Source organism: Phyllobates terribilis, unplaced genomic scaffold, assembly GCF_046119375.1.
Source record: "Phyllobates terribilis strain yellow unplaced genomic scaffold, ASM4611937v1 Scaffold_4__5_contigs__length_816908805, whole genome shotgun sequence".
Taxonomy (NCBI): Eukaryota; Metazoa; Chordata; class Amphibia; order Anura; family Dendrobatidae; genus Phyllobates; species Phyllobates terribilis.
The window spans coordinates 524,853,948-524,926,036 of NW_027362764.1; positions in this window are offsets into that span (position 1 = coordinate 524,853,948).

Here is a 72,089-nt window from a genome sequence, read left to right on the forward strand (position 1 = left end):
TTTTGCCCCCCATTGAATCCAATGGCGTTTAACAATGTTCGGTGAATATTCAACAAATAAATTAGCGAATATTGCATACTGAAGATTGATCATTTTTACACAGCTTATTAACTATATTATTATTATAAAGCTATTGCTTCTTCATTTAGCGAAGTGCAAAGTCCTTTATACCTAACAAGGATAATTGCTGCACCCTACCATGTGAAAATTATTTTTATTAATATTATTATTGTTTATTTTTATATCACCATTGATTCAATGGTGCTGTATATGAGAAGGGGTTACATACAAAGCCCAAATACAATGCCACAGTTTCATCCATTTGCATCATCTGTCTATAAACAACAGCAATTCATGCATCTGACGTCCAAAATGGATCATTTTTAGATTGTTTATATCATTTAGATAGCCTAAAAAGTCTGACACTGCAGCATGTTGTGAAATGGGCTATTGGTTACTTCTGGCTGCCATCCGTATTTCCCTAGCTAGATATGTGGAAGTCATTTGAATATTAAAAAGACCGTGTTTGCATTGTAGGGCTCAAACATGTTTAATTGACTCTAAGGGGAGCTCACAGTGTTATACATATGTTTGACTGGCTATTAGAGCCTTTTTAATTATGAGATTCACATGAATTTATTCATCACAAATCTTGTTTTTTTTGGGGGGGTGGAATTTGACAAAGTCGTTGCATTTCAAAAGATTCGCTCATCTCTAATGTTAATGATATTATGAAAAAATGTAAACAAAATTTTCGAAGCATCTTTACTATTAATTCAGTTTCAAGTAAGGCCATCACACACAGAAATATGAGCCCCATGCACACTTTAGCATTCTGCATTGACTTTGGACTTGTTTCCCATGGAGCACAACTAGGATGTCATATATATGTAATTTCAAAGGAAGCTGCCAGCACTGGATCATGATGATTTGCATGCCCAAGTGAATTCAACATGGCAGAACAGTGACCAGAAAATCATTAATAATTTCATTGATAGCATGCCAAGGTGTACAGGGGTATTTCTGCATTTGGCAATCATGCTACATGCTGAATAAATCGAGATGTTTTGAAAGTTTTGCTTGCATTTTATTCATCATTTGCATATCATTAACACATCTATCAATCCTGAGATTTTCATAATTACTGTAGAAAAAATATATAGATTTGTATTTTGGTCACAGCATAGTTGTGCACCTGTACATTTATTTAATACTAAAGGTATTCAGACCCTACTTTGATTTGTTTTTATTGCAGTATATATTGGGGGGCTGGCCCTCTCCTGGGCCTAGCACCCTTATCCACCCATATTTCCCTAACAATGTTTTAATCATGAGCTACGCCTGGTTTGCTTTCACTTCCCCAGTTCAGATAAGGCCTGTATTGGCACATTGAGAGGTTAGACACAAGTTGTAGGGACTAGGCATATAAAAGGTACACCTTGATGTGGTTGGAAGGCATTTGCATTTTTTGAACAAAGGTATTCGTTGTCCAAGCCGAGCAAACTGGAATGCTCGAGTGCTCAGACTGAGTAACGAGCCCAATGCAAGTCTATGGGAAACTCAATGGGAACAGTGCTCAAATGACATGGGAACAGCATGGGGAAGACCCCTGGAAGCATTTCTGACTCCCAGGTCACTGCTGTCGACAACGTTGTCAGAGGTATTACTCCACTTTTACGAACTCACAATAAATCATACAAAAACCAAACCAAAATGGATTTTCCTGGGAAATATGTTAAGGAACATCCTTTCTAGGGTAATGACTTGTATACAAGGCAAAATAAATATACAAAAACAAAAATGCTCCTCCATACCTTGGGCTATGTTCACACATAGCGTTCTTGATGCGTTTTTGCACTTTTGCTTTAAACCAAAACAAATGCATTCACCAGGAAATGTCATTTTAACATTTTTCAACCTTACCTGGCCATGTGGCGTGTGACATATCATCAGACACATCCTGTTTCATTTATGATGGAGGGACTCTGAAAGTCACAAAGCCTATTTTTTATAGGGCCATCAGGCAGCCCTTAATATTGTTAAAAGGCCTGCAGTCGGCCCTTGCTATTGTTAGAGAGCCATCAGTCGGCTATGCTTTTTTGTTCTCATTATTAACTAGTGGGTTTCCTATACTGTTATTGCGTATTGTAAGTCAGCGCTAGTCATCATGCTTGGGGGACACTCACTGCACCGGGTCAATTAAAGCACACCACCCACGTTTTCCAGTATTTCACAATCCAGCAGTTTATTACACTTCACCACTGCTTATCACCGAGTCCAACTCAGTGGCTCGCCGACATACACATATAATGTCCAGGAGCCTTTCAAGTGGCAGACAGGCCCACTTGGCTCCAGTTACAGCCTCTAGCAAAGTCACTTATAGCAACGTCCATATAATGCAGTGTTTTACCTTTGCCGGGTTTTAGCTGCTTCAGTCAGTTTTGTTCTGCCACCACTGTGGCTTTACGGCTTCCCAGATGGGGGTCTCCAGCCCTCGTTCCTTCCAAGGCTACTGGTATGTTGTCTCACCTAACATCCAGCCTCTGCCTTCCAGGACTCTTGCCTTTCAAGCCTCTGGCCCTCCAAGGCTACTGGTATCGCCTTACACCTAAGGATCCAGCCTCTGCCTTTCAGGGTTCACCAGGCCTCACTAGGCCTCTCCAGGCTAACGGCCTCCCACACAAGGAACAAGCCTCATGCCTTACACACATGTCTCAAATCTACCAGGGTTTATACAGTGCCTACAAGTAGTATTCAACCCCCTGCAGATTTAGCTGGTTTGATAAGATGCAAATAAGTTAGAGCCTTCAAACTGCAAACGAGAGTAGGTTTTATGAACAGAAGCATAAATCTTACAAATCAAAAAGTTATGTTGCTCAGTTGAATTTTATTAAATTTTAAACATAAAAGTGTGGATCAATTATTATTCAACCCCTATGTTTAATATTTTGTGGAATAACCCGTGTTTGCAATTACAGCTAATAATCGTCTTTTATAAGACCTGATCAGGCCGGCACAGGTCTGTGGAGTTATCTTGGCCCACTCCTCCATGCAGATCTTCTCCAAGTTATCTAGGTTCTTTGGGTGTCTCATGTGGACTTTATTCTTGAGCTCCTTCCACAAGTTTTCAATTGGGTTAAGGTCAGGAGACTGACTAGGCCACTCCAACACCTTGACTTTTTCCCTCTTGAACCAGGCCTTGGTTTTCTTGGCTGTGTGCTTTGGGTCGTTGTCTTGTTGGAAGATGAAATTACGACCCATCTTAAGATCCTTGATGGAGGAGCGGAGGTTCTTGGCCAAAATCTCCAGGTAGGCCGTGCTATCCATCTTCCCATGGATGCGGACCAGATGGCCAGGCCCCTTGGCAGAGAAACAGCCCCACAGCATGATGCTGCCACCACCATGCTTGACTGTAGGGATGGAATTCTTGGGGTCGTATGCAGTGCCATCCAGTCTCCAAACGTCACGTGTGTGGTTGGCACCAAAGATCTCGATCTTGGTCTCATCAGGCCATAGAACCTTGAACCAGTCTGTCTCAGAGTCCTCCAAGTGATCATGAGCAAACTGTAGACAAGCCTTGACATGACGCTTTGAAAGTAAAGGTACCTTACGGGCTCGTCTGGAATGGAGACCATTGCAGTGGAGTACGTTACTTATGGTATTGACTGAAACCAATGTCCCCACTGCCATGAGATCTTCCCGGAGCTCCTTCCTTGTTGTCCTTGGGTTAGCCTTGACTCTTCGGAGAATCCTGGCCTCGGCACGGGAGGATACTTTCAAAGGCTGTCCTGGCCGTGGAAGGCTAACAGTAGTTCCATAAGCCTTCCACTTACGGATGATGCTCCCAACAGTGGAGACAGGTAGGCCCAACTCCTTGGAAAGGGTTTTGTACCCCTTGCCAGCCTTGTGACCCTCCACGATCTTGTCTCTGATGGCCTTGGAATGCTCCTTTGTCTTTCCCATGTTGACCATGTCTGAGTGCTGTTCACAAGTTTGGGGAGGGTCTTAAATAGTCAGAAAAGGCTGGCAAAAGAGATCTTTAATCCACACATGTGAAGCTCATTATTCTTGGTGCCTGAACTACTTCTTCATACTTTAGGGGGACCCAACAGAATTCTTGTGGTTTGAGGGGTTGAATAATAAATGACACTCTGAATTAACTTTTAACGTTTTAAAAAAAGAAAAAAAAAGAAAAAAAAAAAAAATTTGCTGCAGTGCATTTCCCACTCCCAGGCTGATCTACAGTACAAATGTCACAATGCCAAGTTAATTCCGCATGTGTCAACCAGCTAAATCTGCAGGGGGTTGAATACTACTTGTAGGCACTGTATATCCTCTAGTGCACAGACAGGACCTGTGCTGATGTCACAGTCATGAGATCAGACCTTCTGTGTGCACAGGGCCTGTGAAATGTCACAGTCATGTGACCAGTCACCCGGGGGAGGTACATGGTCGGCAAAAACACACCATGGACCATTACAGTAATGCCGCAAGCCGCTGCATTACATACCCCCCCTTTGTTCAAACTTGTGGGGTTGAACACATAATATACACAATCACCTTATAATCCACAGTTCAGACCATGTACTTGACAATTGCGCTGCTCAGCCCCTGGAACATTAGTCATCGACATTAACCCATTCCTTAGGGACCTACCATCTGTCATTGTCACTGACTTCGTCAAGTCACCTTTCCGGGTCGTAACCTTGTCAGACCTCCCCCGCTCCCAGTGGTCAGTCGTAACCTTGTCAGACCTCCCCCGCTCCCAGCAGTCCAAACAGCAGTGTGACTCACACGCCCTGGTATCTAAGGTCCGATTAGGCTCCGTACTGTCCCGTACTCTATTGGGTCGTTTGTATGGGCCTCTCAAACCTGAGTTACTGGAGGTCTCACTACCTCTAAACTCACGCCTACTACTCTCAGGACATCTTGAAAGGTCCCTAACTTCATCTGTAGCTGTTCTGTTATTTAGGGGTCCCTTTCTCTGTCTGGTCTCACAATTTCTAGACGGCTGCCATCTTCTGTTGCTCCGATGATGCTGTCTTTCCACTCGCAGTCTAGAGAGATTCAACTGTTCTACCTCTCGCAGGTAGGTCACTCGGTACTCCATCAGCATACGTACATATGCAAGACTTTCTTCCATTCCTACAGCGGAGAATGACACCATGCCGTCTTCATCTGGTATCCAGTCCTGACGATCACGTAGACTGCTTACTTTCACCACACCAGACTTCTTTACCATCATCTGCATGGCTCGGCCATTTCTCCCAATGAGCTTTCTCACGAGAACATGAGGCACCCGGATGACCTCTTCCCGCAGACTGTGAGCTTTTCTCATAAGCTCCAGTTGTCTAACGGCTTGTTCCGTCTTCAACTGGAGAAACCGCTTCGTGCGAATACATCGCCAGTGCATGTCACTTATGATCGCCACCCTCTTCACTGTGACTTTGGTCGTGGACAGGACCACCAGCTGTTTAGCTTCTGAGGTCGAGTACACCTTACAGGCTCCCACGGCCTTCTTAAACTCTTCATGCACGGACTCACTGGTGCATTCTTCTCTCAAATTCTCGGGTACATCTATGAGGCACTTGCACCGAGAGGTTTATGTCTCACCAGTGGTCTCCAAACGATCATCTGGCTCAGGTTTCAGGGGCAACTGACTTCCAGCTTCTTCACCCTGTATGCTTCCCCTGAGCGGACTCGCAGCTACAATTTCATGAATTTTCATCTTGACCACTTCCATTTCATATTTATCTTCTGTTAACACTCTCTTAGCTCTCCTCAGGTCCACCTTCTCATGGTATAGAGGAGTAAGTGCAACTTGTTTGCCCTTTTCCTTCTCCAAGGAGGCCTCGTTCACTGAGTGATACTTTGCCAGGCGCTTTTTGAGCTCGAAAACTTCTTCCTCTAGCTCAGCTACTCGCCTCTCAGCAGCCCATCTCTGAAGCTATTCCTGCTTTAACAGCTCCTTTAACAGTAGAGTTCACTCAGACCTCTCTGTCTCCAATGCGCCCACTCGGCTCTCAACAGCCAGTCTCTCAAGCTTCTCTTGCTTCAAATAAGCTTGTAGCGTCTCCTTGGGCTCCTTGATCTCGGCTTTTACATCCACCGAATCATCCGAGCTTGTATTACTCGAGGAGATATTTGCTTCATATCTCCCAACTCCAGTGGCCAACTCCTGGCCCTAGTCTGTGGCTTCTCCGATAGACTCCTCCATCTTTTTCCGCTCGGCTTCCATCTTGCTGATTCTTTCCTTAAGGCACATCTCTGCCCTCTGGAGATTATCACATAACGTCTGCAGCTCCTTCACCTGAGCTTCCAGACCTAGGGTCTTTCTGCAGAGATCACCATTTTCATCACGGGTGTCCTGCAGAGTGGTCTCAACCACTTGGCGCATGTGCTCTGCATCCGCCTTATCATCCTCTAGTTTTTCTTTAACCCTGAGGAGATCCTCATAGTCTCTCTTAATTTGTTGCAGTTCCCCACTGCGTTTACCATATTCCTTCTTGGATTCACACAGCTCCTGGTTGAACTGTTCGCGCAGTCGTTCTAGGTTTTGTTCACGCCCAGAAACTTCATCCTGCAGCGCCTCCTTCTCAAGCTTCAACTGCAAAACCTCCTCCTTGGTTTTGCGGTGGTCCTCCTTAATTTCCTGGAACATTTCCTTCCATTGGTTAATTTCCTCGTTGCTTCCCTCCAGGTCTCGCTGTAAGTTCCTCACAACCTGGTATATTTTCTGCCGTTCAGACTCCAGTCTCTGCTGGTCGGAGGACACGTTCTCCAGGTTTTCTCATAGTTGCTGCACGTCACTCTGACACTGCTGCTTGATAGGCTCCAGCTCTTGGTCATGACTGGCCGCCTACTCTTTCAGGGCTGTCAGATCCTGATCCTTCTGTCTCAGTACTGTACCGGAGGTTGCTACTGGCAACGTCACCTCCTCTTCTGCCTGTAAAGGAGGATCCACATTCGAAACAAAGGCACACAGTACTACATTTTCTTTATTTTCACTTTTAGCAAAGACTACAGGAGCAACCTTTTTGTGGCCCTTGCGCCGTCGACGACGAGAGGGGGACTCTCTCCCCTCATCTAGCCCCTCCTGAATGAACTCTCTTTGTACTTTCATAGTGTCACAGTCAGCTACAGAGTTTGTGTCACTCCCCATGGTTTTGTGGACTAACAGGTCACCTCCTACTGTACTTTAACATCAACCCCTTCTACTGGAACTACCCCGTTATCAATGGTCAAATTGTCATTTTTAGGCGGTACCAAGCCACAACCAGTAACAAATTTTGGTTTTCTTTACTCTATGCTCTTTTGAAAATCCGCCCCCCTTTGGACACCCACACCTGTAGGGGGAATTTTACAAAAAAAATCAACAATAGTCTTAGGACTCAGTTCACAACATCTCTTACCACCTCCCCGGGCACTCTGGGACAATACTGGCGCCGCCAGAGAGTTCACAGAATGGTCCACTGCCGCCATTCTATATGGTGCCCACAGCTCCTGCCGTTCCTGCACCATGTCCTCTAGACGTTTCTCAAATACCTGCTGCGGTTCTAACCGGCACTTTAATCGCTCAATAGCTTCATTTTCTTTTGCTGCTCCATTCACAGCCATCGCGGTACACTGTTCACACTAGACACTTCACCGCTTTCCCCGGAAAAATTTTTGTGGCCCCGCCAAGCCACAGCAAACCAGGTTTGAGTGCGAGGACAATTTTCATAACCCCGTCGAGTTACAGCAAACCAGGCTTGAGTGCGAGGACAATTTTCGTAACCTCGCCGAGTTACAGCCAGATGCTTTAATTTTCGTGACCCGGCCGAGCCACAGCAAACCAGGTTTGAGTGCGAAGACAATTTTTATAACCCCGCCCAGTTACAGCGAGATGCTTTAATCTTCGTGACCCCGCCGAGCCACAGCATGATGCTTGTATCCACACTCGTCGTCCTGTGCCGTTACCCCTAGCAACCAGGCTGCAGTTGCCCCTAGCAACCGGGCTGCAGTTGCCCGCTTTCTCCAACCACATGTAAGGCAGCGCAAGTCATCATGCAGGGGGACACTCGCTGCACCGGGTGAATTAAAGCACACCAGCCACGTTTTCCAGTATTTCACAATCCAGCAGTTTATTACACTTCACTACTGCTTGTCACCGAGTCCAACTCAGTGGCTCGCCGACATACACATATAATGTCCAGGAGCCTTTCAAGTGGCAGACAGGCCCACTTGGCTCCAGTTACAGCTTCCAGTAAAGTCACTTATAGCAACGTCCATATAATGCAGTGTTTTACCTGTGCCAGGTTTTAGCTGCTTCAGTCAGTTTTGTTCTGCCACCACTGTGGCTTTACGGCTTCCCAGATGGGGGTCTCCAGCCCTCGTTCCTTCCAAAGCTACTGGTATGTTGTCTCACCTAACATCCAGCCTCTTCCTTCCAGGACTCTTGCCTTTCAAGCCTCTGGCCCTCCAAGGCTACTGGTATTGCATACACCTAAGGACCCAGCCTCTGCCTTTCAGGCTTCACCAGGCCTCACTAGGCCTCTCCAGGCTAACGGTGTCCCACACAGGGAACAGGCCTCACGCCTTACACACCTGTCTCAAATCTACCTGGGTTTATATATCCTCTAGTGCACAGACAGGACCTGTGCTGATGTCACAGTCATGTGATCAGACCTTCTGTGTGCACAGGACCTGTGCGATGTCACAGTCATGTGACCAGTCACCCGGGGAGGTACATAGTCGGCCAAAACACACCCTGGACCATTACAGTAATGCCGCAAGCCACTGCATTACAGTATGCAGTGACTCCAATGGCTGCCTGCAAAAAATGCTCCCATTATTAGGAAGTGTGTTTCCCATACTGTTTGCCTTTGCAGTGAAGTAACTGCTGCCCAAAATTTGGAGGAACTCCAATCCCCCTTGCAAGAGACGTAGAGGTCAGAGGTCCTCCTGAAAACAATGTTCCCATTATTAGGAAGTGTGTCTCCCATACTGTTTGCCTATGCAGTGAAGCAACGGATGGCAAAAATTTAGAGGAACTCTAATGCCCCTTGCAAGAGACGTAGAGGTCGGAGGGCCTGCAGCAAAAAAATGCTCCCATTATTAGGAAGTGTGTCTATAATACTGTTTACCTATGCAGTAAAGCAACGGCTGCCAAAAATTTGGAGGAACTCCATTGCCCCTTGCAAGAGATGTAGAGGTTGGAGGGCCTGCTGCAAAAAATGCTCTCATTATTAGGAAGTGGGTCTCCCATACTGTTTATCTATGCAATGAAGCAACGACTGCCAAAAATTTGGAGGAACTCCAATGTCCCTTGCAAGAGACGTAGATATGTTGTTGTGGTACATATTGTGGTGGATGATGAGGATGAGGAGAAGGAGGAGGACAAGAACAAATAGAGAAAATCAGGAAGCGTATACTCATGTCTGGGTGTGAAGACAGAGGTGCATGGGAATAGAGTTAGACTGCTATCGCTTATAATTCCACCGGTGGCACTAAAAACCCGCTCTGACAAAACGCTAGCAGCAGGGCAGGCAAGGACCTCCAAGGCATAGAGAGCCAGTTCATGCCACGTCTCCAAATTGGATACCCAATAATTAAAAGGCACAGAGGAATCACGGAGGATGTTGGTACGGTGGGCAAGGTACTCCCTCACCATCTTCTGAAACTTTTCATTCCTTAAGAGAATACCCCGCGCATCAGGGCTTGTGCGATGGAAGGGTCTTAGAAAACTGTCCCAGAACTTTGACCGTGTATCTCTGCCTCTGCTGGATTGAATTTTTGTCTCTCTCGCCTGTACTCCTTAGTTGTCCAACGAACTGTGACCTCTGCCGCCAGCATTTTCAGACGGGAATTTATTTTATATTTCCGCAGCAATGGCCTTCTCATACTGCACCATTTTATTAGGCCTGTCCTGCGCAGGAATAAGAGACAGAAAGTTATCCTTTTAGCGTGGGTCTAGAAGTGTCACCAACCAATAATGACTGTCATACAAAGTTTGGACAACGCGAGAGTCACGAGAAAGGGAGCGTAACATAAACTCAGCCATGTGTGCGAGACTGCAAAGAGGCAAGACTACCGTGTCCTCACCCAGAGGATGACTGACCATGCTCTCCTCCTCTTCCTCCTCCTCCCTGTCCTCAGGCCATTCACGCTGAACAGACGGTATGACAGTAGTGCAGGGAGACCATCTATAGCGCAGGAAACTAGCTCCTCTTATTCCTCTTCCTCCTCCTCTTCCTCATTGTCACCCAGTCCACGTTTGGATGAGATGAGGCTGGGCTGTATGTAATCACCCTGTTTGTTTCCTTGCTCCATCTCATTGTTCTCCGCCTGCAATGCATCTTCTTTGATTGTGAGCAGAGAGCGGGATAGTGACGCGAATTATGGCATCATCTCCGCTCACCATCTTGGAGGAGTCATTAAAGTTTTGGAGGATGGTACAGATGTCTGACATCCATGTCCACTCCTGATGTCTTATGAGTGGAATCTGACCTGAATACCAACGGCCTTGTTAATGCTGATAGTCAACAACTGCCCTCTTCTTCTCACAAATCCTTCCCAACATCTGCAATGTAGAGTTCCAATGCCTAGGGACATCGCTGATCTGTCGGTGAGCTGGAAGCTGAAAATGCTGCTGAAGCACGGCAAGAGCGGCGGAAGGTGTAGCTGACTTTCTAAAATAGGCATACTGGCGGCGTACTTTGACAAGCAGATCTGACAGATCTGGGTAGGTTTTGATAAACCGCTGAACCACGAGGTCAAGCACATGGGCCAGGTATGGAACATGTATGAGTTTGCCTCGTCTCAGAGCTGCCACCAGGTTCTGGCCATTGTCACACACAACCATGCCTGGCTGTAGGTTCTGCGGTGTCAGCCACAGATCTGCCTGCTGTCCACAACTCTTCAGCATAGTGCGCTTTGTCACTTAAGCGTATTACCTTCAGCACAGCCTATTGCCGCTTGGCCGAGGCAGTGCTGCAGTGCTTTCAGCTTGCAACTGATGTGGTCATTTCAGATATGGAGGCTGAAGAGGAGGAGGTCCAGGAGCTGTAGAATGTGGGGGCAGCCCTGATTGACCCAGGGCCCGCAATCCTCGGCGTCGGGAAGACGTGTTCCGCCCCAATGTCTGACTGGGTCCCGGCTTCCACTATATTAACCCAGTGTGCCGTCAGCGAGATATACCGTCCCTGCCCAAAAGCATTTGACCACGTGTCTGTAGTTAGGTGGACTTTCCCAGTTACTGCGTTGTTGTTGGCACGTTTAATGTTGTTGGTCACGTGCTCGTGTAATGCAGGGACCGCACACTGGGAGAAATAGTGACGGCTGGGGACCGAACACTGAGGGACGGCCGCAACCATCAGGCTGTGGAAAGCTTCCGTCTCCATGAGCCTAAATGTGTGAATTTAGTAGTGTGGCCTGTGGGGTGTTGGCTGCGTATTTGCGCTTGCGTTCCAAGGACTGGGGTAGGGACAACTGAATGCCACGCTGGGACAAGGACATGAACATGCTTGCTGATGGTGCTAGTTGAGAGTGTTAAACGACAGGTGCAGGGCAGGAGGTATCTTGGCATGCATCATGGACAGGGGATAGGCATGCACGCACAACAGCGGAACAAGCAGTGTTGTCACCCGCAGACACTGCTGCTGGACGTTGAAGTTCGGCCCACTTAGTCGGGTGCTTTGCTGCCATGTGCCTGATCATGCTGGTGGTGGTCAGGCTGGTAGTTTTGCTACTCCTGCTGATGCTGGTCTGGCAGGTGGTGTAAATGGCCTTTTTGGGGTTATCTGCAGAGTCTTTAAAAATAACCAGACTCGGGAAGACCTAACAGTTTTACTGGCAACTTCCGTCGTGTTGGCGTTGCGAGGAATGCTTTCCCGCCTTGTGTCTGCTGCCACCACGCTGCTTTTTCCTGCCTGTTGTGGTGCTATGCCTCCCTCCCCCTGTGTGCTGCTGTCCTCACTCTGTATGTCCCCCTGCCAGGCTAGGTCAATTACTATATCATCCACCACCTCGTCTTCCACTTCTGCACCCTGGCCCTCCTTCTGACTTTCTGGCAATTGAGTCTCATCATCATCGTCATCCACCTCTTGCGACAGTAATTGCATTTTCCGACCATCGCCTGCATGTGTGCGTGGCTGCTCCAATATTTGCGCATCGCTACACGCATTCTCCTCTTGACTCGCTTAAAGCTGGCCGGGCGAGAGGCCCAAATATACAAATGGAAAAGTGAACATCTCTTCGGAGTGTCCAAGTATGGGATCAGTTGTCTCCGGGCACTCGGCATGGTGGGAGGAAGGACGATCAGGGTGAGGAATATGTTTTCCAAACTCATGGCTACTGAGACTTGACCATGTGGAAGACAGGATGGTGGTGATAATGGCTAAATGACTTGAACACATTATCTACTATCCAACCAATAACCTTTTGACACTGCTCTGTGTTTAATAGTGGTGTTCTGCAGTCCCCGATTAGTTGGGACAGGAAGTTCGAGCGACAAGATGTGGGTGTTTGTTCTGGCACAATTTCAGCTTGCCCACAGCCACGTCATTGGCACCAACACCATCACGTGCACTTCCCCGTCCTTTGCCACGCACCTTGCCCATTTTTAATAGAGGACAATATTTTCCACGTTCATGAGAAATGGCTGATTTTGGAACCCAGTTATATGTGATACGTCTGACAGAGAATCACAATTTTAAATAGCAGGCCTGTAATTTGCTAATACTATCCTTAACAGACACCTAGTGTGAATAGCTTGACCGACACACTGCAACGAAATGAAAATGGAAGAAATGTCTGATTTTGGAGCACTTTTATAGGTGTTATGTCTGAAAGAGAACCATGGTTTTAAATAGTAGGCCTGTAGTTTATTAATATTATTTTACACAGAGACCTAATGTGAATAGATTCACCAACACACTGCAACAGAATGAAAATGGAAGAAATGTATGATTTTTGAATAGTCTTATAGTTGATATGTCTGACAGAGAACCACAGTTTTAAATAGCAGGCCTGTAATTTACTAATATTATCCTACACAGAACCCTAGTGTGAATAGCTTCACCGACACAATGCAACAGAATGGAAAAGGAGGCCAATATTTTCCAAGTTCAGTACAAATTTCTGGATTTTTATCGCTGAAATATCGAACAGATCTCGCTTTATTCTGCAGTGAGAACCAGCAAATGGAGCAGAAAAATGGTGTACTTTTTAAGCAATTAACCATGATTAAGATAAAAAAAATTGCATTTCTATGTCTATAAATATCTGTAATTATTACAGCAGCAGAAAGGACGTTCAATGAACCCTCTTGTGCTGTATCATACACTGCAGTCTGCCACATACACTGCCTGCCTGCCTAGCACTTATTATATGCAGCTGTATTAGTCCTCAGAATGACTGTTAGTTCAGATGGATATATATGTATATACACTGCTCACAAAAATAAAGGGAACATTTAAACAACAGAATATAACTCCAAGTAAATCAAACTTCTGTGAAATCAAACTGTCCACTTAGGAAGCAACACTAATTGACAATCAATTTCACATACTGTTGTGCAAATGGAATAGACAATAGTTGGCAATTATCAAGACACCCTCAATAAAGGAGTGGTTCTGCAGGTGGGGACCACAGACCACATCACAGTACCAATGCTTTCTGGCTGATGTTTTGGTCACTTTTGAATACTGGTTGTGCTTTCACACTCGTGGTAGCATGAGACGGACTCTACAACCCACAGAAATTGCTCTGGTAATGCAGCTCATCCAGGATGGCACATCAATGCGAGCTGTAGCAAGAAGGTTTGCTGTGTCTGTAAGCGTAGTGTCCAGAGGCTGGAGGCGCCACCAGGAGACAGGCCAGTACACCAGGATACGTGGAAGGGGCAATAGGAGGGCAACAACCCAGCAGCAGGACCGCTACCTCTGCCTTTGTGCAAGGAGGAACAGGAGGAGCACTGCCAGAGCCCAGCAAAATGACATCCAGCAGGCCACAAATGTGCATGTGTCTGCACAAATGGTTAGAAACCGACTCCATGAGGGTGGTATGAGGGTCCAACGTTCACAGATGGGGGTTGTGCTTACAGCCCAACACCATGTAGGATGCTTTGCATTTGTCACAGAACACCAGGATTGGCAAAGTCGCCACTGGTGCCCTGTGCTCTTTACAGATGAAAGCAGGTTCACACTGAGCACATGTGACAGACGTGACAGAGTCAGGAGACACCATGGAGAGCGGTCTGCTGCCTGCAACATCCTTCAGCATGAGCAGTTTGGCAGTGGTCAGTAATGGTGTGGGGTGGCATTTCTTTGGAGGGCCGCACAGCCCTCCATGTGCTCGCCAGAGGTAGCCTGACTGCCATTAGGTACCGAGAGGAGATCCTCAGACCCCTTGTGAGACCATATGCTGGTGCGGTTGGCCCTGGGTTCCTCCTAATGCAGGACAATGCCAGACCTCATGTGGCTGGAATGTGTCAGAAGTTCCTGGAAGATGAAGGCATTGAAGCTATGGACTGGCCCGCCCGTTCCCCTGACCTGAATCCGATTGAGCACATCTGGGACATCATGTCTCGCTCCATCCACCAACGTCACGTTGCACCACAGACTGTCCAGGAGTTGGTGGATGCTTTAGTCCAGGTCTGGAAAGAGATCCCACAGGAGACCATCCGCAACCTCATCAGGAGCATGCCCAGGCATTGTAGGGAGGTCATACAGGCACGTGGAGGCCACACACAATACTGAGCCTCATTTTGACTTGTTTTAAGGACATTACATCAAAGTTGGATCAGCTTGTAGTGTGTGTTTCCACATTAATTTTGGGGGTGACTCCAAATCCCGGCTTCCATTGGTTAATAAATTTGATTTCCATTGATGATTTTTGTGTGATTTTGTTGTCAGCACATTCAACTTTGTACAGAACAAAGTATTCAATGAGAATATTTCATTCATTCAGAGCTAGGATGTGTTATTTGAGTGTTCCCTTTATTTTTTTGAGTAGTGTGTATATATATATATATATATATATATATATATATATATGTTGTGGAATACCTATACTAACAGGATGTTCAACGGACCCTCTTGTGCTGTATCATTCACTGTAGTCTGCCACATGCACTGCCTACCTGCCTAACTCCTGCTGTCACCACTGAATATATGCAGCGGGATTAGTCCGCAGAAGGACTGTTAGTTCAGATGGACATAGATGTTGTTATGATCTGCTACAAGCACTAAGGAAAGAAAGGAGATCTGTCCCTACAATTGAAGTAAGCTAGATCCCTACGATGTAACGGGGAAACTGATCCTGCGATCAGACTCGCTAAAGTCCTCGGCTAGTCTGTACGAAGACCTATAGATGCAAGGGAGGGATCCCTACAAGAACTAGGGACTGGGATAAAGTTGGACACCTCCTAGCAGAAATTGTAGCAGTAAAAGACAAATACACAACATAGAACATAAAGGTCCGAAGACCTAACTAAACTGACTGAGAAAGGTAACTAAGCACCAGGCTAACTTAAGAGTAGAAATTACAATGAAGTCCAGCATTGCCAGGAGGGCGGAGCAGGATTAAATAGGCAAAAAAGGTCATGTGAGAGTTCTAACAGTACCCCCTCTTCTATGAGGATCCTCCGGATCCCCTAGGCCCTGGCTTATCAGGAAACCTCTTGTGAAACGCTCTGACAAGTCTGGAAGCAGAAACATCATCCGCCCTCACCCATGAGTTATCCTCGGTTCCGAAACCCTTCCAAGCGACGAGATACTGCAAACTCCCTTTATACCGTGTAGAATTTAGGATGCGGGAAATTTCGTATTCCCCGTCCTCCACCACCGGAGGAACAGTGGCAGAGGCGTCTCCATCCGACACATAAGCTCTTTTCAACAGAGAAACATGAAACACCGGATTAATCTTCCAGGAGGTAGGAACCTCCAACCTAAAAGCAGATTGGTTAACTACCTGAAGCACCTTAAAGGGCCCTACAAACTTGGGACCCAATTTTTTAGAAGGAATCCTCAACCGCAGATTCTTAGAGGACAACCAAACCATGTCACCAATAGCAAACAAAACCTCTTGCCGTTTCCTATCAAAGTACCTCTTAGATTTTTTGTTAGCCTCCTGAAGATTACCACGCACATCCGTCCAAACTCTCTCCAAATCACCGGAAAAACTCTCCTCCTCCGGCATAGCCGATACCAATTTGGAGAATGACCCAAAAGACGGATGTCTCCCAGAACAACAAAAAAAAGGCGAACAACCAGCAGAAGAGGATGTATGGTTGTTAAGCGCAAACTCAGCAAGTGGCAGAAACTCAGACCACCCCTCTTGATTGTCTGCCACAAAACAACGCAAGAACTGCTCAACATCCTGATTTTTCCTTTCTGTCTGGCCATTAGACTCAGGATGATATCCGGATGAAAACGACAAATGAACTCCCAACCTGTCACAAAAAGCACGCCAAAAACGAGCCAAGAACTGAGGTCCCCTATCAGAAACAATGTCAGTAGGAACGCCATTTAGTCTGACAATTTCCTTGACAAAGGCCTTAGCGAGTGTCTTAGCGCAGGGCAGTTTGATGAAAGGAACCAAGTGACACATCTTGCTAAAACGGTCCACGACCACCCAGATGACTGTGAAACCCTCAGAGGGGGGAAGGTCAGTAATAAAGTCCATAGCCAGATGTGTCCAAGGTGCACTAGGAACCTCCAGAGGGCAAAGCAACCCCGCTGCAGGAGTATGTGAAGACTTAGATCTAGCACACACCATACATTGACGCACCCACTTAATGACTTCCTTCTGCCATCCAGGCCACCAAAAACTGCGACCCACAAGTCTCTTGGTCTCAGAAATTCCTGGATGACCTGCCAACCGAGACTCATGACATTCAACAAACAAATCTCTCCTAAAGGTCCTAGGCACAAACAACCTCCCATGGGGAGTGCTAGATGGGGCATTCTCCTGTGCTTTAAGAATCTCATCTTCCAAAAAGGAGTCCAATGCAGCAATCACAACACCTTCTTGTACAATGCTCTCCTCCTCCTCAGCACCGACCATGGGAGAAAAGCTGCGAGACAAAGCATCAGCTTTAACATTCTTGGTACCAGGGATGTAAGTAACGGAAAAATTAAACCGCGAGAAAAAAAGTGCCCACCTAGTCTTACAGGCATTCAAGCGCTTGGCAGAATCAAGATAGATCAGATTTTTATGATCAGTGAAAACCTGAATGGGAAATTCAGCACCTTCCAAGAGATGACGCCAGTGTTCAAATGCGAGTTTAATAGCCAGCAATTTCCGATTACCAATATCGTAATTAAGTTCAGTCTCAGAAAAATTTTTTGAAAAAAAAGCACAGGGATGTACTCCATCCTTGTTTTCCTGAGACAACACTGCACCGACCCCCACAGAAGAAGCCTCAACCTCAACCAAAAGTCACATCAGGCTGCATAAGGATGAGGGCAGAGCTGAACCACTCCTTTAGAATCACAAAAGCTTCAATGGGCTCAGTAGTCCACTGAACCGCATTAGCACCTTTTCTGGTGAGATCGGTCAGTGGTTTGACAATAATAGAAATTTTTTAATGAATTTTCTGTAATAATTGGCGAAACCCAAAAACCTCTGTATCGATTTCAAACCAATAGGCCTAGGCCATTCCTGCACAGCTTGAACTTTCACCGGTTCCATCTCAAAGCCCTCGCTGGAGATAATGTAGCCCAAAAAACTAATTCTCTGTACAGCGAACTCACATTTCTCCAGCTTAGCAAAAAGCGAATTGTCAATTAATAACTGCAATACTTCACGTACGCTCCGCCAATGAGACTCCAGATCCGGTGAATAAATCAAAATGTCATCCAAATACACAACCACATTTTTGCCGATCAAAGGTCTAAGGATGTCATTAATAAGATTCTGAAAAAATGCTGGAGCATTGGTAAGACCAAAAGGCATAACCAGGTTCTCAAAATGACCCACAGGAGTGTTAAAAGCAGTCTTCCATTCATCACCCTCCTTCATGCGCAACAAATTGTATGCCCCCCGGAGATCAATTTTAGAGAACCACTTGGCCCCCACTAACTGGTTAAACAAATCAGGAATCAATGGCAGTGGGTAAGGATTGCGTACAGTAATTTTATTAATCTCACGAAAATCCAGACAAGAACTTAAACCGCCGTCCTTTTTTTTAACAAAAAAAAATCCAACTGCCACAGGAGACTTGGAAGGCCTAATGTGACCGGCGGCCAAGCTTGTCTGTATGTATTCCTCCAAAGCCTTTCTCTCAGGAATAGTAAGATTAAATAAACGACTTTTAGGAAGAGTCGCTCCAGGGACAAATTCAATGGTACAATCATAGTCTCTATGGGGAGGCAAAATTTGTGACTCCTCCTCAGAAAAAACTCTCCAAAAATCCTGAATAGGTACAGGTAATTCCCCTTTTTCCACCGCAGCAATATGTCCGTTACAACACTTGTCATAACACTTAGGGCTCCAGGACTTAATTTCATTAGTAGACCAATCCAGTACAGGATTGTGCAATTTTAACCAGGGTAACACCAAAATTACTGGAGAAGGCAAATTATTTAATACCACCAAATCCAAATTTTCTTGGTGAATACCATTAATAGTGAGGTGAAATTCACAGACCTTGTGAGTAACACTCTTCAAGGGGGAGCCATCGACAGAAACCACAGCAATAGGGGATGACAAAGGTTTGGGTTTTAATTTAAGTTTTTCCAAGAATCCCCCATCAATCACATTCAGAGTAGAACCACAATCCACATATATCCGAAATTCAATTAAGTCTTCCTGAGCAGCAGTAGTAGCAGAAAGAAATACCCCCTTAGCATTTAAACAGGCTATGCGGGCGTAACTGACCTTTTTTTTTTCTTTGTTCATACGAAGCACACAGTTCTTAATAAAATGGTCAGATTTCCCGCAATAAAAGCACAAACCTTCAGAAGATCTGCGGTCTTTCTCCTGAGAGCGGGGTGCCTTTGTCCCAATCTCCATAGGCTCTCCAATGTCAGTACAGACCCTCTCAAGACTCGGAGCTGACATGGCAGAGGATTTACTCTCATTAACCCTTGCACGCAGTCTCCTGTCCACCCGTATAGCTAATTGCATTGCCTCCTGCAAGTTTCCAGGTGTGGGATAAGCAATCAGCAAATCCTTAACCCTTTCACCTAGCCCCGCAAGAAACAAACTTTTCAAAACTGAATCGTTCCACCCCACCTGAGCAGACCACCGACGGAAGTGAGAACAATATTTTTCCACATTACCTGATCCCTGCCTCAAACGTCTCAATTCAGTCTTAGCTGATGAGACACGATCAGGATCATCATACAACAAACCCAAAGCAGAAAAAAAACTATCCACTGATCTAAAGCATGGATCACTAGGTTGGAGAGAAAAGGCCCATCCCTGAGGTTCTTTGCGCAAAAGTGACATTATGAACCCTATGCGCTGTGATTCATGACCAGAGGATCTGGGTCTCAAACGAAAATACAATAAACAAGCATTTTTAAAGGAAAAAAATTCTTCTTGATCACCAAAAAATATATCAGGCAAACGTACCTTTGGCTCCACAAAATGTGCTCCAGAACAGCTACTCACGTGTTGTTGGAGCTCGGCCACCTCCAGAGAGAGTCCCCGAACCGACACCATGATGGAAACTGGAGGTCTTTCCTTAGAGATATTTTTGGGTTGGACTTACTGTTATGATCTGCTACAAGCACTAAGGAAAGAAAGGAGATCTGTCCCTACAATAGAACTAAGCTAGATCCCTACGATGTAATGGGGAACCTGATCCTGCGATCAGACCCACTAAAGTCCTCGGCTAGTCTGTACGAAGACCTATAGATGCAAGGGAGGGATCCCTACAAGAACTAGGGACTGGGATAAAGTTGGACACCTCCTAGGTGAAATTGTAGCAGTAAAAGACAAACACACAACATAGAACATAGGCAAAGGCGGGGAGGGCGGAGCAGGATTAAATAGGCAAAAAAGGTCATGTGACCAGCAAGATAGAAAAAACCTAACAGGAGAGTTCTAACAGATGTATGTTGTGGAATACCTATACTAACTATAAACAAGCAAATCTCTTCCTGATGCAGCAGCAGCTCTCCCTACTCTGCCTGATTCCAGGGTAAACGGTGACGAGCATGGCGACGCCCCTCTTATATACACCTGATGATGCTGTGCGACCAGCCAATCACTGTAAATCCCACAACCAACATGGCTACGGCATTAACGTGCATGGCTAGCAATCCCTGCATGTTCATTGGCTCTCTAAAGAGCACAAAACATGCAGGGAGGTGACCCAAGTTCCCGCCCGAGCAACCCGGAAATACTCGCCGAGCTCGTGATGCTCTGGCGAGTACCGAGCTGTGGCGAACGCGTTCGCTCATCACTAGTCCTGATGCATACTCTATAAAATACCATAGTAAAATTCCTACAGTAAATAATTATTGTTGCTATTTTTGCTTTACTACTTGTTGCTGCATCATATGATCCAGTGCATCTTATTGACAGAAATAGTCTGTAAATTGTTGTATGAATATTGAAAACAAGGTAAAGATTTATCAATTGTAATCTAACAATACTGTTACAATGTACAGCAAATATAATTGTTAAAAAATAGTCTTACAAATGTTCCGTAATAGAAAATAGTGATAATAAAATGTAAATTCATTATTTAATTTTTTACCGTCATGGTATTGGCTACAGATAGCAATATAAAGTGCTGTGCTACACAAGTTTTCATCTTGCTTAGATGGGGTACATTTGCCGGGATTTTTATTCTTTCCTCCGGCATTTCTCATATGGCTGTTTGCAAAAATAATTGTTAAAAAATAGTCTTACAAATGTTCCGAAACAGAAAATAGTGATAACAAAATGTAAATTCATTATTTAATTTTTTACCATCATGGTATTGGCTACAGATAGCAATATATAGTGCTGTGCTACACAAGTTTTCGTCTTGCTTAGATGGGGTACATTTGCCGGGATTTTTATTCTTTCCTCCGGCATTTCTCATATGGCTGTTTGCACATTATGACATCATCCTAATAAATTCTCATGACAGTCATGAAATTCTCCAATAATCAGTGACATGGGATGATTTTCTACTGCTGACAAGCTCTTGTATTGAGTATGATAACAGTTACTTTGTCTTCATCCACTGTTGGAGTATAATATCAATCCGTTTGATGATCCAGCAAACGAAGCCCAACACTTCTGTATCAATCTTCATAGAGCACTGCCTGTTGTCTAACAAAAAGCCTGAAATGAGATCATTCAATCACTTTGCCATCTAAGCTTTTGCTACTACTGAAGTGGTTTTAACTCCCTGTCAGTATTCTTTTCTCTCTTCTACACAATGAAACTAGTCATTCTAATTGCACCAGAAACTCATTTAACCCCTTTATTTCGTATTTCTCAGTTTTGCCCAAGTACACAAAGCAGCATGAGTAATTTGCAGAGCTAAAGGATTTATTCTTGTTTGTTGAAACGCTGCACATTTCAACAGTCTAAGGAAAAACTGTTGCAGCTTCTTACAAGTTGAAGCAATTTGGTTACCAAGTAGACTTCGGTTTTCAAAAGCTCCAAAATCCTGACTAGCTTATTTTGCCTGCAATAACAATACTGGTATTTAATAATACATTCTAGAAGGGTAGAAAATTTCATTTTTTTCATGGTAACCCAGTAAGATCATTCCATTTATAATTCTACAGTGTTAATCCAAAGAAAGGCAAAACAACCAATATGAGTTAGTAACCAATTTACAAGGAAAAAATTCCTTCACATCTCCAAATATTTATTTATTTAAACTATTTTAGTTCCATATTTAGCACCATTAATTCCACAGCATCTTATAGACATGATCAGCACTGTACCCATTGGGGCTCCCAATCTAAATTCCCTATCAGTATGTATTTGAAGTGCCAGTGGAAACCCACGCTAACAGGAAAAGAACATGTAAACTCCTTCCAGATGGTGTCCTTGGTGGGAGTTGGAACCAGGACCCCAGCACTACAAGACTACAGTGCTAACCACTGAGCCACGTGCTGCCATAAATAGGGAAATTAGAATACTTCCCTGGTTCAGAAATAAGTCCGTAGCAATACAAAACATTTGGTTTTGAATATTATTAATTTCAAGCAAGACAATCAGGTCTTTTTTAAACTCCTTCAATAAATTACCAATCACAACATTTGGCAAAGCCTGAACACTACTCTTGTACTAAAGAATACTATGGTATGTTGATGTTTAAGCTTTCTTTCCTCTAAACCAGGGGTGCACAATCTTTGGCAGGTTATTGCATGTGAAATGTGATACTATTCTTTATTGTCACAATATCAGGACACTATGTCCCAAAAGTTTAGAAGCAGAAAAAGGAGTTCAATCGTTGGGAGAAAAGTTCCTTACTTTATCAATGGTGTAATGTGACTAAGTAGAGGCTTCAGATGAAGGAGAGGGATCTGGTGATGGCCTCCCTGCAGTATTATTACTCAATAAAAAAAATTTGGAAGTAGACACAGTTGCAAGGGAAGAACTAAGCTTTAATCACTCTTGGTAAAAAAATCTTGGCAGCTGCACAATGTATGCAGAGTCTTTTGAGTAATACTTTAAAACTGATGCAGAAGGTGGCATCTGATATTAGTTGGGTACTTATCCATGCTGTCCACAATTTGCATTTTCCTTCATTTCTTTCAGTAGACTCTGTAACAGGAAAGTCCTTTCATCATCTCATTCAATTCAAGGCTTACCCGGTAGCTGTGTTATACCATAAATAATAGCTCCTCCTTTTTGGCTTATCAACAATACACCTACTATAACCCAGGTTGCTTGTTCTGTTATCTAGCCCATCAGATGCAGCTTAACCTCAATCTATTATTTGGCTGATGTGAATTACAGCTATACCACAGATATATACCCAACCGGTGCTGTGGTAGGAAAACCTTTTAGAATTGGACTCAATGCTTACCCAAAATTTCACAGCAGAGCACACTGCACATCTGATTTGTCATTGCAGTGGCTATATTGACAACATCCACCAACTTCAAACTGTTGCCATGTTGTTTTTTATAACCAGAGACAATGCCCACCTCTCAAAGTGTAACGGCCAGCAGATGTACATATTAAGAAGAAAAAAGTAAAAAGAATGGGGCGGATATGTTCCGGGCACTGCGATGGAGGAGACCAGCCTATTCACAAGATGAGACACTTAATGGCACTACGCGTTTCAGGGATGATCCATCCCTTTCATCAGTTTTATCTGATGAAGGTGACGGACCGTCCCTGAAACATGTATTGCCATTAAACGTCTCATCTTTTGAATAGGTTGGTCTCCTCTATTGCAGTGCCTTGAACATATTTGCCCCCTTTTTTTCCTGAATTGTATCTCCAGCTCCTGCCCAGGAGGGTGTACAGCCAGTGGTCATTGCGGCAGATGATCGGGGAAGCCATCCATCATACACCTCCTCCAAGAGTATGCTTATTCAGTACAGCGATGCAGCTCCAGCCCAGTGAGGGTGGGACGCTGACGGTCAGTGTGGCAGCTGATGAGAAGAATTCTCCATTTTGTACTCTATAGTAGTGTTGTGCCTTTCCAGCATAACCAGGGAAGGTGAGCAATACTTACTTGGACCTTGTCCTATGCGGTTGCCGATTCACACAGGGAGCGCTTTTCTTTCTTTTTTCTTCCAGTAGATGTACCTAGGTTCAGATAAAAGTAATAGGACCAACCAATATTCCTATAACCAAAAAGTATCTGGCTGAATAAGAGAGATGCACCTAAGTATCACAAAATAAACCAAAAGAAAAATGATGTTTCTTAAGATGTCACAAATACTGTATATCAGCTTTATTAAATATACAATATCATAGAGGATTTTGTAGAAAAACGAGTTGCTCAATTTATGGCTAACAACAAACCACTCAGGGCTATTAACAGTATATAATTAGTATGACCACATATCTATTGCACTAAATTCCCTAGTGGTTAACATATACATAAGTCATTGACATCACAGGGTCTATTGTACCCGACATGCGCTACGCAATGATGGCGACGGGCGGCTCTACCAATATGGCGTGAGTGATAATACAGCTAAAGCAGCTAGAGATATACAGTCTTCAATGTTAAAATTGCAAGTAGAAAATTCATGGAACTATAAAATCACAAGTCTTTAGACATGTGAATGTTGTGCAAATAATGAAAAAAGTGTAAACAAAAAATGTCAAAATATGTAGCCTTATTCAGTATCAATACACATCAAAAAATTGGGCTCTTATCTGATAAACTAATCAGAGACCAAATAAGTTCAGCAGACATTAAATTTTATTATTAAATATACATGCAAACAAATAATAAGAGATAAAAAGCACCTCCAAACTGTGAGGGATCGACATATGCATATGCGGGCCTATGCCACATATACCTTGTAAGACATAGTTGTTATGCTATAATGTAGTGCTAAATGCAGACTGTGAGTAAAAAAAGACCCTAACAGTGCAACATGCAGAACATAGGTAAGCAAATGGTTAATGTACCACAAGGCAGCTGTGTTGTAGGCACCGAAGAAATGCAGCGTCCCTCAACCCCTACGCACGTTTCATCTGTTGACTTCCTCAGGGGGCGTCAAGTGTAAGCACCAAAACAGAAACACACACACTTACACGCCTTGGCTGGTATCTATGAGGTTATTAATGGTTGCCTGAGGAATGTTCTGCCACACTTAATGCATTTGGGCACGCAAATCATCAAAATCTGCTGCTAGCATCTAACTTTGCAATTGCCCAACAATGACATCCCAGATGTGAACTATGGAGGCCAAATCTGGAAATGCTACAGGCCATGGTAGAATGTTTAGGCCACACAGGCTGCTCATAAAAGCTTGTAGCCCAATATCATGCAAGCACCTTCTGATCATTTGTGTAGAAATTGTATGATGCTTTAGGTTTGGTATGTGATGTCTAATTTCACTTTCAGTACAGAATGGACTGCTATGCGCCATTCTTCAAATCTTTCAAAGCCAATTGGGGAACACTATGATGATATCTTCACAAGGGAATATCAAATCACTTTTACTCCTGGGATTATGGTGTGGGGTGGAATACTGTAGGGTATCTGGACCCCTCTAGTCTTCAGTCCAGGTAAACTAATATTTAAAATCAAAGAGCTGGCTGTATTTCTATGTGTGTGTCTCTGCTACTTGACAAAGGGGCCTGTAATTTTACCTATATAGATTTTCCCAAAATAATTAATATACTCTACTGCGACTTAATATGTTTGTCAATTTTTCATCTGCATCTCTAATGGTGTCCTGTGGCATGATCATGAGAGTGAGGTAAGGCAAATGTGTGCTTATATGCTCACATGATCCTGGACCAATCCACACCACATGGTATCTTGGGCTATCTCTCTCAACCACCACTTACTCAGATCGACAGCCCAAAAACTATAACTAAGGAGCACAAGAGTTTGACACAGAGGCCAAATTTAAGAAACCGTGCAGCATAGTACCACTTTTTTATCAATTATACATTATTTATTGATAAGTTAGTTATAGCCTTTAATACAAATTGTTATTAGATATCAATCTGCAGCTTTTGTAAATACTGACATGACTATTATTACTATTTTTGGGGAGTAGGCCATATTTCATAGTTTGACAACATTACCCATGAAAACTTATTATAATATGGTTATGACACATTATAACTTTTACAACTTTGCAAAATGTTATTTCTAATGTGGAGTTAAACATCAAAATCCTATAAAAAATATTTTTTTTATAACCCCAAAAACCAATAAATTCTAGGAAGAAAGGAGTTAAAATCCTTCAGAACAGAAAGGTTTGTCATTCTCTGTTTTATTCCCCTATCATTGAATAATTTCCACCTATGACTCAAGTGTGCGTCAAACATTTATTGAGAAGATGCAAAAGAAAAATAAATACATTGCTATATAGTTATATTAATCACAGCTTGTAAAGTGACAGGTCTTAAAGTGGAAGTATTGATCATATAGTAGGTCAAGTGGCTACTGCCCCTGATGAGGGTGAAGATCATGGATGATATGCGTTGAGCTTACTTGGTGGACCTCTCCTTTACTCTGAATGCTATCTATTCGGTGTCATCATTGTTGCTGATTGCATTGTTATTAATGTCTTATTAACTACATATCTCTCTTCCTTACCTAACCATCATATTTATCTTATATATAAATTTGATCTGTTTTGTACAAATTTTTAGCTTATCTTTTTTTACTATTATTTTTAGAATTTATAATGTTTATGAATAATGTTTTTTTATCTGTCATTATTTTTTTTTTACATTTGTGCTATGTCAAACTCTCTAGAGAATGGTAGTTGTTCCACAGGATAAGAAAAAAAAAATATTGTTTCTTTTTAGACAGTGGTTTACTTAGTTAAATAAGTTCCTATAATTAGTACAATTCAATAAGAAATCCGAGAAACAGAACTCTAATACTTTTCATAATATTTTAAAAGATATAGTTTCTTGAAATAATTATACAATAAAAATGATCTAAAATGCTAATTTTTGCTTACTACTATGTATTTTTTTATTTTTAATAGGAGAATAATTTGTTAATGATCACAGAACTAAGTTATGTATTTTTTTAATATACCGTAATAGAGCAAAGTATAGTGGGGCAGAAGTCAATGTTTTTTTTGTTAGGTATGACATTTCCATAAGTAAATATTATGCTGCTTTTTTTTGCTAAATGTAACACTCCTAATGAAATATATGTAATGATGATATATTTGGTCACCAAATATAATTATTTTACTTATTATCGGCATTACATATAGGAATTATAAACTCTACTTATTAGCATTATCGTCAATACTAGAATTGTTTGTATTTGTAAAACATGAAATCAAACACATTTGTTCACTTTTGAAAATACACATCTAATAAAGACACATTGTAATAACACAATTCAAATATAATGTCTCTACAAATTAATAAAACAATTGTGAACATGTGCATTTCCAAATCTATCAGAATTACTACAGCTAAAACAAAATACTTTCCTACAATGCTACTGAAAATCTAACATCCAGTTTTTCCAATGTCACCAATTTTCTTCAATCACCCAAATACCACCAATTCAATTAAGCTCATAAACTTCCTACCCATAGTTCTCCAGGATAAGCAGCTCCATTTAAAAGTGAATGCGGACGAGCTTGTGCTGTCCATGTGAAATATTGTTCAATCAACAGCCAAAGTTTTACTTGTCAGTTTTGATATATCCGATAATAGCTGTAGGTTGTTTTGCAATGTCCAATGTTCTGTGAAGATGGGCTTTTCATATTCTTTATTGTTTTTTTCTGACAAAATGTTGCCTGGATTTTTGCAGTTTTGTGAAATGAAACAACAGTAAAAACAATATATAATTTAACCCTCATAGACCTAACTGGACAGTGGATAAGTATCTTTCAGAGGCTAGTAGTTAGTTTTGTTCTGGATGGATTCACTGGCTATGTTCTTTGCATGTACAGTGAAAGAAAATATATATTACTAGGGCTCACAATTAGCAAATAAAAGGAAGGTCATTAGTAAACAATGTTGAAGTGTTAGAGAAAATTCTATAAACTCATGACATTTTCCTCTTTTGCATTTTTCTTGTTCTGTTTGTTGGTATATATATGTATGTTGCTTGTATAGATCTAGCATATGCCACAGTGTTGTACAGAGATTGTTATGCACATTAGATCATTATACACAGAAGTTCTTGACTACAAATATGTCATAATCTAATTTACTTATTTTCATGCAATAAGGCCAATTTAAAAAAAAATTAATTAATCTATCAGAATTTTTCTTTAGGGAGGCTGTAAAATTTGGAGAAGTCAGATTGTACATACAAATGCAGATATAGACCTTTGTGGGATTAAAGTCCAATAACTCTGTGATGTAGAAGGCAAAAAGTACTTATGTAACAGTATTACCAGTCTCTGCAGCAGCTGTCTTTGCTTTTGGGGCCATGCCACTTTACTCCAGTGGGTGGTGCTGACAGTGGTGGAGGCAAAATAACATCAGTGCTGGGCAGTGTACTCACCACTCATTATGCTCTAGTGTTCACATTGCAGGAGGGCATAATGTAAGCACCCCCCTCGCCATTAAACAAATAGAAATTAATCATAAAGGTAAACTACCTGCTTGCAGTCAATTGCTAGGGCTGGTTAGTGGACCAATTACCGGATTATGGGAATAGGTTAGCCCCCAATAGAGAAAAAAGGTACCCAATTTAATTCCCCATATTGTATCTGTCTTGGTGTGCTATTCTGGATGCATGGTTGGATTAATGACTCTGTTTTCTTCCTTTGTTTTCATTTTTTTGTGGATATTCTTCTTGATTTGACCACTGGACTGTGAATTTACTTTGATTGATGCCTTTGACCCTCTGGACTTCTTGTCTCTTAATCCAATGAATTTGTCTGGCAGAAACCTTCCTAATCATGCCTATATCTGCATGAACACTGTGTGTGCTCTGTATCATCCACAAATCTCTTCACAGTACGATGATCATGCTTACGTTCTTGTGAAATACAGTTATATGAAAGAGTTTGGGCACCCCTATTAATCTTAAGCTTAATGTTTTATAAAAATTGGTGTTTTTGCAACAGCTATTTCAGTTTGATATATGTAATAACTGTTGGACACAGTAATGTTTCTGCCTTGAAATGAGGTTTATTGTACTAACAGAAAATGTGCAATCTGCATTCAAACAAAATTTGACAGGTGCATAAGTATGGGCACCCTTATCATTTTCTTGTTTTAAACACTCCTACCTACTTTTTACTGAGTTTTTTTGGTTTTGTAACCTCATTGAGCTTTGAACTTCATAGCCAGGTATATGCAATCATGAGAAAAGCTACTTAAAGTGGCCACTTGCAAGTTGTTCTCCTGTTTGAATCTCCTCTGAAGAGTGGCATCATGGGCTCCTCAAAACAACTGTCAAATGATCTGAAAACAAAGATTATTCAACATAGTTGTTCAGGGGAAGGAAACAAAAAGCTGTCTCAGAGATTTAACCTGTCAATTTCCACTGTGAGGAACATAGTAAGGAAATGGAAGAACACAGGGACAGTTCTTGTTAAGGCCAGAAGTGGCAGGCCAAGAAAAACATCAGAAAGGCAGAGAAGAAGAATGGTGAGATCAGTCAAGGACAATCCTCAGACCACCTCCAGAGAGCTGCAGCATCAACTTGCTGCAGATGGTGTCACTGTGCATCGGTCAACTATACAACGCACTTTGCACAAGGAGAAGCTGTATGGGAGAGTGATGCGAAAGAAGCACGCCACAAACACAGTCGGCTGAGGTATGCAAAAGCACATTTGGAGAAGTCAATTTCTTTTTAGAAGAAGGTCCTGTGGACTGATGAAACCAAGATTGAGTTGTTTGGTCATACAAAAAGGCGTTATGCATGGCGGCAAAAAAACACAGCATTCCAAGAAAAACACTTGCTGCCCACAGTAAAATTTGGTGGAGGTTCCATCATGCTTTGGGGCTGTGTGGCCAATGCCGGCACCGGGAATCTTGTTAAAGTTGAGGGACGCATGGATTCCACTCAGTATCAGCAGATTCTTGACAATAATGTTCAAGAATCAGTGATAAAGTTGAAGTTACGCAGGGGATGGATCTTTCAGCAAGACAATGATCCTAAACACCGCTCCAAATCTACTCAGGCATTCATGCAGAGGAACAATTACAATGTTCTGGAATGGCCATCCCAGTCCCCAGACCTGAATATCATTGAACATCTGTGGGATCATTTGAAGAGGGCTGTCCATGCTCGGCGACCATCAAACTTAACTGAACTGGAATTGTTTTGTAAAGAGGAATGGTCAAAAATACCTTCATCCAGGATCCAGGAACTCATTAAAAGCTACAGGACGTGACTAGAGGCTGTTATTTTTGCAAAAGGAGGATCTACTAAATATTAATGTCACTTTTCTGGTGAGGTGCCCATACTTATGCACCTGTCAAATTTTGTTTGAATGCAGATTGCACATTTTCTGTTAGTACAATAAACCTTATTTCAAGGCAGAAACATTACTGTGTCCAACAGTTATTACATATATCAAACTGAAATAGCTGTTGCAAAAACACCAATTTTTATAAAACAATAAGCTTAAGATTAATAGGGGTGCCCAAACTTTTTCATATAACTGTATCTAATGTTTGCATACTGTCATGGCTCGACTCCGGGACTCGATCTGGTGCCCTCTGGATATTCAGTTTCTCTCTCTTTTGGACCACAACCTGTGTTGTCTCTGTCCAACTGCTGATAATGCTCTTGTCTTTTCTTTACTGTGCTACTTATATGCTGGTGTTTTCACTTCCTCATTTGGTTTGTCCTATCTCATCATGGGAGGGACTATTTATACTCACCATGTAAATGCAGTATTTGTTGGCTATAATCCAATTTAGATGGATGTTTGGACACCCAAGTCCCCAGTCAAGGATTCTTACTGAGATGTATGACTGTGTGAACACATTCTTATCCCAGTTTTCTCACCCTCTTTCTGTGTGCACTACTTTCTGTTGTGGTTGTCGTGGGTTACACTCTGTGAATACTGAAGGGTGTAGTTAAGGACACTCAGATTCAGCTGACGCCGAATGGGGGCACAATTTTATGTAATTTTAGGGTGCCAACCTCCATGGTCAGGCAGGGAAAAATCAGGGACAATAAAGGGATTTGTCCAGTCTTTATAGGAACCTGTGGGGTGTAGGTTTAACATCTCCCCTGGGTTGCTCCTCCCTGTGCGAGTGTAAAGCCCTTGTCCCTAGGTGGCAGATATTAAGGACCAACAGCAGCATGCATGTGCTGCTGCTGCTAGTGACTAAGGTTATCAGAATGCCATGTTGGATCCTAAGTAAGTGAGTCTGAGAGTCAACAAGTAGGCATTATTTTGTCTTTACTGCTTGGAGATCCACAGACTTGGCTTTGTTTGCCTGAGGATTCTGCAGAGTTGGCCTTTGTAGAGGCATGTCTCTCAGCTCTCAGTCTCATTTATGATGACCTTGACAAAGTCGTTGTAGCCAAGTCCAAGGCCTGTAGATTAGTCAGAAAGGTCATAAAGCTGAGGATTACTGCTCTGAGTTCAGATGTTGGGCTGTGGAGTCCTCTTGGAAAGATCCTGCTCTCCGGAGTCAGTTCTTCCAGGGACTGTCAGATCAGATTAAGGATAGGATTATTTACAATTTCTGTCCACAGTTTTTAGAGTTGGCTATGACCCTCGCTATTCATTTAGGCAAATGTCTGAGGGATAGTGACTCATTTATAGGTGTTTTAGTGCCGTCTCCATCGGATGAGACTAGTGAACCAATTGGTTTTGCAAATTGGTACTCGCAGGGATACTTGAGAGGTTACTGAACACTGAACACGGAGCATCTACTCGTTTTGTTTATATTGTGGTTGTTCTGGTCTCATTATGGTTCAATGTTTTAAGTACATTAATGAATTGCAGGTTCTAAGAATCTTAAATTATCTCTAGTACAAGCATCAGTCCCTGGAGAATAAAATTGGTTTTATTTTTACACCTGAATTTGTGGATTCAGGTTCTGCTTTGAACCTTATTGATTATGACTAGAGATGATTGAATATATTTGATAGATGTTCGTTTTTTTCAAATTCGGCACGAACGTTGCTCATTCGGATTCGTGTTCGGAATCCAGAGCATTTTCCATAAAATTTGGCAAAAGTCAGCCTGAACACAAACATCCCTGGTTTCCCACACTGTCATCTTCATGACAATGCGGGAAACAGGGGCTTTGATCGATGGTATCATTGTTAGAGCACTGCAGGATCATGCTGTCAGATGATCCCATGGCTGTTAAAGTGACCCACAGTAAAAAGCTTACCGAGGGTCATAGGGGCCGGCTGGCTGATGGGACTACTTCTCCCATCATTTGGCGCCCACTCTCATTATTAACAGCAAGCACAGGAGGAGTACTCTCTCATCAGTGGCACTTGTGCAGTGAAAGTAAAAAAAAAAGTTAAAATTAATAAATAGTTATTTAAATAAAAATAAAAAACATATTGAATTCACCTACACTAAGTCCCCAATGCCCTCGTCCCCAGTAAAAAAATAAAAAATCACCTTATACTCACCTTAACGCCAATCCCCGATGCCCATGTCACCTGTAATAAATAAAAAATAATAAACCACCATATTTCTCACCTATCTGCTGTAGTCCCAAGTGTCCTTCGGCGATCTAATCATTGATAGAACAGCCACATCGGAGATGTGACTGTGCTATCCATCAGCCGGTGATACATTGACAGGATCCTCTGACAGTGTATCGTGTATCATGATGAGCTGATGTGAGAGAGGTCACACGAGTTCATCAGCTGATGGACTCCTGTGATCTCATGACACCAGCTCTGCGTGAGAAAATTCTCACGCAGCGTCTGTGCTGTAGGTGAGATCATCAGAGCTCATAAGCTGATTTAACTCCAGTGACTTCACTCCTGGCAACTCAGTGCTATACACAAGCCGCAGCATGTCAATTTCTGTTGTAGAGACGCTAGTCTCCGCAACAGAAATTTCCCCGATAGAATGTATATAGTGCGGTAACTCCACATGTGTTCAATGAACACATGCAGATTTACCTAAATGACCAGACACAGCGCTTTGAACATAGCGAAAATACACCTCATGCCATGGTGCAGTTGCATCAGGGTAATGGGATTAGGTGTTGCTGACACTAAGTAATGAAGAGGTGTCAGACAGACACCCTCATTACTAAACCGGTAAATAAAGAGTTAAATAATGCATTTTGCAGCTAAATAAAGGTATTTGAAAAAAGAAATGTGGGGCATTATTTTAACTTTTGGATTACCGTAGGACCTGGGGTAGTATATTGGGTTAATTTAAATTATTAAAGAATGTGTCTATTTTAGTTAAAATTATGTGTTTTATTCTTCGTGTGTGTTTATATAACTCTTTATTTACCGGTTTATTAATGAGAGTGTCTGTCTAACACATCTTCATTACTAAATCTTGGGTTTGGTGTCAGCAACACCGAATCCCATTACCCTGATGAAACTGCACCAGGGTATTAGGCGTATTTTCGCTGCTTCCAATCAAGCAGGTCCGCATGTGTTCATTGAACACATGTGGAGTTACTGCACGATATACATTCTATTGGGGAAATTTCTGCTGCGGAGTCTAGGGACTCTGCAAGAGAAATTGACATGTAGCCGCTCGTAAAGCTGCTTCACCGGTGAGATTACGCAGTGTCAAATAGAAGCACAGTTGGCATGAGATTTATATAAATCCCATCCACTGTGCTTCTTCTGTACAACGCAGTGGTTTGGACATAGCACAGGTGAGCTGTGTCCAAACAGCTGCTAGTCTGGATCATTGGCATGTACCCTTATAAATTAAATAAAATGAAGAATTTAATTTAAAAAATGGCGTGGGCTCCCGTGTCATTTTAATAACTAGCAGAGGGAAAGCCAATCACTGGGGGCTGATATTATTAGCCAGGGAAGGGGCCATTAGCCAAAAATGTTCCCTGGCTGTTAATAACAACTCACCACTGTTTGATTAGCCTTTACTGGCTAGATTGCAGGTGGAACCCTGAAAAAAAATTGACATAGGGTCCCCCTATAAAATCTAATCTGCAAAGGCTAAACAGACATCTGTGAGCTGATATTAATAGCCAGGGAAAGGACCATGGATATTAGCCTCTGAGGCTAATAATATCAGCCCTCAGCCACCCCAGAAATGGCACATTCATAAGATGAGCCAAATCTGGCACTTAGCCTCCGCTCTTCCCACATGCCCTGGTGCAGTGGAAAGTGGAGTAATAGGGTTGGGGCAAATGTCAGCCTTGTATTGGCAGCTGTCATGAACCCCAGGTTAATAATGGAGAGTTGTTTATAAGATGCCCCTATTACTAACCTCATAGTAAGGTTTTGAAATAAACACACGGCCTGAAAAATATCCTTTATTTGAAATAAAAGTCCACACAATTTTAATCATTTATTTGAAGATAAAAAACACTGTATACTTACCTAACGCCTAATCCGCTGAAGCCATTATCATCTGTAAAAAACAAAAAGAAAAAAAAAATATCCCTCACCTTTCCAACGTGATGACATAATTCACAGTATCCCACGAAGATCTGGGTCACTTTTAGAGCAGTCACATCAGCAATTACTGGTGTGACTGTTCTAGAGGACAGCACTTTATACACTGAAAGGAGTGTAATCACTCCTGTCAGTGTATAGTGTTGAGCTGCCGGGACAGAGGTAATCGGAGTTCAATCAGCTGATGAGCTCCGGTGACTTCATTTATGGCACAGACGCTGCATGAGAATTTTCCCACGCAGCGCTGGTGCTGTAAGTGAGGTCACAGGAGTTCATCAGATTATGAACTGATGTGACATCTCTCACGGCAGTACATCGCGATACACTGCAGGAGTGATCGCACTCGAAACAGTGTATTGCCGGCTGCTGGATAGCACAGTCACATCTCCAGATGTGGCTGCTATATCAAGGATCAGATCGCCGTGGGACACTCGAGACTATGGCAGATAGGTGGGTAATATGGTGGTTTATTATTTTTTCTTTATTACAGGTGACATGGGCATTGGGGATTAGGCTTTAAGGTGAGTATATGGTGTTTTTTTATTTTTTCTATTTTTTACAGGGGATGAGGGCATCAGGGACTTGGTGTAGGTGAGTATAATGTGTTTTTTGTTTAATTAATTATTTATTAATTGTAACTTTTTTTTTTTGCTTTCACTGCATAAGAGCCGGCTGATGAGAGAGTACTCCTCTCAACAGTGGCACTTTCTGTTAATAGTGAGAGCAGGCGCCTGTGACCCGCGATAAGCTTTTTGCCACGGGTCACTGTCACAGCTGCGGGATTTCGCTGACAACTGACAGCATGATCCCACAGCGCTTTGATCAAAGTCCCTGTTTTCCGTGCTGTCACGCAGATCACAGCATGGGAAGCTACTGATGTTCGGAGCCCCATTTGGGTTGGTGTTCGCGCTCTACCACAAACCTTTCTTTGTTGTTTGGGTTTAGTCGACGAACCCGAGCAACAAAACATTCGCTCATCTCTGATTATGACATTGCTGTTATCTGTGGTTTTAAGGTCTCTACTTTCAGTTTTCCCATTAAATTTTCAGCTATTATTAATAGTGATGAGCAAGCATCTCACTGTTCGAGATACTCAGCGCTCGGCTAGTACTTCCAGGATGCTTGGGCAGGACCTAAAGTCCCTGCCCCGCATGTTTGGCACAGTAAAAAAACATGTGGGGATTGCCTGCCACTCACTGTAATGTGGTAGTCATGTGTGTTGTGGCATTACAGTGACTGGCTGGCCGCATAGCTTCATCGGGTCTACATTAGACCCGGTAACCATATGCTTGTCACAGTCTACCCTTCAGACAGTCAGAGTAGGGAAAAGTGCTGCTGAGCTAGGAAGAGAATTACCGGTTTATTAGTAGTCTTGAGCCACCCCCGTAGTGTTCGAGTTCGGTTCGGTTCGTCGAACACCCGTGTGTTCGCTGAACTGTTCGTCGAACTGTTCGTCGAACACCTTCGATCACCGTTAAAACCAATGGCAGGCAAACAAAAACACATAGAAACACATAGAAAACACCTTCAAAGGTGTCCAAAAGCTGACAAACTGCTCAGAAGACACAACTAACACATGGAAAAGTGACAAGTACATATAGTCATGCGAAAAGAAAAGAGGTGGAGGAGTAAAAGGAGGGGGAGACACAGATATAGGCATGTCATGCCCTTCTAAAATCCAAAAAGTGAGAAGCCGACACGTTCAGTCCGCTCCTGCCCGTGCCACCTCCGTGTCGCCGGGTTTGTGCCAGAGCCGCGGTGAACCCTGACGGCCAGCCCCCCTCTCCCAATACTGGTGCCTGTCCGCTGGTTGGTCGAGCGAGCCCCCCTGTGGTGGAGGCAGCTCTAAGTTTTTTAATTTAAATTGTCTCTCTAATTTGAATGAATACACTTTAAATCCATTTACAAGGATCTATTGGAGGGCAAGTCTCATGCCAGCAGCCGCGTAATTCCAGCTCCAGTAGCGTCCACTAAAGCTGCTGCAGTTAAAAAGCTTTTATAAGGATCGAGCTCGGCTGTCCACCGCAAGGCATCCTACTGCCAGTCCCAGCCCCTATGCCTTGGGGTGCCTCCTGATGCTCTTCACTGAGTATCCCGTGGTCCCGAAGCATTTCCTTTGAAAAAATTAAGTGTCCAAACTACAGGTGGTGTAGCTTGCTTAACAGCCGGGATAATCCGCTGACTAGCAGACACTGCTACTAGGCACAAAGTATTTCCTGGGCTAGATGCAGTTAAAAATTTGTAAGTAGATACTCTCGTTGGATGCTGAGAAAGCATTCCATAGAGTCTCCTGGCACGCCATATATGATTCTCTTAAAAAGCTTGGGGTAGGGGTCTAGGGGACCCTTTTATAGCCAAAATCACGGCCCTTTATCACAATACGTCACCTAGGCTGAAGATAAATGGAACTGTAGCACCCTGATGGCTCGGTTGCTACAGACGTATTGCACCTCACCCAGAGGTGTGATATCTCACTCTCAGGTAAGGATGGAGTGTGGATCAGGACCCGACACCTGCATGCATTACACCACATTGCCGTGGGGCAGGGCGACCAATATGCCACTGAGATGGACACGACTTTCCCTGTCCCTGGCTGGAGTGGGAGGAGGGAACACTGAGGAAGGGGAACCCTGTAGTGCAGGAGCAGGGAGGAAGCAGTTCCTGGGTGCATTGAGAAGGGAGTATAAAAGGTGGGCACCATCTTAGTTCAGTGCAGAGAAGTCTGAGCAGAAGTGGCAGGGAGCAGGGGCTCTGCATGAGCTCTGCTCCGGAGGCGGGCCTAGTAACAGAGGCCCAGGCCTGCAAGAGGGAGAAGAAAGGAAGAGGAGCGGAGAAGGCTCCAGGAACGAGGAATGAAGGGATCCCAGGGGTGCGGACGGGCGAGTCGCCACCGCACTCCCGAATCCACCTGCGTGGAGGGGTCAGGCCAAAGGGGGAGACCGGTCCCCGAACTAGTGGAGGCAGGAAACGACCCTCAGCTAGAAACCGGAGGCTCTGACATTTTATGTGGCGCAGCCCCTCGCTACACCCGCTAGGAAGGCACCACATAGGGTCAGGGAAACTGGCGCCAAGTTTACCAAGAAGAGGCCCGAGGCAGCCAGACAGAAGTGTTGGTAAGAAAGGCCAGACAAAGGACACACAAAGGGGGTCCTGTGAAGTGCTCCAAAGTTATCTGGGAGTTGTCTGAGCCCCTCACCTGGTGAGCACAGTACGACGTGGGCAGCCGTTACCTGCAGACGTGGTCTGGATAATAAGGACTGTGAGTAAAGGCCCTGAACTGCATCACTGACTCCGTGTCGTTACTGCTGCTGCCCTGCACCATCACCCCCATCCTCCGCATATACTGCCCTGAGGCTATACTCCTCCTGTGGGGAGTTATGCTACGCTCTGCTGCACCCACAACACCAGCCTCAGCGGTCTGCCCTGTAGCGGCGGTTCACTCTGACCGCAATCCACGGGTGGCGTAGTCGGACATTTACACATCAAAACCACATAAATAGTTCCGCCACTGGTTTGACCACCCTGAGGCACGGAACCGGGTCGCCGCCATGAAGACTACAACCACCAGCATCCACCAAAAAGGGTCCGGCTCCGGGTGTCCCAAGGCCCAGGGGGTGCGTCAGAACATTTTCATCACCTTTCACAATCACCAATGGGACAAGGCAGGGATGTCCTCTGTCCCCTCTCTTATACATCCGAGTGACGGAGCACCTGCTCTCATCAATTCGCCATAACCCCAATATTAGGTGGATTGAGGTGGGAGGCACCGAGTACAAGTGCTCTCTATTTGCTGATGATGTCCTAGTATATATCACTCAATCACATATATCCATCCATGCTGTTATGGCTGAAATAGATCACTTTGTTACATGGTCAAATTTTAAAATCAATGCAGCGAAGTCTGAGGCCCTCGATGTCTCCCTCCCCAAATCCATATAGGATTCCATCCAGTCCAACTTTCCCTTTGCCTGTCCCTCACAGGGTATCAAATACTTAGGAATTCCTATTCATAGAGACCTCTCCCATCTATGTTATCTTAATTTTGGGCCCTTTATTGAACAACTCCATACAGACCACGGTTGGCAAGTTAGAACTGTAAGATTCACTACGTGAACCACTGGTGTTTTGTGGAAAAGCACATGTACACTGCGTTCCAAATTATTATGCAAAAAGTGTTTAGGAGTGATAAGGGAAGAATTTGTTTGTTTGTCAGTTAAACTCATTGATGGTGATGTGTGTCAGGGCTCTTTATATCACTGTAAGCAATTGCAGACACCTGTGCTAATTAGTTTGGCAGGTGTGTCCAATGAAAGGCAAGACTACTTAAGAAGGCTCTCTCACATTATTAAGCAGCCTACATTTTCTGCCAAAATGGGAAAGAAAAAGGATGTGTCGGCTGCTGAGAAGCAACAAATTGTGGAGTGTTTAGGTCAAGGCATGACTACAATCAACATTGTGCGATGATCAGGATGAAGTGTCTTGGCAATCAAGAAGTATGTAGCTGATTCACAGTACACACGTGTGCGTGCTGATAAGGGCAAATTGAGGACTCTTTCCTACAGGCAATTGCGTCAGGTTGAAAGAGCAGCGGCAAAAAAGCCTTGTCATAGCAGCAGACAAGTTTTTGAAGCTGCTTGTGCCTCCAACGTCCCCCGAACAACAAGATGCAGGGTCCTTCAGAGGTTTGCAGCTGTGCATACGCCATCCTGTCGACCTCCTCTATCCACTTCACACAAGCAGAAACGGCTCCAGTGGGCCAAACATTACATGAAGACTGATTTCAAAACTGTTTTGTTCACGGATGAGTGCCGTGCAGCGCTCGATGGTCCAGATGGATGGAGTGGAGGATGGCTGGTTGATGGACACCCCACGCAAACACGGCTACAGCGCCAACAAGGAGGAGGTGGAGTAATGTTTTGGGCTGGAATCATGGGGAGAGAGATTGTCGGCCCCTTTAGGATCCCTGAAGGCGCTAAAGATGAACTCCATAATTTATGTGGATTTTCTCAAACAGCACTTCCTGCCATGGTTCAAGAAGAAGAACCGTGTATTTCACAGCAAGATCATTTTTCTGCATGATAATGCACCATCTCATGCTGCACATAAAACATCTGCATCTCTGGCTGATATGGGCATAAAAGGGGACAAACTTATGGTGTGACCCCCATGCTCCCCTGACCTCTACCCCATTCAGAACCTTTGGAGCATCATTAAAAGGAGTGTCTATGATGGCGGGAGGCAGTTCACATCTAAGCAACAGCTCTGGGAGGGTATTCTGTCCTCATGCAAAACAATTGAAGCAGAAACCATCCAAAACCTGACAAATTCAATGGACGAGAGAGTTCAGAAGCTCCTTTCGAACAAGGGGTCCTATGTGAAAATGTAACATCACCTAGAATAAAGTTTTGAGTTGAAAACTGTTTGATTTCAGTTTCTAACAACCTGCTAATGCTTATAATTTCAAAAATGACCATTTTTTTGGTCTTTATTAAAATGAAAAGGTTGATCGAAAAGTTTGGGGGATCTAAGAGTGTGGCAACCCAGTAGTCATGATTACTTCAAATTCTGACAATATGAGGGTCATGCTGCAGGTAGTGCAGCAAGAAGGCACTTATGTGTCTTGCGCATCTCGGAGCCCCAAAATTATTTTCCGGGCTAGATGCAGCTAAAAATTATTATTAATTTTAAATCTGGTGAAGCTTTAGTATAGATGGCCTGATAGGATCAGTGCTGCACACTGCTACAAAGCCCAAATTATTTTCAAGTCAAGATACAGATAAACATGATTAGTAATTTTAAATCTGGTGGAGCTTATTATAGATGGCCTAATAGAATCAGTGCTGCACACTGCTACAAAGCCCAAATTATTTTCCAGCCAAGATACAGATAAACATGATTAGTAATTTGAAAGCTTAAAACGGTTGGTAGGGTGATTTTAACCAATCATCAAGCTTTTACTCTCCCCACGATGACACAGGGGTAGAAAAGTCGTTTCGGATCCATGATTTGTTCATCTTTATGAACGTGAGTCTGTCTACATTATCAGTGGAGAGCCGCGTGCGCTTATCTGTCATCACACCACCAGCAGCGCTGAACACACGTTCAGACAGAACGCTGGCTGCGGGGCATGACAAGATCTCCAAGGCGTAAGTGGCTAGCTCCGGCCATTTATCCAGATTGGAAGCCCAAAAAGAGCAAGGGTCCAGTGACACAGTCGTGGCTTCAATGTTTACTTGGAGATACTCCTGTACCATCGTCTCTAGGCGTTGACTATGTCTCAGACTTCTTGTCTCCTGTGGCCTTGCAAAGGATGGGCTAAAAAAGTGGTGAAATGATTCCGCAAAATTGATGTTACCAGCAGATACTGTGGTTCTGTTACGGTTTGAGTGCTGAACACTTGACGGTCCCACGGTTGGCAAGTTGGAACTGTGAGATTCACTACGTGCACCACTGGTATTTTATGGAAAAGCACATGTAAGATTCTGCAACAGTCTCTGCTGATACTCCTGCATGCGTGCATCCCTTTCTATGGCAGGAATAATTTCTGCAAATTTACTTTTGTACCGGGGATCTAACAGTGTGGCAACCCAGTAGTCAGGATTATTTCTAATTCTCACAATTCGAGGGTCATGTTGCAGGTAGTGCAGCAAGAAGGCACTCATGTGTGTTGCGCATCCAGGAGCACCAAGTCCCTGTTGTGTTGGTGGCGAGGTAACAATCATGCTTCCTTCCTCTGTCCTCTCCCCCCAACCTCGCACAACAGAAATGTGATCAAGGTCTCCCTCATCTGATGAGTCTTCCATCAGTTCGTCCTCCACTTCTTCCTGGGCTCCTGCACCTTCCTCACTAGTTTGGCTGCTACCATGCGCCCTGGTAAAACCATCTCCCCCACCCTCACATACCTGCCGCCTTGGTGCTGCCGACCGTCTGGACCTTGCAGATGTTAGCCCTTCCGCATACAACTCCTCCTCCTCTACTTCCTCCACCTCCTCTTGTGCCACCACCTGACTCCGAATTCTGTTTAACATGTGCTCCAGCATGTAAATCACCGGAATAGTCATGCTGATAATGGCATCGTCAGCACTAAACATCTTCGTCGCCATTTCAAAACTGTGCAGAAGGGTGCATAGGTCCCTGATCTGAGACCACTCCTCCAGCGTGATTTGCCCCACCTCTGAATCTCGTTGGCCCAGGCTATACGTCAGAACGTATTGCACCAGGGCTTGTCGGTGCTGCCACAGTCGCTGCAACATGTGCAGAGTTGAATTCCACCGGGTAGGCACATCGCATTTTAGCCGGTGAAGTGGCAGGCCCAACGACTTCTGTAGAGATGTAAGTCGCTGAGCTGCGGGATGCGAATGGCGGAAGTGAGCACACAGCGACCGTGCCCTCTGCAGAAGGCCATCTAGTCTGGGATAGTGGGCTAAAAATTGCTGGACAACCAGGTTCAACACGTGAGCCATACAAGGCACGTGTGTGATATTGCCCCGGCGAAGGGCCGCACCCAGGTTTGCAGCATTGTCGCACACGGCCTTCCCTGGTTTCAGGTCCAGTGGAGACAACCATTCATGAAATTGGTTCTCCAGAGCTGACCACAACTCCTCAGCTGTGTGACTCACATTTCCCAGACATTTCAATGTAAAAACCGCCTGATGACGTTGAGCCCTACTGCCAGCATAGTAAGGAGGTGTGCAGGATCCCTTCTGCGCAGTTAGAAAGCTTGTGGCATGAACAGACAGGCTTTGGGTGCAGGTGGAGGACGGAGAGGAGGTTGAGGAGGCAGAAGCAGTGGAGGAACTTTGACATAAAGAGGATTGACGCACAACTCGTGGGGACGGCAAGACTTGGACAGCAGCCCCTTGTCCTGCTGTCACCATAGTTACCCAGTGCCCAGTCAGCGACATGTAACGCCCCTGTCCATGCCTACTCGTCCAAGTGTCTGTGGTGAAATGCACCCTGTCACACACAGAGTTTCTCAAAGAAGCGGTGATGTTGTGTGCGACATGCTGGTGGAGCGCAGGCACACCTTTCTTTGAGAAGTAGTGCCGACTGGGCATCTGGTACTGGGGCACTGCGACGGACATAAGGTCTCGAAAATCCTCTGTGTCCACCATGAGGAAAGGCAGCATTTCTGTAGCCAAGAGCTTGCAGATGGTGAAATTCAACCTCTTAGCTTTCTCATGGCTAGGAGGAAATGGTCTTTTACTTGTCCACATCTGAGGGACCAAGGGCTGGCTGTTGTGCTTAGACGGGGTTGATAAGGGTGTCCCCGGCAAACTGCCGGTCTGTGAGGAAGATGCAGGCGGACATGTTAGGTTGCCTTGATCCAAAGGTGGTGCTATCGATGTCGGACAGCGCTCAACACCAGCTGGTGTTACCACCTCCAAAGAAAATGATGACCTGCCAATCACGCTGGCTGTTGCGGGTAAAGAGGTGGCAGGTCTGCGCCCCAAAACAGGTGTGACTGCTGTCCCCCCAGTCACAGAGGATGAAGAGGCCGCGGATGCACAAGATATGGCAGACGGTGGTTGGCCCGGCCGGCTAGGCCGCATTGTAGCACACTGAGCTTCCCACTGCAACTTATGCTTCATGTCCATGTGCCGGTTCATGCATGAAGTACTCAAACTATGTATTTTTTGGCCTCTACTTAGCTTTTGCTGACAAATGTTACAGATAACACGAGTTGGGTCATCTTTATCGATCTGAAAAAATGCCCAGGCTATGCAAGGCTTAGCACCCATGTGACCTGAAGAGCCACCACGACTTGTGGTTAGAGGCAGAGTTGTGTTTGAGGATGCAGTTGTTGACGTGCTTCCAATACTACGTATCTGTCCAGGAAGGCGCAACCTGACCTCGTCGTCACTAGCATCTTCCTCCACCTCCTCTGCTGACCTCATCTCTTTGCTGACTGTGGGTTGACAGTAAGTGGGATCTCCAACCTCATCATCATCAACCTGTGCGTTATCACACCCGTCGTCCTCAGAGCCAACCTGTTCCTGCCCTGACAAAAAACTAAAGTTGTCGCTCCAATCAGGTATTTGAGTCTTATCATCGTCTTCCTCATTGTCTCCACCAACAGGAGTTACAGTTTGGGAATGAGGGTCTACATTATGGTCAGAACCTTCTACGTCTGGTCCTGGATCCGACTCATAAAGATTCTGGGCATCAGTGCAGATCATTTCCTCATCTGGATTCACAGAAGCGCTGGAGTCGACCGCTGATTCCCAGGCTATAGTATGAGTAAACAGCTCTGCAGACTCAACCATCTGTTCTACCTCATACTCAGACGGGCAGCTGGATATTTGGGAGCTGTGAGGAAGCAAGTGCGACTGGGGTGACACCTTTGAGGACTGGAGTATTTGTGATGTGGAAGTTGATGTGGAGGAGAGCCCACTTAAAGGAGCACTTGATATCCGTTGAAGCACCTGCTGTTTTTGTGCCTCATCTGGAATTTGTAGCGATTGGTGTGGCCGTAAGAAAGGGATCTTATCACAATGTCCGCTAAAAGAAGTAGACATTTTAGTTTGGCTGGAAGATGGTATTTCTTCTGCAGATGTTACTGTTGCTTTAACACCTACCCCACGGACACAGCCTTTTTTCCCCTTCCCAACACGCCTATTCCCCTTTCCACCAGCAGCAGGCCTTTTTCCACTCATTTTGGTGGTTAACTAATTCACAACTCTGGAGTTGTTTGCACAAAAAAACAATGGATGGGAACCGAGCAGAGCTGAGTGGCCAAACTGTGGTATTAGGCCAAAACTATTGGCTGGGTTAGATGCAGAAAAAAATTATATTCAATTTGCAACCTGATGGAGGTCTGTATATATGGACTAATAGAACAAGTCCCACACACAGCTAGAAGGCCAAATATTTTTTCAGAGGTAGATGCAGAAAAAAATATATCCAGTTTGCAACCTGATGGAGGTCAGTATAGATGGACTAGTACAACAAGTCCCACACACAGCTAGAAGCCCAATATTTTTTCAGAGCTAGATGCAGAAAAAAATTATATTCAGTTTGCAACCTTATGGAGGTCAGTATAGATGGACTAATAGACCAAGTCCCACACACAGCTAGAAGGCCAAATATTTTTTCAGAGGTAGATGCAGAAAAAAATTATATTCAGTTTGCAACCTTATGGAGGTCAGTATAGATGGAGTAATACAACAAGTCCCACACACAGCTAGAAGCCCAATTTTTTTTCAGAGGTAGATGCAGAAAAAAATATATTCAGTTTGCAACCTGATGGAGGTCTGTATAGATGGATTAATAGAACAAGTCCCACACACAGCTAGAAGCCCATTATTTTTTCAGAGATAGATGAAGAAAAAAATATATGCAGTTTGCAACCTGATGGAGGTCAGTATAGATGGACAAGTACAACAAGTCCCACACACAGCTAGAAGCCCAATATTTTTTCAGAGCTAGATGCAGAAAAAAATTATATTCAATTTGCAACCTGATGGAGGTCAGTATAGATGGACTAATAGAACAAGTCCCACACACAGCTTAAAGGCCAAATATTTTGTCAGAGGTAGATGCAGAAAAAAATTATATTCAGTTTGCAACCTTATGGAGGTCAGTATAGATGGACTAATACAACAAGTCCCACACACAGCTAGAAGCCCAATATTTTTTCAGAGGTAGATGAAGAAAAAAATATATTCAGTTTGCAACCTGATGGAGGTCTGTATAGATGGATTAATAGAACAAGTACCACACACAGCTAGAAGCCCAATATTTTTTCAGAGGTAGATGCAGAAAAAAATATATTCAGTTTGCAACCTGATGGAGGTCTGTATAGATGGATTAATAGAACAAGTCCCACACACAGCTAGAAGCCCAATATTTTTTCAGAGGTAGATGAAGAAAAAAATATATGCAGTTTGCCATCTGATGGAGGTCAGTATAGATGGTCTAATAGAACAAGTCCCACACACAGCTAGAAGGCCAAATATTTTTTCAGAGGTAGATGCAGAAAAAAATTATATTCAGTTTGCAACCTTATGGAGGTCAGTATAGATGGACTAATAGAACAAGTCCCACACACAGCTAGAAGGCCAAATATTTTTTCAGAGGTAGATGCAAAAAAAATTATATTCAGTTTGCAACCTTATGGAGGTCAGTATAGATGGACTAATAGAACAAGTCCCACACACAGCTAGAAGGCCAAATATTTTTTCAGAGGTAGATGCAGAAAAAAATTATATTCAGTTTGCAACCTTATGGAGGTCAGTATAGATGGACTAATAGAACAAGTCCCACACACAGCTAGAAGGCCAAATATTTTTTCAGAGGTAGATGCAGAAAAAAATTATATTCAGTTTGCAACCTTATGGAGGTCAGTATAGATGGACTAATAGAACAAGTCCCACACACAGCTAGAAGGCCAAATATTTTTTCAGAGGTAGATGCAGAAAAAATTATATTCAGTTTGCAACCTTATAGAGGTCAGTATAGATGGACTAATAGAACAAGTCCCACACACAGCTAGAAGGCCAAATATTTTGTCAGAGGTAGATGCAGAAAAAAATTATATTCAGTTTGCAACCTTATGGAGGTCAGTATAGATGGACTAATACAACAAGTCCCACACACAGCTAGAAGCCCAATATTTTTTATGAGGTAGATGCAGAAAAAAATATATTCAGTTTGCAACCTGATGGAGGTCTGTATAGATGGATTAATAGAACAAGTCCCACACACAGCTAGAAGGCCAAATATTTTGTCAGAGGTAGAAGCAGAAAAAAATTATATTCAGTTTGCAACCTTATGGAGGCCAGTATAGATGGACTAATACAACAAGTCCCACACACAGCTAGAAGCCCAATATTTTTTCAGAGGTAGATGCAGAAAAAAATATATTCAGTTTGCAACCTGTTGGAGGTCTGTATAGATGGATTAATAGAACAAGTCTCACGCACAGCTAGAAGCCCAATATTTTTTCAGAGGTAGATGCAGAAAAAAATATATTCAGTTTGCAACCTGATGGAGGTCTGTATAGATGGATTAATAGAACAAGTCCCACACACAGCTAGAAACCCAATATTTTTTCAGAGCTAGATGCAGAAAAAAATTATATTCAATTTGCAACCTGATGGAGGTCAGTATAGATGGACTAATAGAATGATGCTATGCCCAAAAGATTTTACTTCACTAGGTGCAGTAAAAAAATTGGTATTCTATACACAGGTGGTATATCTTGCAACACAGATAGGCTACTCCACTGACTAACACACTCTGCAATAGGCCAAAAAGGATTAGCTTTGCTAGATTCAGCCAAATGCTGTGAAAAAAACTTGCACAGCACTGGCACAGACCTGCCTGGCAAAAACTGATAGGAACTGATGTAACCTAGTCCTGAAAAGGACTCCAATTACAATTAGTCTTTACTCCCACAATCTATCTATTTAAGAGCACAGACCTGCCTGATAAAAGTCATAGGAAATGCTGTAACCTAGTCCTTAAAAGGACTGCAATCACAACTATTCCCTACTCCCAAGCTATCTGTAGATTTGTGCGAAAATTGACTTGAAATTAACAAGGTATAGCGCACACAGCAACAGCGGTGCCGTCTAACACGCAGCTGCAGCAGTGAGAAAATGGTGGCGATGGGGAAAATGGCTTGGTCTTATAGGGCAAGGACATGTGACATACACTGCCAAAGACACATGCCCTTGCTTGTGTGAAAAAAAGCACTTCGCTCCGTGTGTGCGCTGCTGATAGGCTGACAGATTGCACCTCCCCACTGCAAATGCGGGAAAGAGAAAAAAAAATGGAGATCTTCATTGTTCCTGCAGAGATCCATCCCCTGCCCCTCCCCCCACCCCGCTGTACACTTAAACTGCGTATTAACATTAATTTTCATCATTACTGAGAAAAAATCCAGTTATGATTTTGGTGCACGAACAGTTATCGAACATAACCTCGAACAGCCAAATTTTTCTCAAATTGTTCGTGTTCGCCGAACGGCTCGAACACCGCCCAAAACAGCTCGAATTTGAGATTGGCGAACAGTTCGAGTAGAACAACGCTCATCTCTATTTATTAGTGAGGTATTAGGTATTCCACAGCTATATATACACATCTGAACTAACAGTCCTTCTAAGGACTAGTCCAGCTGCATATATTATTACTGATAGCAGGAGTTATGCAGGCAGAGTTTGTGGAGAGGGTATAGAGCAGAATAGGGTCCATTGAATGTTCTGTCTGCTGCTTTTACAGATACCCATAGCCCTAGATATCTGGGCAAATTTGTTTTTGCTCTTAATCCGGCTTATTTGCTTAATTTTGCAATGCAAAAGTGGAAAAATGCATCAAAAACAATACGTGTGAACATAGCCCAAGGTGTGGAGGAGTATTTTTGTTTTTGTATATTTATTTTGCCTTATACACAAGTCATTACCCTGGAAGGAATGTTCCTTAACATTTTTCTAGGAAAATCCATTTTGATTTTGTTTTCGTATGTTTTATTGTCAGTCCGTAAGTGACTTAATACTCTGACAACATTGTTCACAGCAGTGACCTGAGAGTCAGAGATGCTTCTATGAGTCTTCCCCATGCTGTTTCCATATCATTTTAGCATTGTTTCCATCAATTTGGCCAACTTTTAGGCCCTCTCCAGACCTCTGGCGGGCTGCCGGAAAAATGCTTGAGTTTTCCGTTTGACTTACATGGGGCTCGTTGCTTGGGTCAAACACCCGAGCATTACGATTTGCTCGATCAGAGCAATGAGCACCCGAGCATTTTAGTGCTCGCTCATCACTAGTTATTATTTTTCTTCTTTCTCAAAACCATATTACCTCAAAGGTCAAGGATGTATGTATGAAAGTAGGGGTACTGCACACTGAATCCTTTGCATTTATGGTGTTTCCTTCTTTACCTGCAAAATTAGTGTTAGGCTTGCCTCGGTTAGTTAAGCACGATCCTATCATCAATTGGGAGACTCAGGAGGTCTTTAGGCGACCTGTTGTTCAGGTTGTTTATCAAAATCTTTTGGCTTCTGTGAGGTCTCAAGTTCCAGAATTCATTCAGGACTTTGATGATCTGTTCTCTGAGACGAAGTGTGAAGCTCTCCCACAGCATAGGACATATGAATGGGCTATTGAATTCATACCAGGTGCTAAGATGCTTAAGTCTCATTTGTTTAACCTCTCTCTTCCTGAGAGGGAGGCTTTGAAAGATGGAGGATTGCGCCCATGCTTGGATTTTAGAGAGATTAATAAAATCACGGTTCACAATCCCTCTCCTTTACCCCTATACCGGACCTGTTAAATTAATTTAGCTGGCTAAATGTTTTTTCAATCTTGACTTAAGGGGGGCATATAACCTCATACATGTTCGACAGGGTGACAAATGGTAAATCACTTTTAATATGCCTGAGGGTCATTTTGAAAATTTGGTGATGCTGTTCGGGTTGACCAATGCTCCAGCGGGTTTTCAGAATTTTATAAATGACATTTTTCACTCTCTGCTGGGTAGATTTGTTGTGATCTATCTTGATGACATATTCATTTACTCACTTTCTCAGGAGGAACACCAGGAGCACATCCGGCAGGTTCTCCAGATTCTTTTTGACAACCATTTTTTAGCTAAATTGGAGAAATGCCATTTTGTGGTACAACAGGTTCAGTTCTTAGGCCATCTGTTTTTTTCTTCAGGGTTTCAGAAGGATCCCATTAAGGTACAGGTCATCCTTGATTGGGTGCAACCATCAAACCTTAAAACATTGCAGAGATTTCAGGGTTTTGCAAATTATTACTCGAAGTTTATTAAGAACTTTTTGATTATAGCAAAGCCTTTAACTGACATGACCAAGAAGGGAACAGACTTTTCCTCCTGGTCAGCTAAAGCAGTTAATGCTTTTTCTGCCCTCAACGCAGCCTTTTCTGAAGCACCTGTTCTCAGTCAACCCAATATTGATTTTTTTTCGTGGTTGACTTAAACACTTCTGCAGTGAGGATGGGGGCTGTGCTTTTTCAAAGGAAAAAAGGTTACATTCATTCCTGTCTGTTTTATTCCCAGAAGTTCTCTCAAGTGGAATATAACTATGATATTGGTGACCATGAGCTTTTGGTGGTGAAAAGAGCCTTTGAGGAATGGAGACACTGTTTGGAGGGGGCTACTGTAGACTTAAGGTAATGGTCTTTACCGATCATAAAAACCTTTTGTATGTTGATGCCATTAAATTTTTAACCCCTTCATGACCTATGACGAATAGGTACATCATAGGTAGTGTCCCTTCCTTTGATGCGGGCTGCGGTGCTGAACCCACATCCTTCCCGGCACATGACAGCTGATTTGATCAGCTGTCATGTGCCTCTAACTGCCGTGGGTGCAATCGCGAGCCACCTGCTGCTGTTAACATGTTAAATGCTGCTGTCAATCTCTGACAGCGGCATTTAACCAGCGCAAAGTGAATGGCGGTCATAAGACACGCCCATCGAGGCGCCTGTCATGTGATCGTGGGGTGTCAATGTGTTGTCATGACAGCCCTGCTATGTGTAGCACAGGCAATCAAATGATCACAGCTTCAAATAACCTAATGTGACTATTGAAACCAGTAAAAAGTAGAAAAAAAATGTTTTAAAAAATATTTAAAAAATGTAAAAAATATAAAAGTTCAAATCACCCCCTTTTGCCTCATTCAAAATTAAACATTAAAAAATGCACATATTTGACATTGCTGCGTTCAGAAATGTCAGATCAATCAAAATATAAAAGTAGAAAGTAATCAGCCACACTCTCAGGGGATTATAATAATGTTAGTTTTTATTTTAAATGAAATCATCATTCACCACACCGCTGGGTATCACAACAAGCGATGATGGGTAAAGCGATATGTTATGTTTCGACCCAGCCTAGGTCTTTTTCAAACATCGCTATGAAAGAAATACACATAAGTTTATATACATGTGATAATTTACATAAGTACAAGATAAATACAATGGAAAATTAAATACTCATCCTAATATTAGAAGCAACAAGACAGTATAAATATCAAGCAAAAAAACAAAAGCAGGACACAAAAGCACACAACAGTTTAGTGCTAGAATATTCAATAATCTGTACTAAAGCCATGTCATTGGGTCATGGTCATTAGAGCAACATGAGCTTTCAGTCATACTGGAATTGGAGTCGGGCCTATGCATTAATTTATTGTGTTTTAAATCAGAAAGAATTTGATATGTTCCGAGGTAAGGAGCAATGGGGGGAAGGAGGAGGAGGATTATAGAAAGACAACCATAATTGCTCTAACCCATATCCAGTTATGTCAGGTTCATGAAATAGATATGAAGTGTGCGCTGACCACAATAGTGTGGCTTCCCAAGGAGGGCTGTAGGAGACAAACACCATGAGTGGCTGAGGTATGAGGCCACAGGGGAAGAAACCTCAAGTATTACTGACCATGAGGCAGAGAGCCAGGGGACCGGGTGTCTATGATGATGTGGCATAATTGGTGTCAGTGGCTGCTTAAATGCACGCTTGGAGTGATCCTTCTGGTGTAAAGACACTGGAAGTAACGCAGCTATATGAGCCAGTGCTAGGTCTGGTGTGCGGGCCACACTGACACATACACAGTAGCGTCCGAGCGCAATATATGGTGGATCAAGCGCAGTAGTGCTAGAGGCCAGAGAAGGTCACACAGAATGTGTAATCTGTGTATAACAAGGTCCTAGAGGAAAAAAGGGAAGGAGGGGGTAGCTGTAAGGACAGGGATAACTAGTCCAGATAGGGAGTAAGATACCATTGAGATAGAGATGGTTGTAATGAGTGGTGAGACAGTGAATCTAAATTGAGAAAAGAATAAAAATGATGAAAATTTAAAATAAAATGATTTAAAAATAAACAGACAAGGATAATCAGGCAAGAAGATGGGGAAAAAAAATTGGGAAAAGGGGAAAATAACAATCTTGGGTGGTGGATTATTATAAAAAACCTTTATTGTAGGAAGGGACTGCATCTGATGATATAGATGAAAACGATATATTTTTATAAAAATGAATGAACCAAATGAAAAATATGGAAAAAATATAGAAAAAATACACAAACTGTAAATGAAATGGAAAAATTTATGGAAAAATAAAAATGATAAAATAAAAAATAAAGCGCCCAAGTAATAATAAAGCAAAAAAAAATAAATAAATGAAAATAAAAAATAAAGAAATCCATTGGACGGGTATCACTGTACCTCCCCCAGTGAGGTATATGAATGTCAGTGAGTCTGAAAAGAGTAAAAATATGGTTTGAAGAAGAAGGAAGGACAGTGCCTTGTGAAAGTATTTGACTCCTTTGAACTTTTCTACCTTTTGCCACATTTCTGGCTTCAAACATAAAGATATAAAATTCAAATTTTTGGGGGGAAGAATCAACAACAAGTGGGACACAATCGTGAAGTGGAACGAAATTTATTGGATATTTTAAACTTATTTAAAATATTAAAAACTGAAAAGTGGGGCGTGCAATATTATTCAGCCCCTTTACTTTCAGTGCAGCAAACTCACTCCAGAAGTTCAGTGAGGATCTCTGAATGATCCAATGTTGTCCTAAATGACTAGTAATGATAATTAGAATCCACCTGTGTGTAATCAAGTCTCCGTATAAATGCACCTGCTCTGTGATAGTCTCAGGGTTCTGTTTCAAGTGCAGAGAGCATCATGAAGACCACAGAACACACCAGGCTGGACCAAGATACTGTTGTGGCGAAGTTTAAAGCCGGATTTGGATCCAAAAAGATTTCCCAAGTTTTAAACATCTCAAGGAGCACTGTGCAAGCGATCATATTGAAATGGAAGTAGTATCAGACCACTGCAAATCTACCAAGACCTGCCCGACCCTCTAAACTTTCATCTCAAACAAGGAGAAGACTGATCAGAGATGCAGCCAAAAGGCCCATGATCACTGTGGATGAACTGCAGATACCAACAGCTGAGGTGGGAGAGTCTGTCCATAGGACAACAATCAGTCATACACTGCACAAATCTGGCCTTTATGGAAGAGTGGCAAGAAGAAAGCCATTTCTCAAAGGTATCCATAAAAAGTCTTGTTTGAAGTTTGCCACAAACCACCTGGGAGGCACACCAAACATGTGGAATAAGGAGCTCTGGTCAGATGAAACCAAAATCGAACTTTTTGGCCACAATGCAAAACGATATGTTTGGTGTAAAAGCAACACAGCTCATCACTAGAGATGAGCGTTGTTCTACTCGAACTGTTCGCCAATCTCAAATTCGAGCTGTTTTGGGCGGTGTTCGAGCCGGTCGGCGAACACGAACAATTTGAGAAAAATTCGGCTGTTCGAGGTTATGTTCGATAACTGTTCGTGCACCAAAATCATAACTGGATTTTTTCTCAGTAATGATGAAAATTAATGTTAATACGCAGTTTGAGTGTACAGCGGGGCGGGGGGAGGGGCAGGGGATGGATCTCTGCAGGAACAATGAAGATCTCCATTTTTTTTTCTCTTTCCCGCATTTGCAGTGGGGAGGTGCAATCTGTTAGCCTATCAGCAGCGCACACACGGAGCGAAGTGCTTTTTTTCACACAAGCAAGGGCATGTGTGATTGGCAGTGTATGTCACATGTCCTTGCCCTATAAGACCAAGCCATTTTCCCCGTCGCCACCATTTTCTCACTGCTGCAGCTGCGTGTTAGACGGCACCGCTGTTGCTGTGTGTGCTATACCTTGTTAATTTCAAGCCAATTTTCGCACAAATATACAGATAGCTTGGGAGTAGGGAATAGTTGTGATTGCAGTCCTTTTAAGGACTAGGTTACAGCATTTCCTACGACTTTTATCAGGGAGGTCTGTGCTCTTAAATAGATAGGTTGTGGGAGTAAAGACTAATTGTAATTGGAGTCCTTTTCAGGACTAGGTTACATGAGTTCCTATCAGTTTTTGCCAGGCAGGTCTGTGCCAGTGCTGTGCAAGTTTTTTTCACAGCATTTGGCTGAATCTAGCAAAGCTAATCCTTTTTGGCCTATTGCAGAGTGTGTTAGTCAGTGGAGTAGCCTATCTGTGTTGCAAGATATAACACCTGTGTATAGAATACCAATTTTTTTACTGCACCTAGTGAAGTAAAATCTTTTGGGCATAGCATCATTCTATTAGTCCATCTATACTGACCTCCATCAGGTTGCAAACTGAATATAATTTTTTTCTGCATCTAGCTCTGAAAAAATATTTGGGCTTCTAGCGGTGTGTGGGACTTGGTCTATTAGTCCATCTATACTGACCTCCATCAGGTTGCAAATTAAAAATAATTTTTTTCTGCATCTAGCTCTGAAAAAATATTTGGGCTTCTAGCGGTGTGTGGGACTTGGTCTATTAGTCCATCTATACTGACCTCCATCAGGTTGCAAATTAAAAATAATTTTTTTCTGCATCTAGCTCTGAAAAAATATTTGGGCTTCTAGCAGTGTGTGGGACTTGGTCTATTAGTCCATCTACAGTCATGGCCAAAAGTTTTGAGAATGACACCAAAATTATATTTTCACATGATCTGCTGGCCTCTGGTTTTTATTAGTGTTTGTCTGATGTTTATATCACATACAGAAATATAATTGCAATCATATTATGAGTACCAATAGGTTATATTGACAGTTAGAATGAGTTAATGCAGCAAGTCAATATTTGCAGTGTTGCCCCTTCTTCTTCAAGACCTCTGTAATTCTCCCTGGCATGCTCTCAATCAACTTTTGGACCAAATTCTGACTGACAGCAGTCCATTCTTGCATAATCAATGCTTGCATTTTGCCAGAATTTGTTGGTTTTTGTTTGTCCACCCGTCTCTTGATGATTGACCACAAGTTCTCAATGGGATTAAGATCTGGGGAGTTTCCAGGCCATGGACCCAAAATCTCTATGTTTTGTTCCATGAGCCATTTAGTTATCACCTTTGCTTTATGGCAAGGTGCTCCATCATGCTGGAAAAGGCATTGTTGGGCGCCAAACTGCTCTTGGACGGTTGGGAGAAGTTGCTCTTGGAGGACATTCTGGTACCATTCTTTATTCATGGCTGTGTTTTTAGGCAAGACTGTGAGTGAGCCGATTCCCTTGGCTGAGAAGCAACCCCACACATGAATGGTTTCAGGATGCTTTACAGTTGGCATGAGACAAGACTGGTGGTAGCGCTCACCTCTTCTTCTCCGAATAAGCTGTTTTCCAGATGTCCCAAACAATCGAAAAGGGGATTCATCAGAGAAAATGACTTTGCCCCAGTCCTCAGCAGTCCACTCCCTGTACCTTTTGCAGAATATCAGTCGGTGCCTGATGTTTTTTCTGGAGATAAGTGGCTTCTTTGCTGCCCTCCTTGAAACCAGCCCTTGCTCAAAGAGTCTCCTCCTCACAGTGCGTGCAGAAGCACTCACACCAGCCTGCTGCCATTCCTGAGCAAGCTCGGCACTGCTGGTAGTCCGATCCCGCAGCTGAAACAGTTTTAAGATACGGTCCTGGCGCTTGCTGGTCTTTCTTGGGCGCCCTGGAGCCTTTTTGACAACAATGGAAGCTCTCTCCTTGAAGTTCTTGATGATGCGATAGATTGTTGACTGAGGTGCAATCTTTGTAGCTGCGATACTCTTCCCTGTTAGGCCATTTTTGTGCAGTGCAATGATGGCTGCACGTGTTTCTTTAGAGATAACCATGGTTAACTGAAGAGAAACAATGATACCAAGAACCAGCCTCCTTTTAAAGTGTCCAGTGATGTCATTCTTACTTAATCATGACTGATTGATCGCCAGCCCTGTCCTCATCAACACCCACACCTGTGTTATTGGATCAATCACTAAAACGATGTTAGCTGCTCCTTTTAAGGCAGGACTGCAATGATGTTGAAATGTGTTTTGGGGGTTAAAGTTCATTTTCTGGGCAAATATTGACTTTGCAAGTACAGTAATTGCTGTTAAGCTGATCACTCTTTGACATTCAGGAGTATATGCAAATTGCCATTACAAAAAATGAAGCAGTAAACTTTGGAAAAATTACTATTTGTCTCATTCTCAATACTTTTGGCCATGACTGTATACTGACCTCCATCAGGTTGCAAATTAAAAATAATTTTTTTCTGCATCTAGCTCTGAAAAAATATTTGGGCTTCTAGCAGTGTGTGGGACTTGGTCTATTAGTCCATCTATACTGACCTCCATCAGGTTGCAAATTAAAAATAATTTTTTTCTGCATCTAGCTCTGAAAAAATATTTGGGCTTCTAGCGGTGTGTGGGACTTGGTCTATTAGTCCATCTATACTGACCTCCATCAGGTTGCAAATTAAAAATAATTTTTTTCTGCATCTAGCTCTGAAAAAATATTTGGGCTTCTAGCAGTGTGTGGGACTTGGTCTATTAGTCCATCTATACTGACCTACATCAGGTTGCAAATTAAAAATAATTTTTTTCTGCATCTAGCTCTGAAAAAATATTTGGGCTTCTAGCGGTGTGTGGGACTTGGTCTATTAGTCCATCTATACTGACCTCCATCAGGTTGCGAATTAAAAATAATTTTTTTCTGCATCTAGCTCTGAAAAAATATTTGGGCTTCTAGCAGTGTGTGGGACTTGGTCTATTAGTCCATCTATACTGACCTACATCAGGTTGCAAATTAAAAATAATTTTTTTCTGCATCTAGCTCTGAAAAAATATTTGGGCTTCTAGCGGTGTGTGGGACTTGGTCTATTAGTCCATCTATACTGACCTCCATCAGGTTGCAAATTAAAAATAATTTTTTTCTGCATCTAGCTCTGAAAAAATATTTGGGCTTCTAGCAGTGTGTGGGACTTGGTCTATTAGTCCATCTATACTGACCTCCATCAGGTTGCAAATTAAAAATAATTTTTTTCTTCATTTATCTCTGAAAAAATATTTGGGCTTCTAGCAGCGTGTGGGACTTGTTCTATTAGTTCATCTATACTGACCTCCATCAGGTTGCAAATTAAAAATAATTTTTTTCTGCATCTAGCTCTGAAAAAATATTTGGGCTTCTAGCGGTGTGTGGGACTTGGTCTATTAGTCCATCTATACTGACCTCCATCAGGTTGCAAATTAAAAATAATTTTTTTCTTCATCTAGCTCTGAAAAAATATTTGGGCTTCTAGCAGTGTGTGGGACTTGGTCTATTAGTCCATCTATACTGACCTCCATCAGGTTGCAAATTAAAAATAATTTTTTTCTTCATTTATCTCTGAAAAAATATTTGGGCTTCTAGCAGCGTGTGGGACTTGTTCTATTAGTTCATCTATACTGACCTCCATCAGGTTGCAAATTAAAAATAATTTTTTTCTGCATCTAGCTCTGAAAAAATATTTGGGCTTCTAGCAGTGTGTGGGACTTGGTCTATTAGTCCATCTATACTGACCTCCATCAGGTTGCAAATTAAAAATAATTTTTTTCTGCATCTAGCTCTGAAAAAATATTTGGGCTTCTAGCAGTGTGTGGGACTTGGTCTATTAGTCCATCTATACTGACCTCCATCAGGTTGCAAATTGAATAAAAAAAATTTCTGCATCTAGCTCTGAAAAAATATTTGGGCTTCTAGCGGTGTGTGGGACTTGGTCTATTAGTCCATCTATACTGACCTCCATCAGGTTGCAAATTAAAAATAATTTTTTTCTGCATCTAACCCAGCCAATAGTTTTGGCCTAATACCACAGTTTGGCCACTCAGCTCTGCTCGGTTACCATCCATTGTTTTTTTGTGCAAACAACTCCAGAGTTGTGAATTAGTTAACCACCAAAATGAGTGGAAAAAGGCCTGCTGCTGGTGGAAAGGGGAATAGGCGTGTTGGGAAGGGGAAAAAAGGTTGTGTCCGTGGGGTAGGTGCAGAAGAAAGACCATCTTCCAGCCAAACTAAAATGTCTACTTCTTTTAGCGGACAATGTGATAAGATCCCTTTCTTACGGCCACGCCAATCGCTACAAATTCCAGATGAGGCACAAAAACAGCAGGTGCTTCAACGGATATCAAGTGCTCCTTTAAGTGGGCTCTCCTCCACATCAACTTCAACATCACAAATACTCCAGTCCTCAAAGGTGTCACCCAAATCGCACTTGCTTCCTCACAGCTCCCAAATCTCCAGCTGCCCGTCTAAGTGTGAGGTAGAACAGATGGTTGAGTCTGCAGAGCTGTTTACTCATACTATAGCCTGGGAATCAGAGGTCGACTCCAGCGCTTCTGTGAATCCAGACGAGGAAATGATCTGCACTGATGCCCAGAATCTTTATGAGTCGGATCCAGGACCAGACGCAGAAGGTTCTGACCATAATGTAGACCCTCATTCCCAAACTGTAACTCCTGTTGGTGGAGACAATGAGGAAGACGATGATAAGACTCAAATACCTGATTGGAGCGACAACTTTAGTTTTTTGTCAGGGCAGGAACAGGTTGGCTCTGAGGACGACGGGTGTGATAACGCACAGGGTGATGATGATGAGGTCGGAGATCCCACTTACTGTCAACCCACAGTCAGCCAAGAGATGAGGTCAGCAGAGGAGGTGGAGGAAGATGCTAGTGACGACGAGGTCAGGTTGCGCCTTCCTGGACAGAGACGTAGTACTGGAAGCACGTCAACAACTGCATCCTCAAACACAACTCTGCCTCTCACCACAAGTCGTGGTGGCTCTTCAGGTCGCATGGGTGCTAAGCCTTGCATAGCCTGGGCATTTTTTCAGATCGATAAAGATGACCCAACTCGTGTTATCTGTAACATTTGTCAGCAAAAGCTAAGTAGAGGCCAAAAAATACATAGTTTGAGTACTTCATGCATGAACCGGCACATGGACATGAAGCATAAGTTGCAGTGGGAAGCTCAGTGTGCTACAATGCGGCCTAGCCGGCCGGGCCAATCACCGTCCGCCATATCTTGTGCATCCGCGGCCTCTTCATCCTCTGTGACTGGGGGGACAGCAGTCACACCTGTTTTGGGGCGCAGACCTGCCACCTCTTTACCCGCAACAGCCAGCGTGATTGGCAGGTCATCATTTTCTTTGGAGGTGGTAACACCAGCTGGTGTTGAGCGCTGTCCGACATCGATAGCACCACCTTTGGATCAAGGCAACCTAACATGTCCGCCTGCATCTTCCTCACAGACCGGCAGTTTGCCGGGGACACCCTTATCAACCCCGTCTAAGCACAATAGCCAGCCCTCGGTCCCTCAGATGTGGACAAGTAAAAGACCATTTCCTCCTAGCCATGAGAAAGCTAAGAGGTTGAATTTCACCATCTGCAAGCTCTTGGCTACAGAAATGCTGCCTTTCCGCCTGGTGGACACAGAGGATTTTCGAGACCTTATGTCCGTCGCAGTGCCCCAGTACCAGATGCCCAGTCGGCACTACTTCTCAAAGAAAGGCGTGCCTGCGCTCCACCAGCATGTCGCACACAACATCACAGCGTCTTTGAGAAACTCTGTGTGTGACAGGGTGCATTTCACCACAGACACTTGGACGAGTAGGCATGGACAGGGGCGTTACATGTCGCTGACTGGGCACTGGGTAACTATGGTGACAGCAGGACAAGGGGCTGCTGTCCAAGTCTTGCCGTCCCCACGAGTTGTGCGTCAATCCTCTTTATGTCAAAGTTCCTCCACTGCTTCTGCCTCCTCAACCTCCTCTCGGTCTTCCACCTGCACCCAAAGCCTGTCTGGTCATGCCACAAGCTTTCTAACTGCGCAGAAGGGATCCTGCACACCTCCTTACTATGCTGGCAGTAGGGCTCAACGTCATCAGGCGGTTTTTACATTGAAATGTCTGGAAAATGTGAGTCACACAGCTGAGGAGTTGTGGTCAGCTCTGGAGAACCAATTTCATGAATGGTTGTCTCCACTGGACCTGAAACCAGGGAAGGCCGTGTGCGACAATGCTGCAAACCTGGGTGCGGCCCTTCGCCGGGGCAATATCACACACGTGCCTTGTATGGCTCACGTGTTGAACCTGGTTGTCCAGCAATTTTTAGCCCACTATCCCAGACTAGATGGCCTTCTGCAGAGGGCACGGTCGCTGTGTGCTCACTTCCGCCGTTCGCATCCCGCAGCTCAGCGACTTACATCTCTACAGAAGTCGTTGGGCCTGCCACTTCACCGGCTAAAATGCGATGTGCCTACCCGGTGGAATTCAACTCTGCACATGTTGCAGCGACTGTGGCAGCACCGACAAGCCCTGGTGCAATACGTTCTGACGTATAGCCTGGGCCAACGAGATTCAGAGGTGGGGCAAATCACGCTGGAGGAGTGGTCTCAGATCAGGGACCTATGCACCCTTCTGCACAGTTTTGAAATGGCGACGAAGATGTTTAGTGCTGACGATGCCATTATCAGCATGACTATTCCGGTGATTTACATGCTGGAGCACATGTTAAACAGAATTCGGAGTCAGGTGGTGGCACAAGAGGAGGTGGAGGAAGTAGAGGAGGAGGAGTTGTATGCGGAAGGGCTAACATCTGCAAGGTCCAGACGGTCGGCAGCACCAAGGCGGCAGGCATGTGAGGGTGGGGGAGATGGTTTTACCAGGGCGCATGGTAGCAGCCAAACTAGTGAGGAAGGTGCAGGAGCCCAGGAAGAAGTGGAGGACGAACTGATGGAAGACTCATCAGATGAGGGAGACCTTGATCACATTTCTGTTGTGCGAGGTTGGGGGGAGAGGACAGAGGAAGGAAGCATGATTGTTACCTCGCCACCAACACAACAGGGACTTGGTGCTCCTGGATGCGCAACACACATGAGTGCCTTCTTGCTGCACTACCTGCAACATGACCCTCGAATTGTGAGAATTAGAAATAATCCTGACTACTGGGTTGCCACACTGTTAGATCCCCGGTACAAAAGTAAATTTGCAGAAATTATTCCTGCCATAGAAAGGGATGCACGCATGCAGGAGTATCAGCAGAGACTGTTGCAGAATCTTACATGTGCTTTTCCACAAAATACCAGTGGTGCACGTAGTGAATCTCACAGTTCCAACTTGCCAACTGTGGGACCGTCAAGTGTTCAGCACTCAAACCGTAACAGAACCACAGTATCTGCTGGTAACATCAATTTTGCGGAATCATTTCACCACTTTTTTAGCCCATCCTTTGCAAGGCCACAGGAGACAAGAAGTCTGAGACATAGTCAACGCCTAGAGACGATGGTACAGGAGTATCTCCAAGTAAACATTGAAGCCACGACTGTGTCACTGGACCCTTGCTCTTTTTGGGCTTCCAATCTGGATAAATGGCCGGAGCTAGCCACTTACGCCTTGGAGATCTTGTCATGCCCCGCAGCCAGCGTTCTGTCTGAACGTGTGTTCAGCGCTGCTGGTGGTGTGCTGACAGATAAGCGCACGCGGCTCTCCACTGATAATGTAGACAGACTCACGTTCATAAAGATGAACAAATCATGGATCCGAAACGACTTTTCTACCCCTGTGTCATCCTGGGGAGAGTAAAAGCTTGATGATTGGTTAAAATCACCCTACCAACCGTTTTAAGCTTTCAAATTACTAATCATGTTTATCTGTATCTTGACTGGAAAATAATTTGGGCTTTGTAGCAGTGTGCAGCACTAATCCTATTAGGCCATCTATACTAAAGCTTCACCAGATTTAAAATTAAAAATAATTTTTAGCTGCATCTAGCTCGGAAAATAATTTTGGTGCTCCGAGATGCGCAAGGCACATAAGTGCCTTCTTGCTGCACTACCTGCAGCATGACCCTCATATTGTCAGAATTCGAAGTAATCATGACTACTGGGTTGCCACACTCTTAGATCCCCCAAACTTTTCGATCAACCTTTTCATTTTAATAAAGACCAAAAAAATGGTCATTTTTGAAATTATAAGCATTAGCAGGTTGTTAGAAACTGAAATCAAACAGTTTTCAACTCAAAACTTTATTCTAGGTGATGTTACATTTTCACATAGGACCCCTTGTTCGAAAGGAGCTTCTGAACTCTCTCGTCCATTGAATTTGTCAGGTTTTGGATGGTTTCTGCTTCAATTGTTTTGCATGAGGACAGAATACCCTCCCAGAGCTGTTGCTTAGATGTGAACTGCCTCCCGCCATCATAGACACTCCTTTTAATGATGCTCCAAAGGTTCTGAATGGGGTAGAGGTCAGGGGAGCATGGGGGTCACACCATAAGTTTGTCCCCTTTTATGCCCATATCAGCCAGAGATGCAGATGTTTTATGTGCAGCATGAGATGGTGCATTATCATGCAGAAAAATGATCTTGCTGTGAAATACACGGTTCTTCTTCTTGAACCATGGCAGGAAGTGCTGTTTGAGAAAATCCACATACATTATGGAGTTCATCTTTAGCGCCTTCAGGGATCCTAAAGGGGCCGACAATCTCTCTCCCCATGATTCCAGCCCAAAACATTACTCCACCTCCTCCTTGTTGGCGCTGTAGCCGTGTTTGCGTGGGGTGTCCATCAACCAGCCATCCTCCACTCCATCCATCTGGACCATCGAGCGCTGCACGGCACTCATCCGTGAACAAAACAGTTTTGAAATCAGTCTTCATGTAATGTTTGGCCCACTGGAGCCGTTTCTGCTTGTGTGAAGTGGATAGAGGAGGTCGACAGGATGGCGCATGCACAGCTGCAAACCTCTGAAGGACCCTGCATCTTGTTGTTCGGGGGACGTTGGAGGCACAAGCAGCTTCAAAAACTTGTCTGCTGCTATGACAAGGCTTTTTTGCCGCTGCTCTTTCAACCTGACGTAATTGCCTGTAGGAAAGAGTCCTCAATTTGCCCTTATCAGCACGCACACGTGTGTACTGTGAATCAGCTACATACTTCTTGATTGCCAGGACACTTCATCCTGATCATCGCACAATGTTGATTGTAGTCATGCCTTGACCTAAACACTCCACAATTTGTTGCTTCTCAGCAGCCGACACATCCTTTTTCTTTCCCATTTTGGCAGAAAATGTAGGCTGCTTAATAATGTGAGAGAGCCTTCTTAAGTAGTCTTGCCTTTCATTGGACACACCTGCCAAACTAATTAGCACAGGTGTCTGCAATTGCTTACAGTGATATAAAGAGCCCTGACACACATCACCATCAATGAGTTTAACTGACAAACAAACAAATTCTTCCCTTATCACTCCTAAATGCTTTTTGTATAATAATTTGGAACGCAGTGTACATGTGCTTTTCCACAAAACACCAGTGGTTCACGTAGTGAATCTTACAGTTCTAACTTGCCAACCGTGGTCTGTATGGAGTTGTTCAATAAAGGGCCCAAAATTAAGATAACATAGATGGGAGAGGTCTCTATGAATAGGAATTCCTAAGTATTTGATACCCTGTGAGGGCCAGGCAAAGGGAAAGTTGGACTGGATGGAATCCTATATGGATTTGGGGAGGGAGACATCGAGGGCCTCAGACTTCGCTGCATTGATTTTAAAATTTTACCATGTAACAAAGTGATCTATTTCAGCCATAACAGCATGGATGGATATATGTGATTGAGTGATATATACTAGGACATCATCAGCAAATAGAGAGCACTTGTACTCGGTGCCTCCCACCTCAATCCACCTAATATTGGGGTTATGGCGAATTGATGAGAGCAGGTGCTCCGTCACTAGGATGTATAAGAGAGGGGACAGAGGACATCACTGCCTTGTCCCATTGGTGATTGTGAAAGGTGATGAAAATGTTCTGACGCACCCCCTGGGCCTTGGGACACCCGGAGCCGGACCCTTTTTGGTGGATGCTGGTGGTTGTAGTCTTCGTGGCGGCGACCCAGTTCCGTGGCTCAGGGCGGTCAAACCAGTGGCGGAACTATTTATGTGGTTTTCATGTTTAAATGTCCGACTACGCCACCCGTGGATTGCGGTCAGAGTGAACCGCCGCTACAGGGCAGACCACTGAGGCTGGTGTTGTGGGTGCAGCAGAGCGTAGCATAACTCCCCACGGGAGGAGTATAGCCTCAGGGCAGTGTATGCGGAGGATGGGGGTGATGGTGCAGGGCAGCAGCAGTAACGACACGGAGTCAGTGATGCAGTTCAGGGCCTTTACTCACAGTTCTTATTATCCAAACCACGTCTGCAGGTAACGGCTGCCCACGTCGTACTGTGCTCACCAGGTGAGGGGCTCAGACAACTCCCAGATAACTTTGGAGCACTTCACAGGACCCCCTTTGTGTGTCCTTTGTCTGGCCTTTCTTACCAACACTTCTGTCCGGCTGCCTCGGGCCTCCTCTTGGTAAGCTTGGCGCCAGTTTCCCTGACCCTATGTGGTGCCTTCCTAGCGGGTGTAGCGAGGGGCTGCGCCACATAAAATGTCAGAGCCTCCGGTTTCTATCTGAGGGTCGTTTCCTGCCTCCACTAGTTCGGGGACCGGTCTCCCCCTTTGGCCTGACCCCTCCACGCAGGTGGATTCGGGCGTGCGGTGGCGACTCGCCCGTCCGCACCCCTGGGATCCCTTCATTCCTCGTTCCTGGAGCCTTCTCCGCTCCTCTTCCTTCCTTCTCCCTCTTCCAGGCCTGGGCCTCTGTTACTAGGCCCGCCTCCGGAGCAGAGCTCATGCAGAGCCCCTGCTCCCTGCCACTTCTGCTCAGACTTCTCTGCACTGAACTAAGATGGTGCCCACCTTTTATACTCCCTTCTCAATGCACCCAGGAACTGCTTCCTCCCTGCTCCTGCACTACAGGGTTCCCCTTCCTCAGTGTTCCCTCCCCCCACTCCAGCCAGGGACAGGGACTGTCGTGCCCATCTCAGGGGCATATTGGTCGCCCTGCCCCACGGCAATGTGGTGTAATGCATGCAGGTGTCGGGTCCTGATCCACACTCCATCCTTACCTGAGAGTGAGATATCACACCTCTGGGTGAGGTGCAATACGTCTTTAGCAACCGAGCCCTCAGGGTGCTACAGTTCCATTTATCTTCAGCCTAGGTGACGTATTGCGATACAGGGCCGTGATTTTGGCTATAAAAGGGTCCCCTAGACCCCTACCCCAAGCTTTTTAAGAGAATCATATATGGCGTGCCAGGAGACTCTATGGAATGCTTTCTCAGCATCCAACGAGAGTATCTAATTACAAATTTTTAATTGCATCTAACCCAGGAAATACTTTGTGCCTAGTAGCAGTGTCTGCTAGTAAGCGGATTATCCCGGCTGTTAAGCAAGCTGCACCACCTGTAGTTTAGACACTTAATTTTTTCAAAGGAAATGCTTCGGGACCATGGGATACTTAGTGAAGAGCATCAGGAGGCACCCCAAGGCATAGGGGCTGGGACTGGCAGTAGGATGCCTTGCGGTGGACAGCCGAGCTCGATCCTTATAAAAGCTTTTTAACTGCAGCAGCTTTAGTGGACGCTACTGGAGCTGGAATTACCGCGGCTGCTGGCATGAGACTTGCCCTCCAATAGATCCTTGTAAATGGATTTAAAGTGTATTCATTCAAATTAGAGAGACAATTTAAATTAAAAAGCTTAGAGCTGCCTCCACCACAGGGGGGCTCGCTCGACCCACCAGCGGACAGGCACCAGTATTGGGAGAGGGGGGCTGGCCGTCAGGGTTCACCGCGGCTCTGGCACAAACCCGGCGACACGGAGGTGGCACGGGCAGGAACGGACTGGCCGTGTCGGCTTCTCACTTTTTGGATTTTAGAAGGGCATGACATGCCTATATCTGTGTCTCCCCCTCCTTTTACTCCTCCACCTCTTTTATTTTCGCATGACTATATGTACTTGTCACTTTTCCATGTGTTAGTTATGTCTTCTGAGCAGTTTGTCAGCTTTTGGACACCTTTGAAGGTGTTTTCTATGTGTTTCTATGTGTTTTTGTTTGCCTGCCATTGGTTTTAACGGTGTTCGAAGGTGTTCGACGAACAGTTCGACGAACAGTTCGGCGAACACACGGGTGTTCGACGAACCGAACCGAACTCGAACACTACGGGGGTGGCTCAACACTACTCATCACCCTCAAAACACCATTCCCACTGTCAAACATGGTGGTGGCAGCATCATGGTTTGGGCCTGCTTTTCTTCAGCAGGGACAGGGAAGATGGTTAAAATTGATGGGAAGATGGGTGGAGCCAAATACAGGACCATTATGGAAGAAAACCTGTTGGAGTCTGCAAAAGACCTGAGACTGGGACGGAGATTTATCTTCCAACAAGACAATGATCCCAATCATAAAGCAAAATCTACAATGGAATGGTTCAAAAATAAATGTATCCAGGTGTTAGAATGGCCAAGTTAAAGTCCAGACCTGAATCCAATCGAGAATCTGTGGAAAGAGCTGAAAACTGCTGTTCACAAATGCACTCCATCCAACCTCACTAAGCTTGAGCTGTTTTGCAAGGAAGAATGTTCAAGAATTTCAGCCTCTCGATGTGCAAAACTGATAGAGACATACCCCAGCGACTTGCATCTGTAATCGCAGCAAAAGGTAGCACTACAAAGTATTAACTCAAGGGGGCGGAATAATATTGCACACCCCACTTTTTAGTTTTTAATTTTTTAACAAGGTTTAAAATATCCAATAAATTTCGTTCCACTTCACGATTGTGTCCCATTTGTTGTTGATTCTTCCCCAAAAAATTAAAATTTTATATCTTTATGTTTGAAGCCAGAAATGTTGCAAAAGGTAGAAAAGTTCAAGGGGGCCAAATACTTTCACAAGGCACTGTATATAAAATCCTCACTAGAAGATGATAATGTTTATGATAGGATGATTATACTAAGAATGCATAGGGCTCACTCAATTGTATCAAAACCAATATAATATAATTAGAAGACATATTTCCATATTGGAATAAAACATAACAGTTCCATGGGGCAGTATACCATCGTGCTGATTCAATGAGCTAAGAAGTCTAATTCCCTATATAGATCCTTGGGTGATAGTGTCTGCAGGATATGGATCCAATAGGATTCCCTCTCAATAGCAATATGATTGCCATCTCGTCTTGGTCTGGTCACCTGCTCTAGCACTTGTAATCTCAATTGTGATACTATGTGCTTGGTGGCCACAAAGTGATGGGGTAGTAGACACCAAATCTTATTTCATCTGATGGTGGATTTATGGCTCACTATTCTATCCCTGACATGTTGGGTTGTTTCCCTAATGTATATGAGGCCGTAGGGTCATTTGATCACATAGATAGCGAAGTTAGTTTCACAAGTGTAAAAGCCTTTGATAAGGTATCAAATCCAGTCCAAGCAGTCGGCACTCCGTTCCAAAGGTGGGGCACGTGGGTAATCACTATGAGCCAGACTAAAATTGACCAAATCCTGGGAGAGACTGAAGCGTCTTGTTTCGTGTGGATTGCCATTAAAAAACATTGTTGAACACATGAGGGCCGGGGCTTGTTCTTTTTGATAGGGTACCATCTCCCTGTGTGTGGGTGAATGACGTCACTTGATTTGATCATATTTGAGCAGGCAGCAAATCCCAAACATAGCAATGTACCGGTCCTTTTGGTCCCAACGAAACTTTGTGTGGGTTGTTTAGATATACTCCCAATATCCGCTCTCACTAGATAGTCCCTAATATTTTGAGGTCTCCTTGTACACATTAACGCCGGGGCTTTGAAGGCCCCCATTTGTGGGTATGCCTTTGTTAAAAGTTGCCAATGTTTTCTAATAGTGTTATAGATAGAGATGAGCGGTGCTCGACTCGAACTGTTCGCCAATCTCAAATTCGAGCTGTTTTGGGCGGTGTTCAAGCCGTTCGGCGAACACGAACGATTTGAAAAAATTCGGCTGTTCGAGGTTATGTTCGATAACTGTTCGTGCACCAAGATTATAACTGGATTTTTTCTCAGTAATGCTGAAAATTAATGTTAATACGCAGTTTGAGTGTACAGCGGAGCGGGGGAGGGGCAGGGGATGTATCTCTGCAGGAATAATGAAGATCTCCATTTTTTTTTCTCTTTCCCGCATTTACAGTGGGGAGGTGCAGTCTGTCAGCCTATCAGCAGCGCACACACGGAGCGAACTGCTTTTTTTCACACAAGCAAGGGCATGTGTCATTGGCAGTGTATGTCACATGTCCTTGCCCTATAAGACCCAGCCATTTTCCCCATCGCCACGATTTTCTCACTGCTGCAGCTGCGTGTTAGACGGCACCGCCGTTGCTGTGTGCGCTATACTTTCAAGCCAATTTTCGCACAAATCTACAGATAGCTTGGGAGTAGGGAATAGTGTTGAGCCACCCCCGTAGTGTTCGAGTTCGGATCGGTTCGTCGAACACCCGTGTGTTCGCCTAACTGTTCGTCGAACTCTTCGTCGAACACCTTCGAACACCGTTAAAACCAATGGCAGGCAAACAAAAACACATAGAAACACATAGAAAACACCTTCAGGTGTCCAAAAGCTGACAAACTGCTCAGAAGACACAACTAACACATGGAAAAGTGACAAGTACATATAGTCATGCGAAAAGAAAAGAGGTGGAGGAGTAAAAGGAGGGGGAAACACAGATATAGGCATGTCATGCCCTTCTAGAATCCAAAAAGTGAGAAGCCGACACGGCCAGTCCGCTCCTGCCCGTGCCACCTCCGTGTCGCCGGGTTTGTGCCAGAGCCGCGGTGAACCCTGACGGCCAGCCCCCCTCTCCCAATACAGGTGCCTGTCCACTGGTGGGTCGAGCGAGTCCCCCTGTGGTGGAGGCAGCTCTAAGCTTTTTAATTTAAATTGTCTCTCTAATTTGAATGAATACACTTTAAATCCATTTACAAGGAACTATTGGAGGGCAAGTCTCATGCCAGCAGCCACGGTTGCAGGAGGAGGAAGAGGTGGAGCCTGCCGTGTGCTGCTGTGTTTGGTGTGTGGAGAGAGCTCCTGGGAAGGGAGGTTTTGCCTTTACCATCTGGGACTTTTTGTCTGCCCCCTTCCCAGGAAAGGAGGCTTGCTGTAGGATTGGCCTCCGGGGCTGGGCCCCCAGCTCCTGCCCCCCGGTCCAAGCCGGCGGGGGGCAGGAGGAATACCATCGTGGCTGGGATGACCAGGTCCGGAAAAGGCAAGGCGTCTGGCATGAAGACCAGAGGGACCCCCGAGGCCACGGCCGCGGCAGCTCCTCCCCCCGGAGGTAGGCCGAGTACGTGCAGGGGTGCTGCAGCGGTGCCCCCTGATTGGGGCACCAAGGTGGCGAAGGAGTCCACTGTCATCTATGGCTCCCGCATCCATGCGCACCTCTGCGAGTATGAGGATGCCTCTAGGAAGCTAAAATCCCTCTGGGGGGAGTTGAGGGTAGCTCAGGAGAGGTCCGACAGGGCCTCTAGCAGCAAGAAGCCTGAGCTATCTGCCGCGGTCAGGAGGATTAAGAAGGCCATCCAGGAGGTGGAGAACCGGCGGTGTACCATCCTGGCCGGCAGCGGGCCCTTCAGAGAAAAGTTGGAGAACGACGACCGGTTCAGAGCCATGGCCGGTGGATCTCTGGAGGGGTCACGGAGCTCCAGCCAGGTGGTGGCGGTGGAGGATGAGGAGGAAGAGGACTGTGAGGAGGAGGTTGCACCCTACCCGCCATCCGGTGGCCTGGTAAGTGATCTCCAGGCATCGCATAGCGGGATAGCCCCTCAGCAGATGGCTCTCCCATCTGACTCTAGCCCTTCAGAGGGCAGCGGGAGCGAAGGGGAGGATGAGGATGGTGGTAGTACTAGTGAGGGGGGCTGCCTCGTCATGAAGCAGATCAGGCAGATTGAGTCCCCGGTACGTTTTAACCAGCTGACGTTCGGGGATGAGATCTGCGAGGACGAGGCAACCGGGAGGGGGATGAAGAGGAAAGCGAAGAGAGCTATGAAAAAGAAAACATCGGTAACACATAAATTCGTGTATGTCCCCCTCTCTGGGGCCACCCGGTCCCGTTGTGCGGCACCCGCCACCCACCCCGGCTCGGGCCCTGATGTGGGTCTGCAGCGAGGGGGCGGGGAGACTATAGGCCATGGTACACAGAGCGCCGCCTCTGTTTGTAGTAATGAAGGTGGCGTGTCGGATGTGTCTGACATGGAGCATGGCACGGAGGGCGGCCCGGCGGCGGGCAAAAACCATGGTGGTGCTCAGGCTGGGTCCCCTGTGAGAGAGGGGGCTGGCCTGGCACCTGGTGTGCCTGCTGGCGTGCGGGGGGCGGCGAGCGTAACTGCCGCTGCCACCTGCTCTGCTGGCGGCACACCGGCAGCCGGGGCCGCATCTCCGGCCGCGTGTGCTGGGAAAGTGTCTGGGTCCCTCACTCACGGATCCGTTAAATCTGGATCACTTTTGGGGACCCAGGCATCCGGTAAGGCATCTGGCGGGGCAAAAAGTGCGGGGCCTGCAGCTCCGGCAGAGCCGGTTCGTAAAAGTAAGGTGGTGGGGCCTGCTCCCCCGGCGGGGTCCGTGGCGAAGTCGGGGCCCCCGGCGCAGGGGCCCAGTAAGGGGTCGGCGCTGAGGGCTCTGCCGCCGGTGGATGCCGAGGGGGAGTGGCCTAGCCTGGGGCCGGCCGCCGGAGTTGCTGTGGCCAAGCTCTTTGTGGCTAAGGGAGTGACGGTGGGGGGAGCTGTGCCTCCGGGAATTGGTGCCGCTGGATCAGGGACCCCCGAGAGTAGACCCGGCTCCGGGCCGGTTTTGGGGGTCCCGTCGCGGCCATTTTCGGGGGGCGTGGCCTCCCTGGCGTCCCCCACCCATGTGGGAGTGGCCACGGAGGGCCGCACTGTGCTGTGGGGTGCAGGGGGTGTGGCTTCACAGGTGGGGGCCGCCCATGTAGGAGTGGCCACAGCAAGCAGTACTGTGCTGCCGGGCGCTGGGAGCATGGCTTCCCGAGCCGGGTCTGCCCATGTGGGCGTGGCCACGCCCAGGGGGCGGGGCTTAGCGCCGGCGCCGGTGGCTGCTCCTGGAGCAACAGACACCACAGCTGCTGCCAGTGCCAGTGTGGGGGCTGCCGCTGTAGCTGATGCGGGTGCCTGTGTGCCGGGGTCCGCTGTGTCTGGGGGCTTACCTGGGGCAGGGGATCCGGCACTGCGGGTATCCAGGAAAGCTGCAGCAGGGCTAGATGGTGCAGTGGGAGGAGCTACACCTGGCTCTCTTCCTGCCAGTAAATCAGGAAGCTCCAGGTATGCTGGGAGCAGTGGTGCTGCACTGCTTAAGTCCTGCAGTGTGGTGCTTGATAGGCCAGCAGCATTAAAAGTGAACCCCCTGGCAGGGAAGATGCCACCAGCAGGCGGCAGTACTGGCAACACAAGTAATATGGACGGTGGTAGTGAAATTGTGCCCAGAAAGTGTACACAAAAAAAGAAAAACATTGACCCCGGTGCACATGGGAGTGGGAGCGGTGCGAGTGGGGTGATTGTAGACACAAATGGGGTGGGTACGAATGTGTCTGTGGCTGGGGATGCAAATGGTGGGGTGTCTGCGGTAGGGTGCGTAAATGGAGTGTCTGTTGGTAGCGGGGAGCACGGGGGGGGGACTGGTCCATCTGCTCCCCCGGCCGCGAGCCCCCAGAGTTTTGCGGGGGTAGTGGCTGGGGCCTCGGGGTCCTCTCGGGGGGTTTCCTCGCCTCTGGACCTCAGGGACGGTGACTTGCGACGCCGTTTTCTGGAGGCCCTCAAGAAGGGAGAACGAACGATCACAGTAGAGGGAAGAGAGGTGGATCTGGCCTTTTGGCTGGACTGGCATGGCCAGGCTGCCTTCCAAGATAAAAGGGAGGGGGAAACAGTGTGGTCCCTCCTGACAGCCGGGCAGGGGGTGGCCAGGAGGAATGTAGTCCGTCTTCGGTGGAAGGGTAGTGAAGCGTGCCCGCCTAGAGCGAGGGTCGTGGAGCTCCTCCTGAAGATGGACTTCAGGGCAATTGACATCTTTGCCCTGATCCATCCTTTTGGTACCTCCATCTTTGACATCAGTTTTGTTCGGCCGGAGGGCTTAGAGCTTTTCTGGTCGAATTTTGAACTGGTGAAGGTGGAGCCCGGCTGGCGAGACTTTGCCGTACAGGCGGTGTCTCGCCAAAATGGCGTAAAGAGGGTGACCGTTCTAACAAATAACGAGTCACTCTCAGGGATCGATATTATGACGTGGCTTTCTCGTTATGGGGAAGTCACAGAGGTCCCAAAGAAGAACAGGGACGAGTTCTGCATTTGGTCAGGGGGCTGGACCTTCATGATGAAATTGAAGGTTTCAGGTGGTACTGTCACTCACATCCCCTCCTCGGCATTCCTGGGGAGGGACAGGATCCTGATCTTCTACCAGGGGCAGCTGAAGGTCTGCCACAGGTGCGGTGACCCCCGCCACTTCAGCGCGGGCTGCAAGGTGCAGAAATGTGCCTTGTGTGGCGGGGTAGGTCATCTGGCCACGGCCTGTGGTGACATTAGATGTCACCTGTGTGGTGATCTAGGTCACCCGTATAGCCGCTGCCCACATTCCTTTTCCAACACCATCTCTGGTCAGGCAGAGGAGGGCCGCGGGGGGGTCCCCAGTGGTTCATCTTCTGCTGGAACTGGAGGTGGGGGCGGGAGGGGAGTTGAGGGGTCAGGGAGGAAAGGCGAGGCAAATACACCTGCCCACCAGTGGCAACAGGTGAGGCACCGAAGGGACAGGGGGCAGGATAAGCCCCAGGCGACTGGGGTGATGACTGTCCCCTCCCCGGAGGTTGCAGCCGGAGCCTCTGAGGCCCTGGGGGAAAAGGCGGTGAGCGAGGAGATCAGGAGGATGGAGAGGGAGGAGGCGGCTGCTTCCGATAACTCCTCCCAGTATGAAAGTCTGGATGAGGAGGTAGTGGAGCAGCCAAAAAAAATCAGGTGACAAAAGTACCAGTAGTCCGAGGAAAAAGAACAGGAAAAGGGTAAAAAAAACTAAAGCCCCCCCCCCTTGACCACTACGGTGCCTACGGAAGGGCTCACCGGCTCCCCTTTGATCCCCCTCTCCAATCGGTTCCAAGCCCTCGATGACTCTGCTGTGTCGGAGGTTGGGGGTAAGGAGCCAGAGACAACATCTGGGGTGCCTTCAGGGGGCGGCGGGGTCTGTCCCCAGGGGGACTCGGCTGCCCCTGGGGGGGGGACTGCCCCTGGGTCTGGAGGCGAGGAA